General features: G+C 42.6%; 1 protein-coding gene across 2 annotated transcripts; it reads right to left on the bottom strand.

The window, feature by feature from the left end:
* Positions 1-22,358: 22,358 nt before the first annotated feature.
* LOC126426798 (serine/threonine-protein phosphatase 6 regulatory ankyrin repeat subunit C-like) lies at positions 22,359-55,098 on the bottom strand. Of its 2 annotated transcripts, none has more exons than XM_050088799.1 (6): positions 54,991-55,098; positions 46,910-47,078; positions 46,743-46,790; positions 42,076-42,655; positions 37,510-37,650; positions 22,359-22,931 (listed from the first exon to the last, which is right to left on the bottom strand). In XM_050088799.1, exons 2-6 carry the CDS (start codon positions 46,995-46,997, stop codon positions 22,433-22,435), a joined length of 1,356 nt encoding a protein of 451 aa, XP_049944756.1. In that variant the 5' UTR covers positions 46,998-47,078; positions 54,991-55,098; the 3' UTR covers positions 22,359-22,432. The 2 variants fall into 2 exon arrangements, with proteins under 2 accessions (XP_049944756.1, XP_049944757.1); XM_050088800.1 differs by lacking the exon at positions 22,359-22,931 and adding an exon at positions 31,256-31,793.
* Positions 55,099-55,904: the final 806 nt, after the last annotated feature.

Raw genomic sequence — 55,904 nt, 5'->3', positions numbered from 1 at the left:
GGTGACTCTAAAGCATTCAAAGAAGTTTTGGAAAGCAAACCATATGGGAACAGTGTGAATATAAGCAAACTTGAATGTATAGGACATGTGCAGAAGAGAATGGGTGCCAGGCTGAGAAGGTTAAAATCAGTTATGAAAGGGAAAAAACTAGATGATGGGAAAACCTTGGATGGCAGAGGAAGATTGACTGATTCCATAATAGACCACATTCAGAACTGCTATGGCCTTGCAATCAGGCAAAATACAGGCAATCTTGAAGAAATGAGGAGAGCTATATGGGCTTTATATTTCCACACCGCATCCACGGATGAGCATCCACAACATGGTTTGTGCCCCAAAGGTGAAAACAGCTGGTGTAAATACAATAGGGGACTAACAACAGGAGAGAAATACATTCACCACCACAGTCTACCATCAGCCATCATGGCAGAAATAAAGCCCATTTTCAGAGATCTGGCTGACAGAAGTCTTCTGATGAAATGTCTTCACGGAAAAACGCAGAACCCCAACGAGTGCTTGAATAGTGTGATATGGCATCGTCTCCCAAAAACAGTGTTTGTCGGAATTAATACACTACATTTTGGTGTGTATGATGCTGTGGCAACCTTCAATCTTGGAAATATAACTAAATGCCAGGTCCTTCAAATGTTGGGTATGTGTGTTGGTTCCCGTACGGTACGTGCTATGTTCTTTTTAGATCAGCACAGACTAAGGCATGCTGATAATATAATCAAGACATTAGTGAAAAAAGCAAGACAGGTGCAGAGGGGTGCCAAAAGAAGACTTGAAGATGATTATGAAGACTGTGAAGGGGGTATTAGCTACGGATCAGGAATGTTTTAATCTTCTTTCTCCGTTTCCCGTAAGTTTACTTTTTACTTCATCTAGGAACATTATCTCAGGTACTGGTCAACCTAGAAGTCTGAAATTTTTGTGACGTAGTGACATAGGTCCCTATTACATACTGAAACAACGATTTTTTAATTACTTGATTTACAAAAGACTTAGGGGTGATAGTCTAGTAAAAAGCGATGGAAAAAATTTACTTAAAAATAAATGTACAATATCTCTGTAAGAAAATACTTTGACAATAAACTGTTGTTTCAGTATTGTTGTAACATATGAATGCACATACAGTAAAATTTTTACCTCTCTGTCTCCAGTAGTTTGTGAGAAAATGTTCCCTATAGTAGGCATATATTAACATTGCGGGGATAGGTGATTCCGTATCCCCTTAAGTGACTTTCAACGTTGTCTTATAAACGAATTTTTCCATACGATAGTTTCATCACCGCACCGTAAATATCAGGAATCCGATAAAACATCGAATCTCCGACACCGCTGCGGCTAGAAAAAGATACTGCAAGAACGGCACCAACGGTGACTGAAGAGAATCGTTCAGCGTGACAGAAATGCAACCTTTCCACAAATAGCTGGAGATTTCAATGCTGGACCATTAATAAGTGTCAGAGTGGGAATCATTCGACGAAACATCATGGATGTGGGCTTTCGGAGCCGAAGGCGCACTCATGTACCCTTGACGACTGCACGACACAAAGCTTTACGCCTCGACTGGGGCCGTCAACACTGACATTGGACAGTTGATGACTGGTAACATGTTGCCTAGTCGGACGAGTCTCATTTCAAATTGTATCGAGCGGATGGACGTTTACAGGTATGGAGACAGCCTCACGAATCCATGGACCCTGCATGTCAGCAGGGACTGTTAAAGCTGGTAGAGACTGTAATGGTGTGGGGCATGTGCTGTTGGAGTGATATGGGTCCCCTGATGCGTCTAGATACGACTCTGACGGCTCACACTTACGCAAGAATCCTGTCTGATCACCTGCATCCATTCAAGTCCACTGTGCATTCCGACGGACTCGGGCAATTCCAGCAGGATAATGCAATACTGCAAACGTCCAGAATTGCTGCAGAGTACTCCAGGAACACTCTTCCGAGTTTAAACACCTCCGCTGGCCACCAAAGTCCCCACACATGAACATTATAGAGCATATCTGGGATGCCTTGCAACGTGGTGGTCAGGAGAGAACTCCACCCCCTCATACTCTTTCGGATTTATGGACAGCCCTGCGGGATTCATGGTGTCAGTTCTCTCCAGCACTACTTCAAACATTATTCGAGTCCGTACCACGTCTTTTTGAGGCACTTCTGCATGCTTGCGGGGGCTCTACATGATATTAGGCAGGTGTACCAGTTTCTTTGGCTGTTCAGTGTAAATAAATAAGCTTATTACTGCCAGAAATAAAAGTGGTTACTTGGCAACATTTATTAAATATGATCACTTTTTCCTGTATCAATCCCCCCCCCCCCTCTCTCCCTCTGTGTGTGTGTGTATTTCTCTCTCTTTCTCTCTTTCTCTCTCTTCAGTGACTTAATTCATTTTATTTCCTTAGTTGAACGGTTCCTGCGTTTCGTTTGAATTTTATTTTCTTTAAAACTGCGCCTCGTTTAGCGCTTTCAAACGCCTTTATTACACGTAAAAACATAGACCAACCGCCGTCTGAAATGCAAAGAATTTGTAGCGTCCACAAGGCGCAGGTAATGATTTCCATCTATGTTTATTTCTCACTTTCTAGAAGGAAAAGATTGTAACTGGTCCGTACTTCAGATATTTGCTGTGTGAATCGATAACGGTAATGGGAACCACTTGGCTTTTGACTTGTTTATACAGACTTGTTTATACAATGGGACTCTACAAACCGCTTCAAAACACTTAACCGATAAGAAACCAAACTGCGCAGTTCATTTGCAGTTTTTCAGGCACTAAGAGGTTTCAAATGATCCGGACGTTGGCGGACATAATTTGATGGCCTTCCACTTCTCTCTGGCAATTCCAACGGAATGGCAGAGCCACTTCTGCCTCAATATAGCAGAATTTCGTTTCCGTGCTGTGATATTCGCTATTTTTTGACTTCATTAAAACAGCAAATACGAGTAGTTAATACTTTCAGCCAGAAGGCAAATATTTGTTTATAAATAAGGATTAATGTACAATGAGGCGGCGCATAGCGACGGTGGAATTTTCTAAATAATGTAATTCGTCGTCTTTGGGCGGCAATATAAACAGAAAAATACGGATAGATATGCGATCCTTCACTATTTTGTTCGCTGGAGAACAAATGAAGCCTTGAGCGTAAAAGACTTGTACTGTTTTTCTCAAGTAAGACGGACGCAGATTTGTGGCAGTCTGATCTAATTTTTACTAAATGTACAAAAACGTGTTATGTCTAAGTTTGAGTGAAGTGTAAAGAACTGTTATAACTTACCGTGACGACGCACGAGCGACTCAAAGAAGACAATGGCTATATAAAAGAGCGCTCAATGGACATGATACGGACATAAAAATCTACCGTCATTGTAGTACTAAGCATAAGGTACGATATATGTTTTAGTTATAGTAAATATTTGTTCTGGGAATTCTGAATCATTTAGCAGTACTCATTCCTATCACCTCCTCAGTATTATTTTCATTTTAATTATGCATTTTGCTAATATTACAGACACCAAGATCAGCAGTCCAATGTGCGTGTTACATTGATAAAAAGAAAACTGTTTTATCGTCTCCTTGCATCAGTTTTTAAATTTAATTTCCCTTTTGTGTGGTGTTACAGTTGTTTTGCGCCCTTAAGAACTATCTGGTCCCTTAGGAAATTGTTTTCTCATAACAATAACTTCACAACCGGGTATGATCGTATCTACGATCATGAAGAAATTAGAAAGACGATAACGCAATTTCTTAATCAATAGCACGCTAGTTGTGACTGCCTCAAGCCACGCGAAACTGCAAGTAAAAAACTATTCACAGCTCATAATGCAATATTTTATGACAATGGTCAAACCATGATTCTTACGCCAATTGTGATTGATAAAACAGTAAGCTAAATCTCAATTTCCAGCTTTCCATTGAATAACAACATCACTTTTATTTTGTAACGTCACAGTGCCTGTTACTAAGAAGGGCGTTGTGCTTTTCATCAGACAAAGTGCCTCTTATTTTACTTACAATTCAGTATTCTTGCACTATTGCAGGTCTGTATGTGCTTCAGTCATGGTACTCGGCTGTATGAGTACTGGTAATATATGGGCGGATCTGTTCATTGACTACAATAACGATTTCCGCATGAAGGAAAAAGGAAACAAAAATTACAAAAAATGGCGCACGATGTGTTTTCGTAGACGGACTGTCGTGCATTCACGTAACATTGATGTTCTAATTATTCGTACCGACTGCGTTCACTGACCGCATATGTTCGTAATAAATACTCGTACAACTACGTACAATAACTGTCTTCCAATATTTAGCACCTGTTTGCACTCGCCTGACAATAAACTCTAAATTTTTCCTTTCAGTCTCGGATGAGGCTTCAATGCAGAAACGTAAAGGCTACTGAAAAACGTTTGCAGAAGATACACCATGTGATCAAAAGTATCCGGACACCCCCCAAAACATACGTTTTTCATATTAGGTGCATTGCGCTGCCAGGTACTCCATATCAGCGATCTCAGTAGTCATCAGACGTCGTGAGAGAGCAGAATGGGGCGCTCTGCGGAACTCGCGGACTTCGAACGCGGTCAGGTGATTGGGTGTCACTTGCGTCATACGTCTGTACGCGAGATTTCCACACTCCTAAACATCCCTAGGTCCACTATTTCCCATGTGGTAGTGAAGTGGAAACGTGAAGGGACACACACAGCACAAAAGCGTACAGACCGACCTCTTCTGCTGACTGACAGAGACCGCCAACGGTTGAAGAGGATCGTAATGTGTAATAGGCAGACGTCTATCCAGACCATCACACAGGAATTCCAAACTGCATCAGGGTCCACTGCAAGTACTATGACAGTTAGGCGGGGGGTGAGACCACTTGGATTTCATTGTCGAGCGGCTGCTTGTAAGCCACACATCACGCCGGTAAATGACAAACGACGCCTCGCTTGGTGTAAGGAGCGTAAACATTATACGATTGAACGGTGGAGAAACATTGTGTGGAATGAAGTATCACGGTACACAATGTGGCGATCCGATGGCAGGGTGTGGGTGTGGCGAATGCCGGGTAAACGTCATCTGCCAGCGTGTGTAGTGCGAACAATAAAATCTGTAGCCGGTGGTGTTACAGTGTCGTCGTGTTTTTCATGCAGGGGCCTTACACCCCTTGTTGTTTTGCGTGGCACTATCAGAGCACAGGCTTACACTGACGTTTTGAGCACCTTCTTGTTTCCCACGCAATTCGGGGAAGGCGATTGCGTCTTTGAACACGATCGAGAACATGTTCTTAATGCATGGTCTGTGGCGGAGTGGTTGCACGATAATAACATCGTTGTAATGGACTGGCCTGCACAGAGTCCTGTCCTGAATCCTATAGAACACCTTTGCGATGTCTTGGACGCCAACTTTTTTGCCAAGCCTCACCGACCGACATCGACACTTCTGGTAAGTGCTGCACCCCGTGAAGAATGGGCTGCCAGTCTTCACGAAACCTTCCAGCACCAGACTGAACGTATACCTGCGTGACTGGAAGCTGTCATCAAGGCTGAGGGTGGGCCGGCACCATACGGAGTTCCAGCATTACCGATGGAGGGCGCCACGAACTTGTAAGTCATTTTCAACCAAGTGTCCGGATACTTTTGATCACATAGCGTATTTCGTTGTTAAGTGCACTTGTGACGATAAAGCGATCTTTTTAGAGGGGAGACAAGCACGGCCGTTAGTGTAGGACTTACGCTGCGCTAAAGACGAGGGGTCTCACTGGATAAGTGCAAGGGTGTGAATGCAAGGGTCTGCAGTTCCGTCCCGAGACGGTCGTAACATCTTTTCTCTCTCGCTTGTCATTCCTTTCACCTCTTCAGTGTTTTGTTAATGTGGGGAAGACAGGACCCTCCGCCTGTAGCTGTATATCTGGGAGAGTGGCGGCAGAAGGCGAGGCCGCCGCACCGTGGTAGGGCCAGCACCCCCAGATTTAGTTATAAGTTGGCACAGTGGATAGGCCTTGAAAAACTGAACACAGATCAGTCGAGAAAACAGGAAGAAGTTGTGTGGAACTGTGAAAAAAATAAGCAAAATATACAAACTGAGTAGTACATGCGCAAGATATGCAACATCAAGGATAGTGTGAGCTCAGGAGCGCCGTGGTCCCGTGGTTAGCGTGAGCAGCTGCAGAACAAGAGGTCCTTGTTTCAAGACTTCTCTCGAGTGAAAAGTTTACTTTCTATATTTTCGCGAAGTTATGATCTGTCCGTTAGTTCATTGACGTCCCTGTTCACTGTAATAAGTTTAGTGTCTGTGTTTTCCGACCGCACCGCAAAACCGTGCGATTAGTAGACGAAAGGGCGTGCCTCTCCAATGGGAACGGAAATCATTTGATCGCAAGGTTATAGGTCAACCGATTCCTCCACAGGAAAACACGTCTGACATATTCTATACGACACTGGTGACGGCATGTGCGTCACATGACAGGAATATGTTGTCGACCCACCTAACTTGTACACTTGGCGAATGGGTAAAGAGATTCTTCTACCTTGCCCGATTTAGGTTTCCTTGTGGATGTGATAATCACTACCAAAAAATGATGAAAACATAAGAGTTTGTCACATAAACTGCAACAAATGAATGCAACAGTTTCACAGTTTTCCCTGTGCTCTGTCAAAACATATGTTTTTATCGTTTTCAAATTTTTCCGTGTGTAGATTGTCAAATCCTGCATAAGTCCAAGCAAATCTGAACATGTCCTGGACTTTTTGGAGAGCGAAGTTGATTATGTGTGAGTCCCTGAACTTTGATAATTGTTTGAAAATAAAAAATTAAACTTTTCACTCGAGGGAAGACTTGAACGAAGGACCTCTCGTTCTGCAGCTACTCACGCTAACCACGGGACCACGGCGCTCCTGAGTTCACACTGCCCTTGATGTTGCCTATCTTGCGCATGGACTACTCAGTTTGTATATTTTGCTCATTTTTTCATAGTTCTACACAACTTCTTCCTGTTTTCTCGACTGATCTGTGTTCAGTTTTTCAAGGCCTATCCACTGTGCCAACTTATAACTAAATGTGGGGGGGGGGGGGGGGGGGTGCGATGGGGAGGTTCCCTTGTGAGAAGGGCTTTGCGGCTGCTCGCACTCACCGGTGTGTCAGCGAGGCCTTACAGCGGAGGTGTGTCCGGCTGGGCGCTCCTCCTGGAGAACCACACACACGCTGGACCACGCGTCATTCTTCTATTTCCAGTGTTGCACTTTTCAGCTTTCACGCATGTCTCTCAGTTCCCTTTCTGTGACATACAGAATGTAAAAGTGATACCACGCAGTAAAGAACAGAAATCTCAAATAACCTTTGGTGTTTACCAGTGGAACGTTTAGGTGCACAAATCCTATTTTGCTTTTATTAAGAGATCGGCGTTACGTGATCTTCCACCGCTACACTGCCCGATTGTCTACTTAACTCTTCTTGGTCACCACGTAAGGTTCCCACCTCTATAGCTATGAATGTCAGTACCATCTTTGTGTACCACGCTGTAGCGAACAGTAACCTAAAATAATCTGTTTTTTTATGCTTGAAGAACATTGAAATATACAGGTTGTATCAAAAAGGATCATCCGATTTGGCACGTCTATACAGGGTGTTACAAAAAGGTACGGCCAAACTTTCAGGAAACATTCCTCACACACAAAGAAAGAAAATATGTTTTGTGGACATGTGTCCGGAAACGCTTACTTTCAATGTTAGAGCTCATTTTATTACTTCTCTTCAAATCACATTAATCAAGGAATGGAAACACACAGCAACAGAACGTAGCAGTGTGACTTCAAACACTTTGTTACAGGAAATGTTCAAAATGTCCTCCGTTAGCGAGGATACATGCATCCACCCTCCGTCGCAGGGAATCCCTGATGTGCTGATGCAGGCCTGGAGAATGGCGTATTATATCACAGCCGTCCACAATACGAGCACGAAGAGTCTCTACATTTGGTACCGGGGTTGCGTAGACGAGAGATTTCAAATGCCCCCATAAATGAAAGTCAAGAGGGTTGAGGTCAGGAGAGCGTGGAGGCCATGGAATTGGTTCGCCTCTACCAATCCGTCGGTCACCGAATCTGTTGTTGGGAAGTGTACGAACACTTCGACTGAAATGTGCAGGAGCTCCATCGCGCGTGAACCACATGTTGTGTCGTACTTGTAAAGGCACATGCTCTAGCAGCACAGGTAGAGTATCCCGTATGAAATCGTGATAACGTGCTCCATTGAGCGTAGGTGGAAGAACGAAACTAAAATGAGCTCTAACATGGAAATTAAGCGTTTCCGGACACATGTCCACATAACATCTTTTCTTTATTTGTGTGTGAGGAATGTTTCCTGTAAGTTTGGCCGTACCTTTTTGTAACACCCTGTATTTCTGAAACTAATAAACATATGCACTGAATTTTGTTTTTTCGTGAACGGGAAACTCAAAAAAGAAATTTTTTCACACCTTTTATAGGTGTTGACTACTCCCCCCTTGAGATACAAGGTGTATGTAAAGGGGGTACTGAAATTGCTTCCACACTGCAGCGAGCAAGTCTTGATTTACAGCTTCCACAGCTGCATTTATGCGATGTCTCAGTTCATTCGTTGTTGTTGATAAAGGAGGAACATAAACAGAGTATTTCAGAAACCCCCACAAGAAATAATCACAGACAGTCAGGCCTGGTGACCTTGGAGGCCAGTAATGTGAGGCTGAATCATTTGGTCCAGTGCGATAGCTCCATCGTCCAGCAATCCTTTGATTTCAAAATTCCTGCACATTCAGATGCCAGTGTGGCGGTGCCCCATCCTGTTGTTGTATGAAGTCGTTCGAATCAGTCTCCAACTGTGGAAACGGAAAGTTTTCAAGCATATCGAGATACGTGCTTCCTGTAACAGTGTTCTCGGCAAAGAAAAATAGATCGTACACCTTTCCTCGTGAAATTGCGCAACACACATTAAATTATGGAGAGTCCCTCTGATGTTGTAGGAGTGTGTGGTTGTTCTGTACCCCATATTCTCACCTTATGACGGTTCACCTTTCCATTTAAATGGAATGTTGCCGCGTCACTAAAGACTAAGCGTGGAAGAAAACTATCAGACTCCATCTCGCCAAGAACTAAATAATAGAACTCCACACGTTGTTGTTGGTCACCTTCACGAAGAGCTTGCAGTAGCTGAATGTTGTACGGTTTCACGTGTGAACGTCGACGCAACACACGCCAGACGGACATTGCGGGTATGTTGAGCTGTCGAGCTGCACGGCGAACGGATTTCTGCGGACTCCTTGTGTAGACGCATTAGACGTCTGTGTCAGACACTCGGGGACGGCCCGGCGATTTGACTTCACTGAAGCTAAAATCTTCTGGGTTATTAGGCCGCGTTATGTTTCTTCTAAAATGATCGACGTTTCGACCCTTCTGCTGGGATCTTCCTCAGGATCTTCTGGTGTCCACTACTGCTAGAACACTGTCAGAGACGAGTGTCGCGTCCTCTTATAAAGGGGGAGTTTTCACACGTTCGTGTTGGAGAAGTGATGGTATTGGTTGAAATTCATATTGCTACCTGTGGTGTGCGTACTGTAAGACCTTCGGTACACACACCATCAGATTATTTGACTTGTCGCTCTAACGAAGTAGGCGAGTGTCAGCTATATGTCTCGTGGTCTTATCGTGGCGTGTTTATCTTCTGCCGTTAGGTCAGACGATAGATATGCCACTTGCACGCTTGCAACTTTAAGCAGAACTTGATTAATTTTCACACACATTTATTAAAATAATAATAATCATACACCTTACGTAACTTGATTCTGGATGCTATTTACAATTGACAATCTGAAGTTCCTTTGGTCTTGGCACGTTAATCTTATTCTGACATATCTCTGATACTTGACGAAGTACCTATACATTTCTCTTCATGGCTATGTACAGGAATATGGTAATCTTATTAGGCGCAGACTGAAACTTGACGATAGACTGGTACAGACTAATGCAGACTAATGCAGACTAACGCAGACTGATGCAGACTGACTAATCGGTGGTCTGTACACTCGTTATAGTACCTCGAGCGTTCAGGTATCACTGCGCCAGTGTGATCTGCGAGGAGAGAAGGTTCTACGTTAGCAGCAATCTCATTGGCTGCGTTACATATTAATATGTGGATTGGCGGAAGCAGAATTTGGTCCGTCTCTAAGGCAGCGCCATCTCGTAGTGCGGAGATGGACGAGCGCTGCGCCAGCGCTGCTGTGATTAGCGGGGCGCGCTCTAGTGGGAAAGTTGTGTACGCGATGACTACGCGGAACTATGTACATAACACTACCATTGGTGGACCATAGTCATTGGATAGAAAGGCACTATTCCACACTTATGCCGGAGAAAGGTTATTGGTTGGAATGCCTGCTACCGCTATTGGTTGGTCGCCATCAGTGGCTAGATTCGAAACGCACAGAGCAAGAGAGGGGGAATGTTTACCCAAAATATTATTGTCCGCCGAGGTGTCTTGCAGCGCGTTGTTTACACCGTGGCCGCATGTTTACTTCCTTGATGGCGGGGAGCCACGATGCAGGAAGCCTATAGCCGTCCTCTCTAGTGAAATTAGATTCATTTCTAGCAATTTCAAGCGCTTCTTGGACCTTTCTTCTATGAATTTTTTTTTTTTTAGCCAGTACACGTACCTTTTTAAAGTCGATGTCAGAGCCACAATTCTCATCTGTCTTGACTTCACACAAGCAGCCCGTTTCATGGAATTGGTCATGCCATCGCCTAATGCTCTGTGCTGTAGGAGGGTCCACACCGTGCCTAGTACGAAAGTCATGCTGAACAGTTATTACTGACCCGCACTGCTTTCTGCTGTCCCGACACCATTTTTACTGCAACTGACGTGGGCACACACTGCCGCTCGAGAGTTTGCTCTTTTCGACAGTACGTTGTTGACGCACATATCTCAAATAACGCAACAGTTACGACTTCTTAAAAATCGGATGATTCTTTTCCATACACCCTTTAAAATAAGTTCTATTTTGCTTCACTTTCCAGAATATCAGCGACACATGAGCTTCCGATCAGACAAAAGCCCAGCGTCACTGGCAATACTAGTCTTATCAACGCTGGACACGTTCCTTAGATGCAGTGCTCTGTTATTGTGTGATCTAATGTGGCAGTTCGTGTACCCATCTGGGACTCATGTACAAGTTCAAACTTTCCGTTCCCTGAATACGTATTATTTTCTTCTAAACCGGATTGGCTTCTCCAGAAGAAACCGCGACATTAACGGGAGGTTTACTATCTTTTGGTTCAAAAAATACATTAATTGCATTTTTGGATCCATAAAAGTGTTTAGAATCCACCCCTGAAACGGTTTTATTCCGAATACGAAACGGAAATGTTTGTTATTCGCGGTTGAACAAACAGATGCACCTGTCTGAAATCGGCCTTTTTCACGCACCAGTTGTTTTTCTTTCGGAGGACGAGTTATTGTACCGGTGCTTGGGAGGAAACACGCAAAATACAAATGAAACTTTGAACGCGTGTGTTTTGAAGTTAGCCCCCAAGCATTTACATTCTGGTGCGGAGACTGTGGAGATTGCGACTTTCCTGGCAGTGAGCAGCTTCGGCGAAGGGTATTCAGCAGTTCTGAAGACCAAGACAGCGATGGACGTCACCGTGGGACGCAGTTGGCCAAGCATTCGGACGACCACCGGATTCGAGCGGCCGAGAACCGCTTGTCACCGGCCGTACGAGCGGCTCTGGAGCAGCGCAGGATGGCCCAGGTCGAGCAGAACACCCTCTGTGAGGAAGAGGAAGGACTAGTTTATGGACCCGGAGTAGCAGATTGAACGTACGTTGCGCAATATTGCATTTATTTGCAGTCAAAACTTCAAACACGTTTTTCTCGAAATATCTTTTTTTTTTTTTTTATCGCGCGCTATGGTAACTTCAAATCTACTGAACCGACTGGCATGATTCTTTGTTTCCGACGAAGCGAACTAGCTTGTCTAGGGTTTGTACCACTTTTATTCTGATCCACCAACTATAAATATGTGTTACGTGTACACACTTTAGTTTATTAATGTCTTATATTCCTATTATGTTTTAGAATAGTTAGTTTAATTCTGAAGACGACGTTCATAGTAGCGTCGAAACCCGGTCAATTTTGACTTAATATTTGTGACCGAGGGCATATTTGTTCTAATATAGTTTGGATGGATTTGGGACGTAAAATTTCGTTGGAATGGTATTCCATTTTAGCAGTCTTCTCCGATCAGCTCTCCTTAACTCCAACTGTGAATCCTCAAAGTGAAACTTAAAAAAAAATTGTAAACATATAAATTATATGGAAAACATACGCTATTTCAGCTGTAATTCTTTTAACCAATAATTTAGTTACCTCACACAACTTGGAATGTGTTGTTGGCTTCCATTTGATCTCTCCTACAGTTCTGTAACCATTTAGCTCTCTGACCTTTGTCTGTAGGAAATCTGAATAATCTGATCCCTTTAGACGAATTGCTGCTACAATTCGGTGCAGCATAGCAACCCATTTCTAAATACACACACTTTCTGGCGACAAACACTATACCCAGTACAAAAACAGTCTGCTGCAGTCGGGTAAAAGGCTAGACCCAAAATGGCCGCGATCGCAAAGGATCATGGTAGGGTGGCCAGAGCTGTCCTATATAGACTATGTGACCGATAAGGCAATGAGCGCACGTCACTGGCCAACTGTCTGATGTCAGGAGTAGTTGTTGTGGTTATTACACTGTCAACAGCGTTCTTACGGTGTTGCTATCGAAGGGACTGAAGTGGACGGAATGTCTACAAAGACGATGCCCGTCAAACCAGTAAGCGGACACACTTTGTAGCAATGTAGCGCATGCTCTTTACAATAGCTTCATTTGTTATTGTCTTTTCTGAGTCACCTACGGAAGCCATTAGAATAAATATTGTGAGTTTTGGAAACGAAAGTCGAAAAATGAGGACATTTCATCTTTGGGCTATTAAGACCTTTAAGGAAGAGGACAACATTTGCGCATTATCTTCATTCATAAATATTAATATTTCTATAGATACCTGTGGTGTGCATACTGTAAGACCTTCGGTACACACACCATCAGATTATTTGACTTGTCGCTCTAACGAAGTAGGCGAGTGTCAGCAATATGTCTCGTGGTCTTATTGTGGCGTGTTTATCTTCTGCCGTTAGGTCAAACGATAGAAATGCCACTTGCACGCTTAGAGTAGCAGATTGACGGTGACCAACTTTAAACAGAACTTGATTAATTTTCACACATTTATTAAAATAATAAAAGGCATAGATATTACGTAACTTGATTCTGGATGCTGTTTACAATGGACAATCTGAAGTTCCTCTGGTCTTGGTACGTTAATCTTATTCTCACATATCTCTCATACTTGACAAAGTGTCTATACATTTATCTTCATGGCTATGTACAGGAATATGATAATCTTATTAGGCGCAGACTGAAACTTGAGTACAGCAAATGCAGACTAATGCAGACTGGTACAGACTGGTGCAGACCGACTGATCGGAGGTCTTTTTTTTTTCTTTATTGTCATTTTGAAACCTGTATTACAGGCAGGCCTGCAGCAGCATACTACGCCGCTCTTTGGCTACAGAGAAACACAAATATACAAATGAAGACATTTAGAGAAAAAACATGGTGGACATATAAACGGAGACAAACACTTTTTAAAATACAAGGTGCCATTCACGGGGGTAGAGTCCAAGATAAAATTGTTCATACACTTGGACATAGACAGAGACGAAAATTGTCACACGTGAACGCAGGTGCACAAAACGAATAACACTGAAGCACTTAAGCACAAAACGACAGCACACACAGAACACGAGGCGTTGATCTCCGGCGCGCGAATGTTCACTAACCGTGTACGAGTCCGGGGACCTGCCAAGAGAGGAGGAGGGAGGGTGTGGGAGAGGGAGAGGGGAGAGCAGATGCCACAGGCAGGGGAGATAGGTGGAGGGGAAGAAGGGGGAGGGGAAGCCCGGGGGATGAGGGAAGGAGGGAGGGGATTGGGGAAAAGGAAAGAGAAGGGAGGGAGGGTGCCTAAAGGAAAGGACACAGGAAGTGGGGGGGAAGATCAAAGTTGATAGGAGGGGTAGATGGAGGGGAGGAGGACATCATCAGGGAGGGGGAGCTCGCGGAAGCCACCTTGGGAGAGGGTGAGGAGGGTGGAGAGATGGAGACTGGGTGGGACATGGGAATACAGGCGCGGCAGTGGGTGGGGGGGGGGATGGGTGAGACAAGCAGATGAGGAGGATCAAGTTTGTGGGAGGTGTACAGGATCCGTATCCTTTCAAGGAAGAGGAGGAGGTGGGGGAAGGAGATGAGATCCTACAGGATCTGCGTGGGGGAGGGGAGACGGATGCGATAGGCGAGGCGGAGAGCATGGCGATCAAGGATTTGGAGGGATTTATAAAAGGTAGGGGGGGTGGAGATACAGGCCGGATGGGCGTAACAAAGGATGGGGCAGATGAGGGATTTATAGGTGTGGAGTATGGTGGAGGGGTCCAGCCCCCACGTACGGCCGGAAAGGAGCTCGAGGAGACGGAGTCGGGAGTGTGCCTTGGCTTGGATTGTCCGGAGATGGGGAGTCCAGGAGAGGCGACAGTCGAGGGTGCCGCCAAGGTACTTAAGGGTGGGAGTGAGGGCGATAGGACGGCCATAGATGGTGAGATAGAAATCAAGGAGGCGGAAGGAAGGGATGGTTTTGCATACAGTGATCGCCTGGGTTTTGGAGGGATTGACCTTGAGCAACCACTGGTTGCACCAAGCGGTGAACCGGTCAAGATGGGATTTGAGAAGGTGTTGGGAGCGCTGTAGGGTGGGGGCAAGGGCAAGGATCGGAGGTCTGTACAGTCGTTATAATACCTCGAGCATTCAGGTATCACAGCGCGAGTGTGATCCGCGAGGAGAAAAGGTTCTACATTAGTAGCAATCTCTTTGGCTGCGTTACATATTAATACACGGATCGCCGGAAGCAGAATTTGGTCCGTCTCTAAGACAGCGCCATGTCGTAGTACGGAGACGGACGAGCGCTGCGCCTGTGCTGTTGTACTTAGCGGGGAGCACTCTAGTGCGAAAGTTGTGTACGTGCTGACTATGCGGAACTATGTACACAACACTACCCTACGACGGTTCACATAGAACAGGAGTGAGCCGCGCATGGCTCGTGTTCCCGCCATCATCTATTTGACACCCTGTTTTTAACGTACGTCCACCTCACTACGTTAATTTAAATTACCACTGTCACTGAGTTGCTGCTTTGCCTGACGTGAGCGGCGCTAGCAGTGCGTATCGATGTATCCCCTGCCGTAGTGTCTTTGCTCGACTGCTATTACTTCCCGGTCGCTGTTGCTCGTAGGCCAGTTCGGACAGGGAGTTCGAGTCGCGAGTTCGGGTCTGCCAGTCAGTTGGAACGCGTCTGGAGCGCAGTCCGGACCTGCCAGTCGGGGGGTTGCAATGTGGCACTAGTGCAGTCGGGTTGGAGCAGCAGTGAGGTCTGCGTCGACATGGGGGCTAGCCCGACCATTGCCGCCATGCATCACTTGAGCCGGGCCACTGTCTTGGTGGATCGTCGGTCGGTTGTCCTACCGGACGACGGGTTTTGGCTCGGCGATCGTTCATGAGTCGGCTGTGTATGTGTGTGTGTTTGTGTGTGTGTGTGTGCGTGTGCGTGTGCGTGTGTGTGTGTGCGTGTGTGTGTGTGCATCGACTCCCGATTTGTCTTCGTGCGTGCTTAGTTGCTGTTGTATCGTTGAGGTCCTCGTGCGAGAGATGCCACAGATCACCACTTTACAGAACGGACGAACCTTCATAGCCCACGGTCTGCGCCTAGTGGTACTCACTGTCCTTCCATAGATGCTCACGACAGTAGCACGTCACCATTCGACCAGCTTCCCCGTTTTCGAGATACTCGTTCACAGGCTGCGTAATAATAACCTGCTCTTTGGCGTGAACCCAGCCAAACACAGCAGAAGACGGAAAACAGTCGACGACCTAGCTAAGCGCTCGTGCTTCGGTCGTGAGGTGTTGTAAGAGCGCAACGGCTGAGACGGTTTGTTTCCTCGGGTACGACGACAAAATGACAGCAGAACAGGAATTAACAAACCTATCAGGTTGATGACCTTGTTCTTTTGTGTTCACATCCAAAGTCTACAATATTAAAACAACTGAACAAAAAATGGCAGCTATTATATTCAGGTCCTTTCAGAATAGCAAGCATACCTCACCCAGGTTGTTACTCCCTAGAATACCCGTTATCTCAGAAGCCGAGAGGGCTGCATCCCCACAGAAATTTGAAACCCTCAGTGCACTAAAACAACATAATATAATGACAACTAATTTGAACATGAGCAAGTCGCTGTGAAAACGAGATCGTAAATATTTGTATTGAATACACAAACATTAACTTATACAGCCTAAGAACAAAAACGTTAATTTATGGAAATTATATACTGCAGTTACACTTGTACACATAATTATGAAGAGAATGTAAACCCAGGTAAGTACACTTACTGAATGAGAAAAAATATTCATATAGGAATGAGATCTACGCAGGTTACATTTGTTGTTAACTGTAAATTATAAGGTTAATCAACAACTAGTTATTTCAAGGCACTCTAATGACAGGAGATAATAGCTATTGAGATCAGTACTGACATAGGTATGTAGCAGAATGAATGAGGATGTAAGAATGAGTTAATATTTAGGTTAATATAAGAAGGCAAGTTACTGTGAAGTAGTTGATGGAGACAAGAGATTATTTGAGGAAGATGTTATTGGAGTTTTATGAGAATGGAAGTGCCAGATGGCCCCACTTATGTGATATATTAATGTTTGATGAGGAATATGTTATATATATATATATATATATATATATATATATATATATATATAATGATGAATAAGAGAAATATGTGAGTAAGGAATGAGTGAGAATGTTTTGGTAATATTGTGCTACGTAGAGATGTGAGTACATAGTCTACATCTTTAAGATTACATAAGAATTTCAGTTTGAAAGAAAACATTTGTGATGAGTTAGAACACGTGAGTACAAGACGATAAATGTGCATCTATTTTCAGTGCCCTTGAAAATGAACGAATCCAATAAAAGCAGAGTGAACATAATGATGATTACAGCTGTTGAAAGAAGTGTAATATGATTGTAACTTGGAAACACATTAGCTTTAATTTATTCCAGAAGTGTAACTTAGTAACCTTTGTTAAGTTTTGTTAAACCACTGTGTGGAAGAAAACATTTATAGTTCGTGTTCAGACAGGAGAATGATATTTTAAGGAACTTAAGTTGAAACATAGTTTCTACACAGCCCTCATGTGAATACATTTCTATAGAAAATTTTTTTTTACGAAAGTGAAATTTAGTGCAATGTTAGCCTTTATTATACTTACACACAACAGAAAACTCTGAGGAAACAAAAGATAGGAGAGTTATTAAGGCCGTTTGCGACTCGTACAACACCTCCACCTAAGCGAACAGATGACAAAATTACATCTACGTTGAAGACAACATTTGACTTATCAGGTTATGCAAGGTAAGTGCAAAGGAGCAGTGACCACCCGTGCAGCCGACGTCGAGCAACGGACGCTGAGAAAGAGATATTTTACTGTCAATTATAATACTATGTTCTTTATTTATATTTTACAGAAAGAAATGATGTTTATATATACACACATACACGATGTTTAACTTTCACTAAAGTAGACGGAAGTTCATGGTTGAACTCGTGAGAGGAAATTTGGTACGTTATTATATAATACACATTATGGCAGAGACAATCTCTGTGAGATATATTTCCCATTTGTGTAGACAGTATCCACAAGAAGTGGAGATATCGACAAAGTACTGAGCAGATATGTGACTTACTCATGCAAGGATTTGTTAAGGTATAATACGCTTAGTCATATGAACAGTCAGAACACAAACAGAGAATCTGTCATGATGTTACACTACACAGACTTGACGTAAGGACACTTACATTTACCCATGATTTGGTAAATTGTGAGCACCTCCTTTCACACACCCCTTGAAGGTGATGCAAATGTTATAATGTATTATGTTCTCTTTTTATGTAGTAGCTGTAGCATTTGGTAGTTTATAGGTAGTGAATAGTTTCTTCCATTCTTTCTTTCTTTATTTCTCCATTATCCTACCATCCTCTGCAGCTGGGTATTGTTTGTTTATGAAATATAAGAGTATGTTGTGTGACAGTTAACTTTCAGGTATGAATAATAAGACATGAAGAAAATTAAGTATTTTGAAAAGGGATTATTGATGGCATTACAAGCCTGGTCAACCACTAGACAGATATGGAATCAAAAGAAAGAAATGGATAATAAATGAAGGAAAGCCCGTGTTTTAAATATTAAGTCTGATATCCCTTGGCACGCCAAAACCTGAATAAAGAAACTCAAAATGACTAAACCCCAATAAAAGAAAGCGAATGGGACTTAGTATAATTTTTTAGTGTAAATATTTCACATGCATATACTTGTAAATTTATATGTATTTTTATATGTGCTAAAACTTTGCATATTGTCAACATATTTTGAAATTTGACCACGGAATGTAAGCTTTCATAATTAACGATGTAAACATGCTGGGACACAGTGAACTTTGTTAAAATGTAAATATGGCAAAAAGTGTTGCAAACTGTGAGCGTTATAAACGACGAATGTTGGGTTATTTGTGAAACTTATGGTGCATAAACCAAATGACTGTTTGTAAACCGATATAAACTGCAATTTACTTCGACGATAATGAGGATTTTCACACTGCAACTGAACGTTTTGTTGACGAGTGTAAACAACGTGATAAAACACCTACCTTTGCGAACCGACGCCGTTGTTCCTGGCCGGCCTTCAGATGCTTTGGAGACAACAAACTCAGCACCTGTTGTAGGTGATGTGGAGTGTTGTGTCGTAACAGAAGACATAGACATTGCTTCGGGTCACGCACACGCTCAATCTTATGGTGTCACCGGACTTAAAACATGCCATTTGTGCTGGAATAATAACTTGTAATGAACATTATATGAAAGTGAATACTGTGCAAGACTGTCATAACACAGCGATTTTGAAACTGCCGCACGCGAAATTCAGTGATGCTGTTGCGCATGCGCAATGACTACGTGCTGCCAGAGATGCGTTGGGAAACCAACGCTGGAAGCACACAACATTAACTGCGCTGGCGAGCAGCTTGCTCAAACAAACTCTATGTGAATATATGTATATTAATTTTGTAAAAAGGATCAAAACTGTAACAATTGTATTTAGTATATAGGTTTAGAAAGTAAGTATTGACAAAGATTATACCCTGTGAATGCACGTGGCCTTTCCTATGAAAATATGTATATATTGACACTTAGGTATATCTATTATATTGTTTGCTAGCCTGCCAAGCTCAATATTTTAACGTGACAATCGAGGGGGCGATGTAGCGGGACTTTGAATTTCGCCGCGCAACACTCATTCCCTCAGATATAAATTATACCGTCGCAGCTGTATGACCGCTCGACGGCAGAAAAAATACATAAGAAAATGAAGGTACTAAAATTGTAACCCTTTTTGTTTTCTACCCGCTTTTGTCTTTGAGAGCGGAAGCTTAACTTACTTATTAGCTAGTCTTGGTTGGATGAAGATGAAAAAACTTATTGATGTGTGAACGTATTGTGGAAGTTTGTATGACATTTGGAGGAGGGAAGCAATGTAAAATATATTGCATTCAATACCAAGATAGTTTTGATTTGTATACATTAGTAATTCCTGGACAATGAAATTTATTGCAAAATTTCGGAGCAGCTAAGACTTTTCACGCAGAAATGAAGCAGGAGATTTTTGGAGAACAAGACCTGGACGCCGCATGAGAGAAGACATGTTAACACTGTCAAGAATGAACTCTTATCTACGCCATTTCCCCCTGTTAATCACATTTTGTTATTCTCTGTTCTCTTTCAAATAATTTTTGGAGTGGAAATTGGTTTGTCTTTTGCTCAGAAACGCCACAAGGACCACCCCAACAACAGCTTTTCCGAACCACGAAGTCCGATAACTTTTCTGTAATACGAAGTCCGATTTGCATTTCATTCTTTCCCTTTTTCTCAGTCATTAACGATTTTAAAACCCACTTTTTAATTACCATTTCTTCCCACATTTTCAATCTTTTCTTCTCTTCTCTTTTTCTTTTTTATTAACCACTAAAAACTGATAGCACTACCATAAATCCTAGGCCTGTACTGTAGTGTCAGTATTGCTACAAATCCCACATTGTAACGAAACACACAAGCTGCCACCTGTACGACAGCACTCAGCCTTTAGGCCACAAGTGGCCTATCGGGACTATCCGACCGCCGTGTCATCCTTAGTTGAGAATGCGGATAGGAGGGGCGTGTGGTCAGCACACCGCTCTCCCTGTCGTTATGACGGTTTTCTTTGACCGGAGCCGCTACTATTCGGTCCTCATTTGGCATCACGAGGCTGAGTGCAGCCTGAAAAATGGCAACAGCGCATGGCGGTTCGATGGTAACCCAGCCAAGTGCCGGCCACGCCCGACAGCGCTTAACTTCGGTGATCTCATGGGAACCGGTGTATCCACTGCGGCAAGGCCATTGCCCACCTGTTCCATAAGCACAGAAATCAATTCAGTCTGAGGTCAAAACTAAAGATGAATCCAATCCATGCGACTTATGTGGTAGTATCCAGGGTGTCGTCAGTTTGTCCTATTTTACTGTAGCACCATACATGCTCCTACCAAGTACTTTTCAACAAGCAAATAATTCCGATGGTTGGTTCAAAGAACTTACGGGGATGCAGTTGTGTGTCATCTTCAACAACTGATGATATTTAGATATTTGTGCCTTGAAAAAGAATGGATGTTCATCTGTTGTAGTAATGGCTTTTATCGAAGACGTTACCTATAAGTTGTTGAAATACATGTGTGATTATAAGTATCTGGACATATTAGGTGCACTGCGCTGCCACCTACTGCCAGGTACTCCATATCAGCGACCTCAGTAGTCATGAGACATCGTGAGAGAGCAGAAAGGGGCTGTCTGCGGAACTCACCGAAGGTGGTCGGGTGGGTGTCACTTGTGTCACTGCTAAACATCTCTAGGTCCACTGTTTCCGATGTGATAGCGAAGTAGAAACGTGAAGGGACACGTGCAGCACAAAAGTGTACAGCCCGAACTCATCTGTTGACTCGCAGAGACCGCTAACAGTTGAAGAGGGCCCTAATGTGTAATACGGTGGCATCTACCCAGAGCATCACACAGGAATTCCCAATTGGAACTACTATGATAGGAGGAAGGTGAGAAAACTTGGATTTCATGGTGGAGTGGCTGCTCACAAGCCACACATCACACCGGTAAATGCCAAACGATGCCTCGCTTGGTGTAAGGAGCCTAAACATTGGACAATTGAACAGTGGAAAAACGTTGTGTGGAGTGACGAATCACGGTACACAATGTGGCGATCCAATGCATTGTGTGGGTATGTCGAATGGCTCATAAACGTCATCTACCAGCATGTGTAGTGCCAACAATTCGGAGGCGATGGTGTTATGATGTGGTCGTGTTATTTATGGTGAGGGCTTGCACCCCTTGTTGTTTTGCGTGGCACTATCACAGCACAGGCCTACATTGATGTTTTAAGCATCTTCTTACTTCCCATAGTTGAAGAGCAATTCGGGGATGGCGACTGCATCTTTGGAGACGATCGAGCACCTGTTCATAATGCACGGCCTGTGGTGGAGTGGTTACACGACAGTAACATCCCTGTGATTGACTGTCCTGAATCCTATAGAACACGTTTGGGATGTTTTGGAACCCCAACTTCGTGTCAGGCCTCACCGACCGACGTCGATACTTCTCCTGAGTGCAGCACTCGGTGAATAATGGGCTCCCACTCCCCAAGAAATCTTAGAGCACCTGATTGAGTGGTAGTTGTCATTAAGGCTAAGAGTGGGCCAACACAATATTGAATTCCAGCATTACTGATGGAGGGCACCACGAACTTGTAAGTCATTTTCGGGCAGGTGTGCAGATACTTTTGATCATGTAGTGTATATTGTTCACTGTATAAAGTCTCAAACAGAGGCCTGGTGTGTATTGGTAACAAAGGGAATACTTTTCAGTTGTTACTGAGTTTTGTAAAAGTTGCTTGAAAAACTTTTTTGAGAGTTTTCTCAAAAGAGAAGCTATATTAGATTATGGATGTCTCCCATTGTCACATTTACGGAAGTGTTACTAGAGAAGTTATATGAGAACATTTGAATGAAGACTTCACTGCTTTCTTGTAATTTTTATTTCAAAAATAATGAAGAGTCATACAGTTAAGCTTTGTTTTTTATACACCAGAAATCAGTAGGACGGAAAGCTTGATGTTAGCAACTCTACCAGTTGCTGGTGTTTGTTCTGCCTGGCGAGATGTCGGGGGACGGCCCCGCTGTCGTCCCTTGCCCACCTGTCGGCTCCTGCCTCCAGCAGTGCAGCCGCCGCCTCTTCTTTGCCATAGGATGCGGCCCTGTGCAGCGGCGTCCACCCAACCCCATTCCTAGCATTGGGATCAGCAAAGAAGGCCACGAGCAGCTGCACCATGGCCTCACGTCCTCTGTATGCAGCCGAGTGCAGAGGTGTGTTCTTCTCGTTGTTCATGGCGGCCACGGCCGCCCCAGCCTCCAGCAAACACATCGCTGCTCCCACGTGTCCCTCTGCCACTGCCCAGTGCAGAGCAGTGTTCCTGTCCTCATCCCTCACTCCCACATCTGCCCCCGCGGCGAGCAGTGCCTGCAGCTTCTCCACTGCTCCCTCCTTAGCTGCCTTGATCAGCCTCCTGCCTCTCTCCTCTTGGGAAAGTATCCTACACAGAGCATTAAGGTTCTTACAGTTTATAACGAACATATACACCAGATGACGAGAACTATTGTGCAAGTGAACTCTGAGCAGTTCTGACTAAGCATCTTCCAGCAATGAATTACAAATCACCATTCTGTGGTACAGAACACTCTGAAATCGGTGTCGTCTCATCAACATCTTCATCCACTTTCTAGTAAACGTTCCTATATTGTAACTAATTCGGCTGTTACACTTTGTCATAATTCATTCCAAACAGTGAGTTGCTTTGATGTCAGGATGTTATTATTAAACAGTTGATAGGCTCAACTGAAACATACCTTTAATAATGATAATACTAACTCTCTACAATATTTTCACGTGGCACCAAATAGAGTTAGTCGACTTACTCCTAAATTTTGCTACAAAATGTCACCGTATAGAGAAATTTATTCGTTTGCACGAAATCATTTAAGTCAAAATATACTCTAAGACTCGAAAACGAGGCACCACGAAGGAATTATTCGAATGGGATAGAAATGGGTAATTGTGATGTACATGTATAGACAAATAAATTGTTACAATTTCAAAAAACTGATTGATATACACAAGAGACAAAGCTCCACAAATTGAGCAAGTCAGTAACGTGTCAGTCCTTGTCTGCTCCTTATGCGAGCATTTATTCAGCTTGCTATTGAATGACAGAGTTGTTGAGTTACTCCAGAACGATATCTTGCAGATTTCAGTCCAAATGGCGCATAAGACCATCAATATTCCGAGTCATTTGAGGCCTCTGCCCATAATGCTCCAAACATTCTCAATGGTGGAGGGATCTGGCGGTCTTACCAGCCAAAGTAGGAATTGAAAACCATGAAGAGAAGCAGTAAAGACTCTCGTCGTGTGCAGGCGGGCATTATGTTACTGAGATGTGTAACCAGGACGACTTGATATGAAGGGCAGCAAAACAGGGCGTGGAATATCGTTGACGTACTGCTGTGCTGTAAGGGTGCAATGGACGAAAACAAAATTTATTTTTATTAATTTTTTTTATTTATTGATTTATTTAACCTGGCAAGATTAGGGCCATCAGGCCCTCTCTTACATCTAACCAGGCATTCTACTTATTTTAGTGGGCATGTTAAACTACATCTAGTACAAAAAGTGAAATAAACAATTAGATAGGTACACCTGGAAAAGTACATGCATATAGAGTTTATATTCATAGATCATAAGCACTGTTATAATTAGACATTATTGAAGAGACAGATTTTAGATAGGAGTGCTAGCAGCAGGGAGTATGAGGGAGACTCATGGTAAAGGGAGGAGAAGAATAGAGAGACATGATGAAACATAACTGAGGAAATATAAAGGAAAAGAAGATTGTTTGGCTAATATAGATGAAGAGGAAGGCATCTCAGGAGCAAGATAGGAGACGCTAGCTTTGATATTTGACAGATGAGAGGATTGGCCTTGTACATTAATTTTGTGGAGAACGTTATGAGGATGATAGTAGGAAATGCTTCAACTTCTTCTTAAAAGCAGCAGGAGATTGAATTTTGCGCAAGGTAAGGGGCAGTTTGTTCCAGGGGCGGACAGCGGCAACTGAGAAGGAGTTTGCAAAAGTTTTTGTTTTGTGAGTGGGCACAGTTAGGATTCCAAGTAAGAGTGACCTCGTGTTTCGATTATGATGGCATGACAGGTTTTTAATCTCTGAAGCAAGGTACTGGGGTGCTTGCGCGACAAGGAGTCGGTGAAGTAGGCATAGAGTGTGGTAGTCACCCAATTTGTCCGGCCGCAGCCACCCTAGCTCGGAGTATGAAGCACTAACATGATCATATTGGCGTATGTTGCAGGTGTAACACACACAGGCATTCATGGTTAGTTCCAGCCGTCTTTTGTTTTCACTACTCATGCCTTGTTGAATCACATCACAATAGTGGAGGTTCGGTAGAACGAGTGCTTGCATGAGCTGGCGTTTCAAGTCCTGTGGAAATATGTTCTGAAACTTTTTGAGAGCATAGAGACAATCAGACGTCTTTCAGCACACTGCGACTGTATTCTCCGCCCAGTTGAGATGCTCATCCAAAGCTACACCCAAGTTCTTAACTGTTTTCTGATATGGTATTGGAGTACTGTCGAGCAGAATAGGAGGTAGCCGTTCGCGGAAATCTTAACTTATTAATTTCTGACGGGCTATTAAGAATACTTGCGTCTTTTTTGCATTTAGTTTAAGCTCCAGGCTTTTCGCCCATGTCACTACTGAAGACAGATCATCATTCATCTGAGCGATTGCAGTGTTTACCTCTTCAGGTCTGACAGGTAGAGCTGGAGGCCATCGGCATAGAAATGATATTTACAGGAGGACAGAACCGACGAAATATCGTTGACATATAAAGAAAACAAAAGTGGTCCTAAGACTGATCCTTGTGGCACTCCCGAGGAAACAGGTTCCCAGGAAGATTTTTCATTTACGCAGACAACACATTGCTGTCTGTCTTTTAAGTAGCTTTCAAACCATCTCACTGCACTATCAGAGAAATTAAGCCGTTGCATTTTTCTGAGCAATATGTCAAAGTTAACAGTGTCAAAAGCTTTGCTGAAGCCCAGTAGCGTCAATATTGTTGCCTTTCGATTGTCGATGGCATATTTCAGGTCATCAGTTACTTTAATTAGAGCAGTGTTTGTGCTGTGATGTTTACGGAAACCGGATTGAAATTTGTCATATAGGCTGAATTCATGCAAGTGTTCAGTGATTTGGTCATGAACAATATATTCAAGTGCTTCGGAAACAGCAGGCAGTATGCTAATTGGTCGGTAATCACTAGGCAGTTGCGGGTTTTCGATCTTAGGGATGGGTCGAATTATGCTTCTTTTCCATGTAGTGAGGTATATTCCGTTCACGAGGGAAAAATTAAATATGTCAGTTAAGACAGGTACTAAGATATCGGCAACATTCTTAATCATGGTTATACCGATACTGTCGTTGCCTATTGCATCAGAAGAGATTCTCATTATTGGGTACTGTTAGGAGAAAAATGGCACATCAGACCATCACTGCCAGCCAGGAGGCCATATGGTGGGCAACAGTCGTTCTGGTATCATACCACTGGCCAGAGAATCTGCATACACGTCTTTGTTTATATTTCAGTAAGATAATGCCCAACCACATTCCATGACAGTTTCTACTGCTTGTCTTCGTGCTTGTCAAATGCTACCTTGGTCAGAATGGTCTCTCCCTGGTTGAGAACATTTGGAGCATTATGGACATGGTCCTGTAACCACACTCAGACACCCCTCCCCCACAAACACACTTTTAACTACGTTCTTGTGGCTGTCATGAGTATGAGTGCAGCAGCTATAACTGTACACTCTCAGAGTAAACTAATAATTCATGCTCTTGTGTACATTACCACGAGACATATTCCTGTAAGCCAACTTTGCCTTCCTGAACATATTGGGAACATCTCACTGTTGAAGTAAATACTGAGAAATGATGGCTTGTCATTGCAATCTTACAACCTCGCTACAATGAGCTTAACATATGATACCTACATTATAATGTCACTAAGTTTGTGTTACATGTGATTAGGAGTAAAATGCAGTAAATTCTTTATAAACCAAAGGCTGTTAATTAAAAGTTCCTTTTCTTATTCTTCCATGGGAGATGCTGTGAATATTACATGTACTTGGAGATGCTAATACCACTGTTACAATGAAAAGTGAACCTGTAGAAACAAATGGAACGACTATAAGCTTATAGAGTTCATATACTCAAAATGGATCTTAGTGTTCTCAAAATTTATAAGAAACACTTCCTAATTTTCCCTATGGATTGGTGAAATAGTAATGTTGATTTGAAATGAATGTGTAGAAGTCAAGATTTTGACTACTGTAGCACATTTATAGGGGTGGGTCTGATGGAATTCATGGAGCTTTGCCTGCCTCCAGTGTGCACCAGTTTGTCATGGAATACTAATAGTGGCAATAGTACATTTAAAACACATAGAAGACTAAGTGACACCTACTGGTTCAACACATCCTAAAAATTTGTATCAAACCCTCAATTGTAGAATAAGTGACTTTGGTGTGGAGTAGCCAAGGTGGTTCATGTAGAGACATCTGTATCTGTATCTGACAGCAGTGCTGTTGTAATGGCAATCATCTGCAAACTGGATCCATGACACTGTAAGACATGTTGCCTACCATGCACTCTACCCTGAGCTCCCTTTAGTTTTGTGTGTTTGTTCTTTAAATTTCTTTTAAATTACCACAATCAGTTTAGACTAAATCAGCTAGCCATAAATCATCAAATCCAAGAGAGACAGCATGTCTCATTAGTTTTGTAATTCGTAATTAATTGCTTCACAACAATTTACTCATTTAACTTCTACAAACTGTTCAAAGACCTTTAGTTCTTGTGTTTCATTTTCATTTGTTAGTCTGTGAGAATTGTCTTTCAGTAAATTTTTTTCACTTCTAACAGTAGATGTGACTGTCCTAAGGACTGAGTGTCCATTTATGATGGATTGTCCATTTATATGGATAAAAATTTAATAAGTTTTAAATTAATGTTCCATTCTTTCATCATAATTTGATTGTAACATACATTCATCAAATTGAGTAATTCACCTGAAACAGGTACAGGTTTAACAGACTGATTTAGAGTTATAAATATTTTATCTTTCATTTTCATTTCAAGTAATGGATTATTGAATTGAGTTGGATATAAAGTTGCCAGTTCACCAACATTACATCTTTTTACCTATGTTTTAAAATCAGTAGGTATCAAATCACAATCTATATTAGCCCCCAAAATAATAATTATCTTAATTTTTACATCATTTTCAAATGTATATTGCATCACCCATTCTAAATGAAATTCCAGACTATATTTGTCAGACATTTTTTTCTGAAGATTACTTAACTGACTAATTATGCTGATAAATCTGCCTTTGTGAAGTAATCAGAAAAAAAGGCTTTCTACTTCTTTTTTGTAAAGTAATTGGTTAGACTGGTTTTATTAAGCTGAGTAATCCTTTCATTAAAATGTGTTGTGGTGAGATAGTTACACAGCTGTGTTAGAATATTTGTGTATTCAGGTTTTGTAACAAGACTGGTTAACTCATTTTCAAAATATTCTTTTGTTACTGCAACATAACAAGTAAAAGGATCTTTTGAATCTACTAATCTTTTATCTTTAAAATTACTGTATCCTTTAGTTATCTCAAAAATAGTGCATAATTCCTTATGAAATTGCTTACATAAACTTTCTACTTCTGGATGAATTTTTCCTTCTAGTTCAGTTTTTATGTTTCCTAGATTTATTTTTCCAATATTTGTAGCACCTTCAGACTGCACTAGCTTATTTCGAAAAATGTCCATTCATTAAATTTAAAATATCAGTTTTAAAATAAATAAACATAGATGATTACAAGTAAATTCGTTTTAATTCTGTTTTCTTTCAGTGTTATAAGTCATTTCTTCCCAAATAATTTACTAGTTCTTTCGCTATATTACCACCAAATTTATGCTAAACAAAATTGATATTTCTGATTTATAATAACAAGTACACTGGGTACCAACATGATCAGATGTATCTAAATTAACTATTCCACATTTAGTAATTTTTGAATTAGTAGACAATTCTTCAGTGGTGAATATACCACGAAATATTTCATACTTCATTCCTTAGCAAGATTTTCTATATTAAATTGACTGAATGGGGTTTCGACAGAAATCGATTACAGTTTTGCAATTTTTTTCTCTTTTCTCATTCCAGCACCAGATTTCTTTTCAGTTGCCCTGTTATGTCTTTTTTGTTCTTCAAATTCTTTGTCAGTTTTCTTTTTATTTGCTACTACATTGCAATGGCTGCAGCACCACAGCTAGTGAACTAATAGTTGCTAGATATGCTAATGCAGCCGATAGTAATGATGAAAATCCTCCTTCATGTTTTCTTAGTCCAGAACCTTCTTTCTTTATCAAAATATATTCAACAATATTTTACACAATCGTCATACCTAATGCAATAAGTAATTTTCCTCCAATTTTTTTATTTCTCTTTTTTTTAGGATCCATAATATTTGATTTTTCATTGTTTAGTTTAATTTTAATTGATTTTGGTTTAGTCTTGCAACTAGGTACCGATTTGTAATCAATACTGAAGTTATTGATTGGAATACTCTCTTTGAAATTCTGAAAGTGGCAGCGGTAAAATACAGGGAGCATAAGGATAGTTACAATTTGTACAGAAACCAGATGGCAGTTATAAGAGTCAAGGGGCATGAAATGGAAGCAGTGGTTGGGAAGGGAGTGAGACAGGGTTGTAGCCTCTCCCCAATGTTATTCAATCTGTATATTGAGCAAGCAGTAAAGGAAACAAAAGAAAAATTTGGAGTAGGAATTAAAATCCACGGAGAAAAAATAAAAATTTTGAGGTTTCCCGATGACATTGTAATTCTCTCAGAGATAGCAAAGGACCTAGCAGAGCAGCTGAACGGAATGGACATGGTCTTGAAAGGAGGATATAAGGTGAACATAAACAAAAGCAAAACGTGGATAATGGAATGTAGTCGAATTAAGTTTGTGGAAAGAAGTGCGAGATGGGCGCTGTTGCAAACACATTTCACCAAAAAGCATTAAGCGTTTAGACACGGCGACAAAACTTCTCAAAGGCTAAAGACCCATTCACACCGCTGTGCACAGAGTTAGGGGTTGTCTTGTCACCGGCCACTGTTTTCCGTAGCCCTCGCCACTAAGCGAGAGGCTGCCTGTGGTTATAAGCACATTTCCAGGATCGATATATTCAATGTTGAGTGATAAGACAGAACTATTGACAGATCGGTTTGCAAATACTGCCCTACATACTACGTAGTAGCAATCCTACTATTTGACGTTCACAGAAATGCACTGGGTACCAGATACGCTTCCCTAACTAAGTATATTACTGCGAAATTGAAGATTCTATCATCGCAAATGTCCCGCAGACGTGTTTGTCCCATATTGGGCAATGACTTCGAGAGAGTATGTAGATATACAAATCGCGCCGATGTGTGGTACAGCTTTGCAATGTCGACTGTTGAAACAAGACGAATGGCACGTTTAATAAGAGGAATGAAAAATGACAACTGTTGTGTTCGTGCTCATTCAAAAAAAATTGCGGAATTGTTTTAATATATACCAAGAATGTTAAACAGACTACGGTAGAATTTCGAGATGTAAGACGCTGCAGGAATAATACTAGCATGTTGCCAACAGAGAGCACGTGATCCGTTTGTCGAGGCGAACACAAAGCCATGAGGAGTATAAGGTTTGCGCTTGTAGCCCGGTTATTTAAACACGATCGGACAGATATCCGCCATTTGCACGCTTTCATCACTGCTTCACCTGTACGATTCTATGTGTGTCACATTTCGTTTGCGGGGTTTGACATATGTTTATTCTAGATTGTGTTGACAGTTGAACTCTATCCCCTGCCTCAGTTACAACTCCAGTTCTTTGCACAGTTGTATTTTATTGACAAAAGGTACACACCAAAATATTACGTTAATCTAAATTCATTATATTACTGCTTCTGGTCACTTCTTCAACTATTTTTCAACAAGCAAAATGGAACTTTGGCAACTAAATTTTGAATTTTAAACAGGTTTATGGTACGTTGCCATTATATCAGCAACTGTAAGACAGGTTGTAGTTAATACTTGGTAGTAAGTAGAAATCCTGCTTGGCAACTGAGACTGCTGAAATTGTTTTATTATCTATCCCCTTTATCTGCATAGCAATTCCATGAAGCATTACAAGCGCTATGGGTTTTTTTCATTTTGAGTGGAGTAGCATTCATGTCTCGTGTGATGTATTTAATTTTGTGATATGTTTGCTTAAGTTTGTAACGTTTCCCCATCAGTTCCGGCGTTGATGCAGACTTTGTTAACCAGATAATGTCGGACGTTGTTTCAAACAATGTACAGGGATTCAACCAGGTGACATCTTTGACAGCCACCATGTTACCATTGGCCACTGAAAAAAGAATGACCACGTTCTTCTGTCAAAATATCAGTGCCTGATGAAGACATCACATAACTGCATTTGCGTAAGTTATTTGAACATTATATGCAACAACAGAAACTAGAGTTTCACGGAGGGAACTGGCGTCTATTGGTAATGAATGGCGTATTTTTCAATTGCTATTGAGTTTTGTAGAGGTAGCTCAAGAAATATTTTGCAGTCTGTTTCCACTAGAAAGGTTACTTACATTAGTTTGCAGTAATCGCCTGTCATCACTGTCGGTGGTGTTACTAGAGCAGCTATATCTGCTATGAAATGATAGGTGCAAATGAATGACAATAGAATTAATATTTTTGTACTGCTTATATTAAATTGTCTCACTCTAGGGCTGTAGAACTGAAAGCTTCATGTTAGCAACTGTACCAGTCGCTGATGGTTGTTCTTCCTGGCATGCTGACGGGGGGTATTCCCCTCATCGTCCCTAGCCTCTGTATTGGCTCCAAACTCTAGCAGTACAGTTGCCACCTGTAAGTGGCCTTTATATGCCGCCCAGTGCAGCGGCGTCCACCCCCATAGGTTCTTGGCGTTGGCGTCAGCAGAGGACCTCACAAGCAGTCGCACCACAGCTGTGTGGCCAGCAGTTGCAGCTGAGTGCAGAGGTGTGTTCTGCCTGACATTCCTGGCAGCCACCTCAGCTCCACCCTCCAGCAGACACCTCGCAGCTTCCAGGTGTCCCTCCCACGCTGCCCAGTGCAGGGCGGTCCTCCTGTCCCCGTCCATCGCTCCCACGTCTGTCCCCACTGCTAGCAGCGCCCTCAGCTCTTTTATTTTTCCCTCCTGAGCTGCCTCGATGAGCCTCCTGCCTTTCTCCTCTCGAGAAAGGTTCCTGTGCAGGTCATGGAGATCATTTCGCTTCAACATTACACACACACACACACACACACACACACACACACACAAAATGATGAAGAGTTGGAGATGTCAAACTGTGAGCTGTCAGAGACCCTCCAGTGATAAACTATACATCTACAAATCTTCCTTCTATAGTATAGAGCATTCAAAAATCAGTATATAAAGCAGACCTCATCCACTTTCCATTAAAAATTCCTACATTTCTTCTCACAACTAAATCGGCTATCACATTTTTTCATAATTAATTCCAAACTGTAATTTCGTTTGGTTTCAGGATTTTATTGCTAACTCCTGAAATTTACACATAAAACACCCAGCACCAGCCCTGTGTGTCCAGAAATCCATTCTGACACTAAAAAAGGAAGTACACGAAACTAGTCTTGCCTTTAGGTACTTAAAGATAATTTCCTCACAATGCAGCAATACATCATCACTAATTAAAGAAAATTAATTTTGTTCTAAATAACCAGTCCAAAATATTTAATTTATAACAATGGCTGTATGTCAGCTCTCCCTCCATCCATAAAAACACACTACATATGTCCTGCTACATGCAAATTAGCTCATGTTCAACTTCAAAAAGCATTCACCAAAGGAAGATTCATGCACATCTTGACAGTCATACATGCCAAATAGCACAGACAAGTTCACACCAGGGTAGGGACAGGAAAGTGCACATGTGCCCCACTCACCCCCCCCCCCCCTTCCTCCTCTGGTTGCTGTGTACATCATCCCATCAGCAAAACATGTGGACTATGAGAGTAACTCAACATTTCATGGATCTCCATAACCCAGTCTTATCATCCTGAAATCACTGTATACCTCACTGCAATGAGCCTCATAGACAATATCAACACTCTGATATCACGAGTCATGTGTTACATCTGGTGAGAAGTAAACTGCAGCAAATTATTTGTGAATCAAAGGCAATTAAGAACGAAGTCGTTTGCTCATTCTGCCAGGGATGTGTGTGTGTGGGGGGGGGGGGGGGGGCGGGGGGGAGGATGTTACAGTTGATAAACCCAACATCTGCCAACCAAAGACTCAGTTTCTTTTACTATACGTTTCACATCTGAATAGAGATGACGATGTGATTAATTCACCTGGAAATGCGTTAGAACAAAGAAATTGATTATCAGCTCATACAGTTCACATACTCATAAAGGATATTCTCAGAATTATGTGAAACCCTTCTTGCTCCTTCTTATCAAATGGCGAGATACTTCACAGTTTTTAATCTCGTGGGACTGGTAAAAAACTTCTCTTCTCATTTTTCACTGTAACATTTTTTTCCTCTTTTTGTACTGGTGTAAGAAATTAGAGAAAGTTTCATTAGATCATAGCTGGCAGCACTAAGAGCCTAACGCCAAAATATCTTTCAATCATGATGTTTTCAACATGGGAAAACGTATCTTACATAAACAAAAAGTAATTGAAATTAACTAAATACACTGAAATGAAGTGATATCAGTCAAAACTGGTCAGATAAGATGAACCAGCAGTGTAAAGAAACTGTGGTAACAAATGAAAAATGGTGCCAGACTAGCACTAGAATCCTGATTTCCTATTTAGTGCCAGTACCCATTTCTTTCATTCTTTCACACTGACAGATAATAATAAGAAGTCTTTTATTCCTGAAGCACGAGTGTCTTCTACTTTCCATTCCATTATTTAAGATTGACAGCTCCAATTTGGTTCAAGATTGTGTCTCAATTCGGTATGCATGTCACTTGCTCAGTAATTTTTTTGTCATTCAGCTCTGTACAGCGTTTAGTCTATTAAACATCATTGGCTTTATTGCAGGTGTGGACTTCATAAAATGCTGTGCAATTTCTCTCTGACAGTGATGGTATCAATAATTATGTTGATCAGAAAGTCTTTCCTATGGGGCTACAATGTCATGAAGAGACGTTTGGCTATAGAATTGTCTTTGTTGTGAAGTATTTTCTTGTCTTCTGTGATGTCTGGCACCATTGCTTGAGCTCCAATATATGCCTCAAGTACCAGGAGTATTTCTGTGTGTTGTAGTGTTGTGGTACTAAAGACAGACCTGAATGTGTTGCCACATCACACTAACCAACATACCATTACCTGTGTTCAAGTAGAAAATGAGGTTGGTAGTGGAATGACTGCTGTTAAAAATATAATGACATATGCATTCATAAAGATTACCGTTTTTGCCTCATGAAAATTTCTTGTATCGTGGTCTTTCATCGTCGCAAGCATTGCCTTAGATTTATACTCCAAGTTAACTGAAACCACGGCCCACAATCATGTTAAACTATTTCATGTTTAGGCCTCTAATAATCACGCCTAAGACTTGGGGTGAGATTTTTTGCAATCAATTTTAGGTCTTGTCTTTTGGACATATGTTGTTAAAATTTCTTTGGTTTTTCACAGATCTTGCTTCTTGTTGATCAGAAAACTGATTTCATGTGCATGTTCCTGACATATTGTTGTCATGATGGAAACATCTTGGCCACAGAGACTGATAAAATATTTTTTTTCTGGCATGCTGTGGTACTCATTTGTGTATTGCATCACTGTTCATCTGATTTTGTGTTTTTCATACTCTAGACTACCAACGTATCCAAATTTAGAAATGTGGTTGCTGTGTCACAAGTTGCCCATATTTATGCAAAAGCTTGACTCAAATAGCGCTAGCGAAGCAGAGTGATCTGAGAAGGTACCTGGCCACTTTTCTGAGTCCTATGTTCGTGGACAAGAAACACACACTATCACACACACACTCTCACTCCCACACACTCTCTCACACACACTCTTTCTCTCTCCCTCTCTCTCTTTCTCTCTGTCTGTCACATACATAAACACACACACACACACACACACACACACACACACACACACACACACACACGCACAGTAGCGAAAACATTATGACCATCTGCATAACAGCTTGTTGGTTCATCTTCGGAACAAACTGTAACACAAATTCTGCATGGCATGGATTCAATAAATCCCTAGCAGGTTTCTGGAGGTTTATGGTTGTCAACTCACAGGCCACAAAACTCTCGTAAGGAACAGGCTGGTGGTTTGTGGGCATGGAGCTGGTGCACCACATGTGTTCCATTGGGGGCGGATAAGGCAATTGTTGTGGCTAGCATATCAACCCGAGTTCACCACAGGTCCCATAAGAAGCTCAGGCGAATGTCCCCCATTGCATACTGCTCCCCATAGCTGTATCCATGCACATTCCATGTTTACAGAAGCTGTCTGCTGGCTAACAACTTATCCAGACACAACCATCAATGAAGTGGTAACTAGGAGTGTGATCCATTCGCCCATGTGATACATTTACATTGATCTATTGTCTGACCTATAAAAACATGTGCACAATGCAATTTTAACTCAAGACTTCATTTGGTCTGTTTTGAAACTGAATCCCTTGTTCAACAATATTCACTGAACAGTGTGCTCCAAAACACTTGTGCCTGCCCCAAAATTGTACTCTACTCAACAGATCTGCCAGAGATAAGCTCCAGCCTCCATAATCTATCATGGGACCAGGATATCGAACACTTTCTTATCTACTCATGGTTTCGCTATCCTTCAGATGCTTTCCATAGATGCTCGGGATAGAATCATGCAAACAGCCAATGAGCCCCAACATTTCTAAAATGCCCCTTCACATGTGCCAGACTCTTAACAATCTGCTGTTTGTCATTTAGATCAGTGGGCCTCTCCGTTTCTGGTTCATACCATCACTACACTTTCACTACCATGTCATGTGCCCACAACACAGCCAGGTGGCAGTGGTCATGTTTTGGCTCCTCAGTATATATACATATCTTATCCGATCTAGTCCTGCTTTGGGCACATATTAAGCATAATGGTGGTGTAAAATCCATTAAGAAAAGTTATTAATTATTTATTAAAATTAAAGTTTGACTTCTAGTCGACTTTATAATTCACACAATCAAAATGATCCCCCCCCCCTTTAGTATTAGAGCACAAATTAACTATGTATTCTCTAAAGGAACTGTTCCCACTAATTCTGTTTTCTGTTATGGAGAGCGTAAAATTACTCACTGAAAACATACCTTTGAACTGCACCATTATGCCTCTCCCATATTTTAAACCTGTGGGTGTTTTACAGTTTACTCTGTTTTTAAACAAAGCTGCAGTTCTATTCACATTATTAACAATATGCCCACTTTATACTGCCATGTGCACAAGCAAATGTGCAACACCGAATGACAATTCGCTCTGGTGTTAACGTTATATGTGCGTGGGCAAACTGCATTAAGTCACATTCGGTTTGCATTCACTTCGATTTGCATGCATTTGTGTTTGCTCATGTTCCTGTTATAAAATAGGAGAATGGTGGAAATTACGTAAAATTGGAGAGACTATGAAAAAATACAGAAAAATGACACTACTTACATATGTCAGGGTGTGGTCTCTGCTGTTGTCATTAGTGTTGGTATTAACAAATAGACCTAGAGTGACATTGTTTGTTATTAACAAATAGACACATCCTCCCCCTATGCTGTCCAGCTGCAGAGTAACCTCTCCCACACAAGTGTCTCAGGCATAAAAGATGAAGGTGTGGAGGGGGTGCATGATCCTCATTGGCCCAGAAGGGAGGTGATTCCCCTGGGTGACCTTGAACAATTCCCAGTGCTTTCCCAGGGAGGGGGGCGGGAGGAAATTGGGGATGCTAGGAACTCAAGTGTGTAACCAGGCACCAGATGTCATTATCAGTATGACACAAATTTTCAATAATCACTAGACATTCAGTAATTTTTGAGAACATGTCTCTCTAAAGTACAGCGGTTTATATATTATTTAAATATCAAGATGAACAGTCACAACCACAATAAGCTTTTCCTTAATGTATAAGGTACTGGTTTGGGTATGTTTTCTACCATTTCCAGAACCACACCACGATGGTAGAATCTGGCTGTGAATAGAGCATGTGTTACACAGTTAGCATTTGTGGATGTGTAGTACCTGCTCTCTTCGCAGCCACCATCTACCATCGTGGTGTGGTTCTGGAGATGGTATAACAGACTGAAACCAGTAACTTAATACATTAAGAAAAGCTTATTGCTGTTGTGACTGTTCATGTCCATTTTTAGATCACTAGATACATAGGTACCTAAAGAAGTCATTTAAAGAAAATACTAATTATATTAAAACACAAACTCAAAACAAGTCTACTGAATATTCAGTTTTCCCTCCTACTTTCATGTCTGATTACTATTCCTTCATCATTTCTTTCAGGGAACCTGTTTACATTTATATCTACAGTTTCCACAAAATCTAGGTTTTGTGGAATGGCATGCACTAAAACCCTGCTTCCACACACACACATACATTTCCTTTAGGACTAATATGTAAGATCCGTAATCATCACTGAATGCAGAAACTGCATGAAACGCAGTAACACACAGGATGTAGTTTGTATGGCACATTTCCCATGCAGTTGCATTAGAGTGGTTCTTAGCTGAACATAAACACTATAAACACTGAGAACGATGTACATCTCTCTTACGCACATCCAGTCAAACTTCAAATTCCACCATATAATAACTCAAAAACTTCGAGTACAGCTGTAACCCCTACTTCATCAAAAAATTCGGTTATTTTAGTGTGAAACTTGGTTATTGCAACAATAGTTAGTACTACAACTGTAGAAGTACTGCACGTGTAGTGACGCAACTCACCGCATCCGACGTACAGTGGCATCGTCAGTTGGAGGGGTGTGGCAAGTTGCCACGTGTGGTGGGGCTGTGACAGCAGTTTGGCCGTAATCGCCGTGGGAGCGAGTGATGGGTGCTGACCTGCTCTCTGTAGTGGCTGCGGTACTGCACAGAGAGACACTGCGTGGGCAGGTGTATACATATGGGGGCCAGAGGACTAGCATTTACTTACACCACCAGTTATGGAATGTCTACAGATAAACAGGGTGATTCAAAAAGAATACCACAACTTTAGGAATTTAAAACTCTGCAACGACAAAAGGCAGAGCTAAGCACTATCTGTCAGCGAATTAAGGGAGCTATAAAGTTTCATTTAGTTGTACATTTGTTCGCTTGAGGCGCTGTTGACTAGGCGTCAGCGTCAGTTGATGCTAAGATGGCGACCGCTCAACAGAAAGCTTTTTGTGTTATTGAGTACGGCAGAAGTGAATCGACGACAGTTGTTCAGCGTGCATTTCGAACGAAGTATGGTGTTAAACCTTCTGATAGGTGGTGTATTAAACGTTGGTATAAACAGTTTACAGAGAATGGGTGTTTGTGTAAAGGGAAAAGTTCTGGACGGCCGAGAACGAGTGATGAAAATGTAGCACGCATCCAGCAAGCATTTGTTCGCAGCCCAGGAAAATCGACTCGCAGAGCTAGCAGAGAGCTGCAAATTCCACAATCAACTGTATGGAGAGTCCTACGAAAAAGGTTAGTTATGAAACCTTATCGTCTGAAATTGGTTCAAGCACTGTCTGCAGCTGATAAGATTAAAAGAATCGATTTCTGTGATTTTATCCTTCCTCAAATGGAAACAGATGAGTCTTTCGTTTCAAAGAAGTTTAGTGATGAAGCAACTTTCCACACTAAAGGGAAAGTCAACCGTCACAATGTCTGTATATGGGGCACTGAGAATCTGCGGGAAACAACTCAGTATGAACGTGACTCGCCTAAGGTGAACGTTTTCTGTGCCATTTCAGCCAATAAAGTTTTTGGTCCCTTTTTCTTCGAAGGTGCTACTGTAACTGGACTACAGTATCTGGAGATGTTAGAGAATGGGCTGTTCCCTCAGCTCGAACAAGAAGCACAACAATTCATATTTCAGCAGGATGGAGCGCCACCACATTGGCACTTATCTGTCCGTAACTACCTGAACGTCAACTACCCGAGGCGATGGATCGGCCGCCAGGCAGCCCGTGACAGAGCACTTCATCACTGGCCTCCAAGAAGCCCTGATCTTACCCTCTGCGATTTTTTCTTATGGGGGTATGTTAAGGATATGGTGTTTCGGCCACCTCTCCCAGCCACCATTGATGATTTGAAACGAGAAATAACAGCAGCTATCCAAACTGTTACGCCTGATATGCTACAGAGAGTGTGGAACGAGTTGGAGAATCAGGTTGATATTGCTCGAGTGTCTGGAGGGGGCCATATTGAACATCTCTGAACTTGTTTTTGACTGAAAAAAAACCTTTTTAAATACTCTTTGTAATGATGTACAACAGAAAGTTATATTATGTTTCTTTCATTAAATACACATTTTTAAAGTTGTGGTATTCTTTTTGAATCACCCTGTATTTCTTACAAGTTATACCTTAATCCTGTGGTATCCAAGAGACTGAAAGATTCAAATAGTTCAAATGGCTCTGAGCACTATGAAACTTAACATCTGAAGTCATCAGTCCCCTAGACCGAGAACTACTTAAACCTAACTAACCTAAGGACATCACACACATCCATGACCGAGGCAGGATTCGAACCTGCAACCGTAGCAGCAGTGCAGTTCCAGACTGAAGCGCCTAGAACCGCTCGGCCACAGTGGACAGCAGACTGAAAGAATTTAGTTATGGAAACTGCAGTGGTGTTGCATACATGTACCAAGAGAGTGAATATGGCATTGTTGGCCGGCAGACCCCCATATGGGGAAGTTAGGCCGGCTCTTATTTCAGTCGACGCCACATTGGGCGACTTGCATGCCGGTGATGAGGATGAAACGATGATAATGACAACACAGCGTCCAGTCCACAAGCGGAAAAATCTCCAACTGGGCCTGGAATCGAACCCGGGGCCACTTGCACAGGAGGCGAGTACGTTACCACCCAGATTAGCACGTGGACAGAGTGAAACACTCCTCGAAACTGAAATAAGAACGCCGTGAATTCATTGTCCCAGGAAGGGGAAACTTTATTGACACATTCCTGGGGTCAGATACATCACATGATCACACTGACAGAACCACAGGCACATAGACACAGGCAACAGAGCATGCACAATGTCGGCACTAGTACAGTGTATATCCACCTTTCGCAGCAATACAGGCTGCTATTCTCCCATGGAGACGATCGTAGAGACGCTGGATGTAGTCCTGTGGAACGGCTTGCCATGCCATTTCCACCTGGCGCCTCAGTTGGACCAGCGTTCGTGCTGGACGTGCAGACCGCGTGAGACGACGCTTCATCCAGTCCCAAACATGCTCAATGGGGGACAGATCCGGAGATCTTGCTGACCAGGGTAGTTGACTTACACCTTCTAGAGCACGTTGGGTGGCACGGGATACATGCGGACGTGCATTGTCCTGTTGGAACAGCAAGTTCCCTTGCCAGTCTAGGAATGGTAGAACGAAGGGTTCGATGACGGTTTGGATGTACCGTGCACTATTCAGTGTCCCCTCGACGATCACCAGTGGTGTACGGCCAGTGTAGGAGATCGCTCCCCACACCATGATGCCGGGTGTTGGCCCTGTGTGCCTCGCTCGTATGCAGTCCTGATTGTGGCGCTCACCTGCACGGCGCCAAACACGCATACGACCATCATTGGCACCAAGGCAGAAGCGACTCTCATCGCTGAAGACGACACGTCTCCATTCGTCCCTCCATTCACGCCTGTCACGACACCACTGGAGGCGGGCTGCACGATGTTGGGGCGTGAGCGGAAGACGGCATAACGGTGTGCGGGACCGTAGCCCAGCTTCATGGAGACGGTTGCGAATGGTCCTCGCCGATACCCCAGGAGCAACAGTGTCCCTAATTTGCTGGGAAGTGGCGGTGCGGTCCCCTACGGCACTGCGTAGGATCCTACGGTCTTGGCGTGCATCCGTGCGTCGCTGCGGTCCGGTCCCAGGTCGACGGGCACGTGCACCTTCCGCCGACCACTGGCGACAACATCGATGTACTGTGGAGACCTCACGCCCCAAGTGTTGAGCAATTCAGCGGTACGTCCACCCGGCCTCCCGCATGCCCACTATACGCCCACGCTCAAAGTCCGTCAACTGCACATACGGTTCACGTCCACGCTGTCGCGGCATGCTACCAGTGTTAAAGACTGCGATGGAGCTCCGTATGCCACGGCAAACTGGCTGACACTGACGGCGGCGGTACACAAATGCTGCGCAGCTAGCGCCATTCGACGGCCAACACCGCGGTTCCTGGTGTGTCCGCTGTGCCGTGCGTGTGATCATTGCTTGTACAGTCTCCGGAGCAAGTATGGTGGGTCTGACACATCGGTGTCAATGTGTTCTTTTTTCCATTTCCAGGAGTGTATATGTAACACACAAAGCTTACTACAGCTACAAAATTGGTGCATACCAATATTTACCGCATGGGAACATAGAAAAACGGAAAATTGTATATACCTTGCTGTCCTGGAACTGCACTGCTGCATGTTACAGTCTTCCTGAGCGATATATTTGCTCGTAATCTTCACCTTGTATTTATGCAGCATGACGGCATTTATAGGTTCAAAAATGGCTCTGAGCACTATGGGACTTAACAGCTGTGGTCATCAGTCCCCTAGAACTTAGAACTACTTAAACCTAACTAACCTAAGGACATCACACACACCCATGCCCGAGGCAGGATTCGAACCTGCGACCGTAGCAGTCGCTCGGTTCCGGACTGCGCGCCTAGAACCGCGAGACCACCGCGGCCGGCGGCATTTATAGGTGTCTCGCCATGGACACCAGCTGAGACACAACCTACTTGAAATTGTACTGTGTGTGAACGGCTTTAGAAGTTCTAGCACATTGGACAGAACTAGGACCAATCTCTCAACAGCCCTGGGTGCATCCTACAAACATCACTGCATCAGACTGCGTTCAGCACCACATATTTCTGTCCAAAGCGGAAGTGTCTCATGTTGTTTACACAGTCAATGAGCCCTTTGTTCAGGAACTAGGTGCACAAAAGCTAAATAATAATTTATTGTCCACAAGCACTTTAATACAGTTAATCAGTACAAATAAGGGCGCACTGCTTGAGTGAATTTGTAAAATTGTGATAAACGTTGGCATTCCACGACTTATTTTTGGCTGCTTTCTCAGCTAATAAACACAGTTTTGAGGTTTTAATGATCGTGATATGAGAAGGTGCACAAAGCACTGAGAGATATGTGATACAGCTTTTTCAGTTGCCAGTAAGGTACGTTTCTCAGCACAGGCACCACAAAGGTAATTTAGTTGCCAGGACAATAAGATGTAACGATGAATACTGGTTTAGAGGCAGAAACATATACAGATCTGGGAGAATAGGTGAACACTTTACATGTGCATACCTGGTTTGTGCAGGTGGCTCTGCAATCAGTCGAGTTAACTCTACAACATAGTGTGGGTGGCTGACTGCAGCGTCTGCCCAGCCCTGCGTCATCACCACCTGGAGAGTGTGGGCCTTAATGAATGTGACGGCGGCCTGCTTCAGGACAGGGCAGGAGTGCCTCAGCGCGAGCAGAGCCGTGGCAACCGCGTTCTCCACCGACAGCTGTGCGGCCACCTGCTGCTCGAACGCGGCCTTCAGGTGGGGCAAGCCGTAGCTGTCAGCTGCCGCCAGCACCTGGGGGGCCACGCTGGGCAGCTGGGGGGCCTGGAGGGTGTACATGTAGGACAGCAGGTGGCGCAGCACCGGGCCCTCCACGTCTGGGATGACGACCCAGCCGCCGCTGGCCTCCAGCGGGTTGTGCTGGAACATTTTCTGGAACACGGGACTTCTGGCAGCCAGCACGGCCCGGTGCGCCACCAGCCTCGTGTCACCCGCCACCAGCGTCACCACGGCTCCATCACCGGCGTCGAGCAGGGTGGCCAGGTCCGCAGCTGTGCTCCCCTCAACCTTCTGAGCTCGTTCTGTTGTTGTAGACAACTCTGAAACACAGCGTCACTGAGCAGCCATTTGCCTTTACGCAGCACCTTTGTGCACTTGCCCGCGAAAGGCAAAGGTCCCGAGTTCGAGTCTCAGTCGGGCACACAGTTTTAATCTGCCAGGAAGTTTCATATCAGCGCACACTCCGCTGCAGAGTGAAAATCTCATTCTGGAAACATCCCCCAGGCTGTGGCTAAGCCATGTCTCTGCAGTATCCTTTCTTTCAGGAGTGCTAGTTCTGCAAGGTTCGCAGGAGAACTTCTGTAAAGTTTGGAAGGTAGGAGACGAGATACTGGCAGAAGTAAAGCTGTGAGGACCAGGCGTGACTCGTTCTTCAGTAGCTCAGATGGTAGAGCACTTGCCTGCGAAAGGCAAAGATCCCGAGTTCGAGTCTCGGTCGGGCGCACAGTTTTAATCTGCCAGGAAGTTTCATATCAGCGCACACTCCACTGCAGAGTGAAAATCTCATTATGGAAACATCCCCCAGGCTGTGGCAAAGCCATGTCTCCGCAGTATCCTTTCTTTCAGGAGTGCTAGTTCTGCAAGGTTCGCAGGAGAGCTTCGTAAAGTTTGGAAGGTAGGAGACGAGATACTGGCAGAAGTAGAGCTGTGAGGACCGGGCGTGACTCGTGCTTCGGTAGCTCAGATGGTAGAGCACTTGCCCGCGAAAGGCAAAGGTCCCGAGTTCGAGTCTCAGTCGGGCACATAGTTTTAATCTGCCAGGAAGTTTCGTTACCTTTGTGCTTAGATGACTCTCAGGTATATCTGTACCAAGTAACTGATGACAAATGTCGTCTATTGTGTATGATTTGCAAACACATATTCCTTCTCTGTCAAAATGCTTCCACAGGTTGTAACACTAATATCGATTGTAAGTAATTTATACTGTGTTATTATGTGTATGTGACTATGAAGTGTTTGGTCTTTACTAATGAAGGTCATTGGATCATCAGAGAGAAAGTTGAAGTTTGTAATATGTGTATTATGGAAACTAAACTAATGGTTAAAAATAATGAAATTTTATAAAATATGTATGTTCAGAAAGAGAAATTGAACTCTGAATGCTGGTTCATGCTTAGGTAATTTGTATTGTATAGAAGGTGAAGGGAAGCCGCTCTGCTACGGAAGTGGCCTGGCGCGTGCTGAAAGGTGGTTTTGGCGGTCGATCTGGGCGGATACAGGGTGAGCACGTTATGCGGTCGGTGGCTAGCCATTGCACGGTTTACATCGAGGGTGCCTAATTTTATATTGAAATTGCCTCGGATGTGGTTTCGGCTGTCTTATGGTGTTCTTGTTATTACGGAGTGGCTCTAGAACAAGGATAATACGTCGCCAAGAAGAATTTATAAAGAGCATTCAACAGCAAGAGTGTGAGACCAGATAGCCGCCATGTGCTTGCCATCACTATTGCGCCACTGCTCCGCCTGCTTCAGGAACTCAGATATGTATCATAATGCGGACCCGTATGTCTGTGTGAGTGGTTTTCAATAACAATTCCAGTGACATAAACATGTGTGTGAACCTTAAAATTGTCCTGATCATGAAACCAATGCAGGGCCCCACCCTAAACGTGTAGGAGACCGAGTTGATTTGTTTCTGCATTAAATGTGCCAAAGTTCAGTGCCAAAGTGTACAAATGTTGCTACTTAAATTACCTCCTTCACAGGTAGTGAGAAAGGCACAAAAATTGAACTTATATGAAAGTAATTTTGCTTTGATTATTATCAACTATTTTCGTAAGTTCATTGAACTTAATGATTCAATTACTTGCTTTAAAGTATAAACATATATTTTCCAACTGAATTATATGCGCCATTGTATGACCTGTTCTACGATAGGCAACCCATACACAACCATGAGGGACTCCAACTGGGTATCACAAATGTGGAAAATTACTGACTCGTTTCATTTCCACCTATCTTTTCAAAATTATTAGAGTAATTAATTGGTATAACGAGAAGCAAATATCTTTAATACTATGCACTTACGATCAAAGCTAAATTGGCTCTCAGAAAAATGTTTCGGACTTTATATTTTGGCGTGATATGGTAGAGCGCCCAAGCAAAATGTATTTGCCATTAAGTACATTATTTGATTTGTCTGGAGCCTTTGTGTTGATCACAATTTCATAATTGTCCACCCTCAGCTCTACAGCGTTAGTGGCTATTACTGACATGCTGAAACCCTGTCTCACCGCGTTCCAACCTCTGTTCCGTCCTGTGCCCCCTTTTCTTCCCAGTTCAGTGTAACAGCCTGCACAGCAGCATTAGATCAACGAAAATTAAATTGGTGCTTACAGAGGACACCAATAGGATGACGAAAAATCTGTCATCCACACACACACACACACACACACACACACACACACACACACACACACACACACACAAATAACTTCCTTTTCTTGTTTGCCATCCTGTTTACCATAAACTCCATTTCCACATACCTATGTAAGATAAACTGCATTCAGCTCTAGCAATAACAATTTAAAAGAAGTTATAGCTATGTAGAATAATCGGCTGATACTAGAATTAGATAGCACACCATTCAAGGGTCTTCATTCAGATTACAGAATAAACTGGAAAGGTGCCATACCACACGTTACTGAGAGGAAACTTCACCAGTTTTGCTTATTTTTAATTTTCTACTGTTATTCACTGTGGAGTCAATATGTCGCCTAATTTGCCTGCACACCTTCCATTATATGCTATATAACATATACTAAGCGAATATTTCTCTTTCTCAAAAACTCCTCATTTTCCAGAAAAGAGTAATTAGAACATTCATAAAATAAGTCCAAGGACCTCTAGTTGCAAATTGTTTAGTCAGTTGCGAACTCTTGTCACTACTTCACAACTCATAGGGATTTTTCTAAGAAAGTCAGCTGCATATGACATCAAGTACTCACATGAAATAATAGTGGCATCGGCTGCAGATCAAAAATATCTTCCATTTATGAAAGGAATGAACAATGGTTTCATAAGTTTGGATTCACTGCCTACTGAAATTAATACATAAGAAATAGAGAATCTTCTTCCTCAGTGCAACCCTTACCGTTTCTGTTTGATAGCTCCACCGTGCACATGAGAAAAACAAATAGATTGCCCTCATCAGCTTCATACTTACGATAGCACATCATTCAAATACCGTGTGTTTGAATATCTTATTATGTAGTCATTGTGTAGGTTATACAGCGCATTTCAGAGTCTTTGAGACAAAGATGTAGGGCAGTTAGACCATGACAGAGGGAACAACTTGTTTTAGAAACAGTGTTTGTTGCCTCTTCCCAACAACGAGAGACGTTGTTTAAGACTGGTTGTGCATCTGAGGGGGAACGAGTTAGCCACTTTGCAGCGTTCATATGCATCGAGTCATCTGTTCCACATGATAGTTTCTAAATCGCTTCTATATTGTCTTTCTCCGCGTTGTTGTGGTTTTCTTGTTGCAACTCACTCCATCAGTCTACTGGGAGGGGTGATAGTTGCATATTTGATTAGTAGACCCTGCTAATTTTGTGGGATCTCACAGTCCCATTTCAGTCAAATATTGAAGTACGCCTACTGTTGCTAGGAAGCATCAGCGAATGTTTTGTCTCTAACAGAAGCCGTTCCCCAGGATGTGACCTACCACACGTAGGTGTTTCTTGCAACGAGTTTGGAACACTGTATATCTGCTACTGTAACACTCGAACAGTCTTCAAACGCGTGTATGCCAGAACTGTGTTCATATAATTAGTAGCTTCTTTAACTGTTGTTTGTTCATGTATTTTAGTGATGTATATTGTTCAAGTAAATCTTTGTGAAATTGCTACTGACACATTCCAAAGTCAGGGTATGACTGTCTGTCTAATGATTTGTGGAACATACGCGCAACAGATAAATAAATAGCATTCGAACTACTATAGTCTACAGTACCAGATGCAATGATATATGGAAACGTGATGATGTTACAATGTTTGTTCATAGTAGTCACATGATTGCACTGTGACTATTAAATTTCGTATTGAGACTACCAAAATATAATAATTTAGCACCAAAAGAATTTCTTAAGGTGGTAAACGTCTTTAGGAATAATGGGAAAAATACATACCTGGACTGTCGGTTCTTAACTGATCAACTGTGACTTCACGATCGAATCCTGAAAAAGAAATTCATACAAATCTCAATGAAAAAACTGAACGTATATTTCATTACTTACTGAAAATTTGTTATTGATATAACGAGACTTATGTCAACTGGAAAAAGAAAAAGGCTTACCTGTAATGAAACCTCTGTCATTGTAGTCAGAAGCTATGACTACTGCCATAAAAACGCAGGTGAACCAGGTGATGCTTCTGCAGAACATAATGAAGGACAAATGTGTCGGGCCAAGTAAAGAACGGTTCCCTCAGAATATCTTCGTCAGATTTGACCTCTGTTGAACAACCTGTAATTTTATGAATAAATATAGCTGCAATGGTAACTTTCTTTCATCAGGATCTATAGAAAATTATTTACCATAAATTAATCTTTGAATTTAACTTCGATTACATCATTTTAGAAGAGTTCTACCTAGTACCCATACTGGCTGATCAGCTACTCTATTTCCTTCTATTATTTCCAAAATAGTTTCATAATTTTTGATCCCGTTTCCATCACATTAATTTTGAGAAAGTCCTCTCCAAACTGTGTATAGTCTTTTGTCATACCCATATCATCTGCAGTGGAATCGGTACAAGTTTTGCTTTCTCACGTGGAACCGCAATGAAAATATAACATTACGAGCTGGTGTCCAGCCTACAGCAGCGGCATTTGTCGGCTAAACGAGCCTTAGGTAGACGAGAACAGACCAGGGGGAGCTTCCCTGAAGGGCAGTGGCAGAAACCACGGTCTTAGGAATATAACGGGGACTATTGAGTTCTCACTCTAATACTGCTGTTGCTATCTCCTAAACACGCTACAATGAAACCTAAGTCATTACAGAAATCATGGCGATCAGGCAAACTCTTTGTAACATAGTTCATAATTGACAAAACTCTACCATCTGGGGAGCAAGATGTGTGAGACAGGTTAAATCACCTCAGACTTCAAGAAGAATATAATAATAGACCTAAGTCGAAACAAGGCCCCGAGAGTAGACAACATTCCATTAGAAGTACTGATAGCCTTGGGAAAGCCAGCCCTGACAAAACTCTACCATTTGGTGGGCAACATGTATGAGACAGGTTAAATCCCATGAGACTTCAAGAAGAATACAATAATTCGAATCCCAAAGAAAGCAGGTGTTGACAGGTGTGTAAATTATCGAATTATCAGTTTAATAAGTCACGACTGCAAAATACTTACACGAGTTCTTTACAGACGAATGAAAAAAAATGGTGGAAGCCGACCTCGGGGAAGATCAGTTTGGATTCTGTAGAAATGCTGGAACATATGAGGCAATACTGACCCTACGACTTATCTTAGAAGATAGATTAATGAGAGATAAACCTACGTTTCTAGCATTTGTAGACTTAGAGAAAGCTTTCCACAATGTTGACTAGAATATTCTCTTTCAACTTCTGAAGGTGGCAGCGGTAAAATACAGGGAGCGAAAGGCTATTTAGAATTTGTACAGAAAGCAGATGGCAGTTATAATAATCAAGCGGCACGAAAGAAGTGGTTAAGAAGGGAGAGAAAGGGATTTTCAATCTCTATATTGGGCAAGCAGTACAGGAAACAAAAGAAAAATTTGGAGTAGGAATTAAAATCCATGGAGAAAAATAAAAACTTTGAGGTTTGCCGATGACATTGTAATTCTGTCAGAGACAGCAAAGGACCTGGAAGAGCTGTTTAACGGAATGGGCAGTCTCTTGAAAGGAGGATATAAGATGCACATCAACAAAAGCAAAACGAGTATAGGGGAATGTACTCGAATTAAATCAGGTGATGTTAAGGGAATTAGATTAGGAATTGAGACACTTAAAGTAGTGGATGAGTTTTGCTATTTGGGAAGCAAGATAACTGATGATGGTCGAAGTAGAGAGGATATAAAATGTAGACTGGCAATGGCAAGGAAAGCGTTTCTGAGGAACGGAAATTTGTTAACATCGAGTATAGATTTGAGTGTCAGGAAGTCTTTTCTGAAAGTATTCGTGTGGAGTGTAGCCATGCATGGAAATGAAACATGGACGATAAATAGTTTAGACAAGAAGAGAATAGAAGCTTTTGAAATGTGGTGCTAGAGAAGAATACTGAAGATTAGATGGGTAGAACACGTAACTAATGAGGAGGTACTGAACAGAATTGCAAAGAGGAGGAATTTGTGGCGCAACTTGGCTAGAAGAAGGGATCGGTTGGTAGGACATGTTCTGAGGCATCAAGGTGTCACCAATTTAATATTGGAGGGCAGCGTGGAGGGTAAAAATCGTAGAGGGAAACCAAGAGATGAATACACTAAGCAGATTCAGAAGGAATAACTAATTACGATTTTGTCGATTATCGTGATTATTTTCAAGTAAATCAGTTACAAGGTGTCGACAAACTGTCTTTGTAACTTAAGACTTTAAAGACTTTAATAACTTTAAAACTACACTAGGTATTGACAAATGGTTTTCAACATGTGACAATATAACTCATGAAGTTTTCTTTAGCTTCCAGGTGACGCAGTTTTGACTCAGAACTGAAACTGAAATTCTGATGAAATGTGGACGCCAGAGGAGCGCGCTCAGCGTGCGGCCTGCTTCACGCAGACGTCCTTCCCCTGTCCCCCACACCGCAGGACTTCTTCCTGTGGGGTTTTGTAAGCGATCTGGTGTACGAGAACCCTGGTTGGAGACCCACAGGACTTGAAAGCACGCATTCTCAATGCTTTTTAACATGTCACCATGGACGTCTTCAATCCTACCTGCAGATAAATGGAATTACGATCACACACTATCCGTGCCATTAACGGTGCACAGACTCCTATGTAGGAGTGAGGAAACAAAACGTCATAAGTTTATCTCATCGCACGTTCAAAACCATTTGTTAATATCTATGATTGTTTTAATGGTATTAAAGCCTTAAGTTGTAAAGGTAGTTTATGGAGACCCAGTATTTGTTTGCAGCACTAGATGTCAAGCTGGTCGATTTGATGACGCACTTGTCCACTTCTTCCTCTTCGTTTGGCTATGAAAATTCGCACAAATATCCGTTGCGTAACTGATATGAAGTTATGTTTTCGTTTCACTCAAACATTTGATCACCAAGAGAAAAAACCTTGGTTTTTCCTCACTTTCCCTCATTTCTACATCCACCGCTTTAAATAACGAGTAACTGTGATTGCCTCCTCCGACTTTGTACCGTCAACAAATATGACTGTGCTGCCATGGTACTACGAACAGCTGAAATCAAGGAGAAACGGTAGCCCTTACTTTTCACGACGGCATGCAGCTCTGCAGTATGGTTAAACGACGATAGCATCTTCTCGGGTAAAATATTCCTAGGTAAAACAGTTTCCCATTCCGATCTCCGGGCGCGGACTACTCAGGAGGACGTTGCCATTCGGAAAAACCGATCTCACAATCTATGTGTCTAGAATGTTAGATCACTTAAGCGAGCAAGAGGGTTAGAAAATGTGAAATGTGGAGTGGGGAGTTTGAGGTAAGATATACGAGGGATTGGTGAAGCTCTATGGCAGAATGAACAGCACTTCTCGCCAGGTGAGTACAGGGTTATAAATAGACAATGATACCAGTATAGAAGCAATCCAGAATTAGGTCTACTAACAAAAATGGAAATAGGAATATCAGTAAGCTACTACGAACAGCATAGTGAGCGCATTATTGCAGCCAAGTTCGGAATGAAGCCAACACTTATCACTCCTCCACAAGTTTATATGCCAACTAGCTCCACAGATGACGAAGAAACTGAAAAAAATATATGATGAGATAAAATAAACCATTCAGATAAGAGAAGGAAAAATTTAATTGTGATGGGGGACTGGAATTCATTTGCGGGAAAGGAAATGAAGGGAATGTAGTAGAGGAATATGGAGTGAGGGAAAGGTATAAAAGAGGAAGCCGCCTGGTAGAAATCTGCTCAGAGCAAAATTTACTCACTGCTGACCAGTTTTTGAAGAATTATGATAGAAGGTTGTATACGTGGAAGAGACCTTGAGATACAGGAAGGTTTTGGATTCATTATATAATGGTCAGACAGAGATTTCGCAACAACATATTAAGCTGTAAGATACTTCCAAGGTCAGAGCTGGACTATGACAACAATTTATTGTTTATGAATAAAACAGATGGCATAGCAAAAAGGCAGGAAATTAAGGGGAGCTGGATAAGTTGAAATAATCATAAGTTGAGGCTGTCAGAGGGAGCATTAGGCAACGATTGATTGAAACAGGGGAAATGAATACGGTAGAAGACAAATACGTAGCTTTGAGAGCAGAACGCTAAAAAGACCAGTACAAATCCTGGGATATGACAGGAGATATTGAATTTAATTGATGAAAGGAGAAAATATTAAAACCAACAAATGATGTAGGCGAGATTGAAATAAAATGGCAATGGCCAAGCAGGGAAGGTTAGAGGACAAATGTAAGAATATGGAAGCATCTATAACCCTATATGAGAAGTGGATACGCCTACAAGAAAACTGAAGGAACCTTTAGAGAAAAGAGAAGGTGCTGTATAAATACCGAGAGCTCAGACAGAAAACCAGTACTGAGCAAAGAATGGAAAGCTACAAGGCGCCAAGAACGTATAGAGGGTCTATACATGCATAATGAACTTAAAGGCAATATTATATAAAGGGAACAGGGTGTGGACGAAAATGAGGTGGGCGATTTCATACTACGAGATGGACTGAGAACTGAAAGATGTAAATCGAAATGAGGCCCCTGGAGTAGACGATGTTCCGACAGAACAACAGATGTTCCATCTGATGTGCAAGATGTGTGAGACAGGGGAAATTTCCTCATTGTTGAAGAAGAATATAATAATTCCAATTAGGGGCTGACAGGTGTCAATATTACCGAGCTGTCGGTTTAATAAGTGGTGTTCGCGAACTACTAAAACGAATCGGTTACACAAGAATTGAAAAACTAGTAGAACCTGACTTTGGGGAATATAACTGATATTTTTTTAAATGTCGGGGATACCATATACCGATATTTAAAAAGAACAAAAATATCGGTTATCGATTTATCAAAGAAGTGTATCGATATATCAAAGGAGTGTGTCGATATATCAACAGAAAAAATAACGTCTCACCGGTCTATTAAAATATCGCCTCCATATTGTAAATATGTTGCCGGTTTTAGAGTTGTACATGTAAGTATTGATTTATTACTAAAAGTTCTGTACATCAACGACCCAGCAGCCTGCCTGCTTCCACACGATGCCTTCTTTGTCTTCAAGGTTGCGCAAGCGCATCAGTTTCCGATAGCGCAAGTTTGCAAGCGCGTTGCTATCGGCCTTCGGTAGGAACCTTTGTGCTTTTTGGCAGACGACGGGTAGCCGTTGCCCATATGTATTTGCCTGTGTAGTGTGTTGAGGTTATGCTGTAGAGCCATTTATGAGCAGTAATGCTTACTGACTCCAAAGGAAGCACGCTTAAGTTTGTAGATGATTACAGACAAAAATGTCGTGTGGAATGCCGCTTCGCAAGATTATTTGAATAAAAACTTGCCATGAGTTGCTCTGAGCGTCACGTATTAGATAAAAAGTCCCAATCACAGTACTGTAAGAATAAGATACTGTAAATTTCGAAGTAGGAAAACTGAGAAGAATAAGCCAAAAAACAAAAATGAAAAGTGTGTATAAAAACTGTGGACGAATATTCACGCTACGGCGACTTAAAAGCACAACAACTGAGGAGCCTGATAGTCCTATCTGAACAAAGTAAGTGTTGCGGTATATGTAGCTTCTCAACAAACCACTAAAAATAGAAATGAAGCACACTGATGTAGCAAAAAATACGAAATTTAAAAACACAACTTCCATTCAGGTCGACTTCCCAGCTTCTTTCATTTCCTCAAACAGCTGCGAACTGGCAGTCGAAGAGTCGAAACTGTGTGGTGGAGTTAAACGTTGCAGTTTTTGCCGATTACGTCAGCATTTCCTTATACACGTCTCTGTCCACCGCAACGACCAGTCTTGTTTTTTAGATCTTTGGTCACAATTTTCAGCAGCTGTGTATAAAGAATGCCGATATGAAGAAACAGCATATCAGTTGCGTTATAAATGGTTTTTTAACGCAACTATGTTATTGTTTAATCCCAGAAATCTTATTACTCTCTTTTCAATCGCCACCCCCCCCCCTTATCCCCCCCCCCCTTTCTGTGCCACATATGCTTGCTTCACACCGTCAGAGAGAAAGCCTGGAGTGATGAAAGCTCAAAAACTAGTGAGACAGAGGGAGAGTAAACATACATTTGACTACAATTTTTAAAGAACCATTTCAAATATTTAATGAAAATTGCGAAAAATATCGGGACCCGATATTCCATTTCGACATCGATATATCGTGGAATAAAATATTGCTGATTGTAAGGAGTGTGTCAGAATTCTCCATTACGCTGATTAAATATTGCATTGAGTACCGAAAATAATACAGCCAACTTGAGGCTATTCTTTGCCTTGAGTAAGATTCTGCGATTCTCTGTGGAAATAAATAAGCACTCAGATATCGATAGTAACAATCTGATGGCGAAACATGAGAGCGCGATTCTAAGCATTGTTGTGAGACGAGGTCTGTCTGTGAGAGTGAAATTTCAGTAGTGTTGGTGGAGAGGTCGGAGACGAAAGACGTTTCACGCTGCCCTGACGTCGGTGATGGCAGATCTCACCACACTCAAGGCCTGATTTCATTTATATGGCCAGGAGAGATTTAGATGCCTTAGCTACGCTTGCGGATGTAATTGAAGGTAAAAGTCGCAAGCACAGCGCAAAAGCAATTGCAGGGTTAGGCTCGTGATTGCTAGTCCGCAACAATCCTATGTTTTGCTTGTCAGTTAAAGAGGCCTCCTTATCCTTCAAATAATAATAATCATTCTCTACATCTAATTCGGCAACGGTCTTGCCGCAGTGGATACACCAGTTCCCGTGAGATCGCCGAAGTTAAGCGCTGTCGGGCGTGGCCGGCACTTGTATGGGTCACCCTGGCCGCCATGCGCTGTTGCCATTTTTCAGCCTCGTGATGCCAATTGAGGAGCTACTCGACCCAATAGTAGGGGCTTCGGTCAAGAATACCATCTTACGACCGGGAGAGCGGTGTGCTGACCACACGCCCGTCCTATCCGCATCCTCCGCTGAGGATGACACGGCGGTCGGATGGTCCCGGTAGGCCACTGGTGGCCTGAAGACGGAGTGAGTGCTACATCTAATTCATAAATATGCTGTGGTTACTAAATGTTAATGTTAACATCGAAATTGAAATAATTTGTTAATCTGGCACTCAGCCATTATTGATACTTACAAGGGGACTGTCAGACATTTCGGCATTACTAATACTTGTTAAACTATTATTGGTCATGATGATTTGTGAAGTTTTTAAGTAGATTTAATTTATGAAATCCATTCTTACAAGTTATTTAGTAGTTGACAGAACCAAAGCAAACTCTTTTTTATTACATTCATTCTTAATAACAATGAGCTTTAACCGTTGCTGCTGCAAATTTCTGTAAACCACTCGGAAAAAGGCAGCCATCTAAACAGGTGAGTGCAAAACTCAGGGCCAAATCAGACACTGACACACCACTACATGTTATGTACTCTAATGCAGTAAATTCGTTCCACAAGGGAGATTCTGTACCATTTGCAAATTCATATTCAAATATGCAGTCATATAGCTTATCCAAATGTTAGTTTTAAGTTTGTCATGTAACGATATGTTGAGGGCTTAAATGACAGTGAAACTGACACTCATACTACACGCACACGGTGCTATTCAGGTTACATTCCGATTGCTGATACCTCAAAATGCTTATCGAGTCTATTTTCACAGACGAACATAGCCTTCATTTGTTGCAGGTACGTTACACGATATACATCTATATTTCCGGGAAGAATATCAACATATCGAAATATCGGTATTTTATCAACAGTCGTACTTTGGGGCATTGGGGCATTGTATTACTATTGGAGGGAAGTAGAAGGTGGGGGGGGGGGGGTTAAGAATTGTAGACCGATACTAAGGGATGAACACTGTAAACAGGTTCAAAAGGGTGTAGGTTGCAGTAGTTATCTGCAAACGAGGAAGCCGGCACAGGACAGAGTAGCATAAGGAGCTGCATCAACCAGTCCCCTTACCGAAAACTACAACAACCCGCAGCAACAGTGGGGGCACTGGCCACCGCTCGGTGGTGGAAGAAATACGCAGAGACTTACCGAAGACGCCTCGTTCCGCTCCGCGCCGTAGCAGGCAGTACAGTGGCGGTCGCGAATGCTGCCTTTCCTCCTCACCCTGTCACCTCTGCTCCACGCCCGCAACGATAGGATAACCTCTGCACGTATCTGGCGTCCAAAGTATCACCGCGCAGCGCCTCACGCCACAGGCCCGTGATAATCCTAACGCTCGTGCTTCTGCTCATTCTGAGCTCGTCGCCCCTGCCCGTCAGATTCCATGGCGGCCTCGTACTGGCCCACCGCGAGTGCCCTATCTGTCCCTTCCCTTGAGATACACTAAAACTAAACTCCTCTCGAACGGGCCACGAAGGCCCAACGGTACCGACCGGCCGCCATGTTATCCTCAGCCCACAGGCGAATATGGAGAGGCATGTGGCCAGCACACCATTCTCCCGGCCGTACGTCAGTTCCCGAGACCGGAGCCGCTACTTCTAAATCGAGTACCTCCTCAGTTTGCCTCTCAATGGCTGAGTGCACCCAGCTAGCCCACAGCTCTCGGCAGACCGGATGGTCACCCATCCGAGCGCTAGCCCAGCCCGACAGCGCTTAACTGATCTGACAGGTAACCGCTGTTACCACTGCGGCAAGACCATTGGCCCCTCAGATACACACCCAGATAAAGAAAAGAAAGTTCACATGTTTCTTCAGGTATGCCATATAAGTGATGATCAGATCCGAGGAGCTGCCAAACTGCATCGTGATAATACTTTGCACACACAGTTTCAAATGGTGTGACACAATTTTTTATCAAATTAAGATCGATTGATTTAGAGGGTCAGTCGAGGTGCGTTTGGCTGTCTGAGTGCTCGAAATCCCAGGAACGTGTCGGTGCAGTCGTGCGAAAGGGCGTGTTGCCATTTTGGAAGACTGCAGTGTCCGCACCATGTTCATCGCGA

The sequence above is a fragment of the Schistocerca serialis genome, chromosome 11, assembly GCF_023864345.2.
Source record: "Schistocerca serialis cubense isolate TAMUIC-IGC-003099 chromosome 11, iqSchSeri2.2, whole genome shotgun sequence".
Lineage (NCBI taxonomy): Eukaryota > Metazoa > Arthropoda > Insecta > Orthoptera > Acrididae > Schistocerca > Schistocerca serialis.
This window is presented reverse-complemented; position numbering and strand designations above follow the sequence as displayed.

Bases quoted from the DNA above. Each gene is read 5' to 3' on its own strand.
- LOC126426798 (XM_050088799.1), bottom strand. From the start codon at position 46,997: ATGTTCTGCAGAAGCATCACCTGGTTCACCTGCGTTTTTATGGCAGTA. The intron at 46,791-46,909 runs GTAAGCCTTTTT...TTTCTTTTTCAG, and splicing joins TGACAGAGGTTTCATTACAG to GATTCGATCGTGAAGTCACA. The intron at 42,656-46,742 runs GTATGTATTTTT...GCTGTGTTTCAG, and splicing joins GTTAAGAACCGACAGTCCAG to AGTTGTCTACAACAACAGAA.